We start from the raw sequence: 66,448 nt of genomic DNA on the forward strand, positions 1-66,448 counted from the left end.
CAAATATGGCTGTCTTTGGATAAACCAGTGATGCCCTAAGTGGGAATTTCCTCCATCCTTTCCATTTTTAAAGATTTTTATCTCAAAGATGACTGAGTGGACAAACAGCTCACCAGAGTCTTACAGGGTGGCTGAAAGGGTAACTCCATCACAGACCACTCATCCTTGGGGAACCTTTCCCTGTGGAGGATCCATTTGTCACCTTCAGCCTCACCACGGCACCCCCACAGCCCCTGTCCCTGCAACAGGGAAGCTCACAGAGGAACCCACATCCCCAGATATGAAGATATTAAGGGAAAAGTCACTGATAGGGACCAAAGCAAAGCAGCTGAGCCATGGCACTGAGGGTGCCACAAGCAGGTCAGGGCACAGGTAGGTATTTTTTGGTGTGTTCCCCCCTTCATTTACACGCATTTATCCTAGCAGCAGCAAGAGCTGAGTGGATATTTGGGAATCAGCAGTACTTACAGATGTACAAGAGTGTCAGAGCACCCCTGATACCTCTCCTCACCCTGTGGGGGATGAAAGAGGGGGCTCAGACCCACAAGCAGCCCCTTACCAGCCCTCAGCTTCCAGCTCTGTGCCTGTGTGTCTGACAGCGAGGGATGAGGAAGGTGTGGGGGGAGTCTCAGTGGGGAGTGGCTGTGCAGCCCAGCCCGGGACCTTCTCCCTCCGTCCCTCCCGACACGAGCCGCACTCTGGGCACCGAGCTGGGGCTGCGAAACCCCTCTGGGCGGCGGGGCCGGGGGTGCTCTGCGGTGACCGGCGGGGAGAGCGCGGCTGTGCGGGGTGGGCGTGTGTGTGTGTGTGTGTGTGTGTGTTCCGGTACCGGGGTGTGTGTGTGTGTGTGGGTGTGTGTGTGTGTGTGTGTGTGTGCGGGTGTGTCCCGCTGTGTGTCTGTGTCCCTGTGCGCTGCGGGCCGGCTCCGCGCAGCCGGGGCACACATCGGGGTGGGTGTGGGAGCAGCCGGGGCACACATCGGGGTGGGTGTGGGAGCAGCCGGGGCACACATCGGGGTGGGTGCGGGAGCAGCCGGGGCACACATCGGGGTGGGTGCGGGAGCAGCCGGGGCACACATCGGGGTGGGTGCGGGAGCAGCCGGGGCACACATCGGGGTGGGTGCGGGAGCAGCCGGGGCACACATCGGGGTGGGTGTGGGAGCAGCCGGGGCACACATCGGGGTGGGTGTGGGAGCAGCCGGGGCACACATCGGGGTGGGTGTGGGAGCCGCGGGGAGGAGGCAGCCGGGCTGGCTCCGAGCGGGGGGCGCGTCTCGCAGTCGCACACGCGCGGCAGCCCCGGGACCGCCGGCTCCTCCCGCCGCATTAAAACGAGCCAAGTTCCCCGGCGGGGGCAGCGGCGGGCCCGGGCGGCGCTGCCCGGAGCCGGGGATGCACCCGAACGCCACGGCCCCGGCCGTGCCGCACCCCGGCTATGCCAACGCGTCCAACCGCTCCGACCTGCTCCCCAAAGTGCCCGACGAGGAGGACCTGGACGTCAACACCGACATCTACTCCAAAGTGATGGTGACCGTCATCTACTTGGCTCTTTTCTTGGTGGGCACCGTGGGCAACTCCATCACGGCGTACACGCTGGTGCGGAAGAAGTCGCTGCAGAACCTGCAGAGCACCGTGCACTACCACCTGGCCAGCCTCGCCTTCTCCGACCTCCTCATCTTCCTCCTCTGCATGCCCATCGAGCTCTACAACTTCATCTGGGTCCATCACCCCTGGGCTTTCGGGGGGGCCGTTTGCAAGGGCTACTACTTCCTCCGGGACGCCTGCACCTATGCCACGGCACTCAACATCGCCAGCCTCAGCGTGGAGCGCTACATGGCCATCTGCCACCCCTTCAAAGCCAAGAGCATCATGTCCCGCAGCCGCACCAAGAAGTTCATCAGCTGCATCTGGATCGCCTCCTTCCTGCTCGCCATCCCCATGATCTTCACCATGGGGCAGATCTACGGCAAGGACCAGGATCCGGACTCCCTCATCTGCACCGCCATCGTGGACACCTCCACGCTGAAGACTGTCATCCAGGTGAGGACCCAGGCCCCCTCCCCCGGCTGCCCAAACTTTGCGGAGCCGGGCGGGGCAGGAGGGGGAGGCTGGAGCGGGGCTCGGCTCAGGAATGGGGGTGTCCCGGGCAGCCCTGACGGGAGCCAGCACCGGCCCAGGGCGAGCTCAGGAGGGATTCCCGGGGGTCTCGGCTCCGCTTGCTGCGCCCCTCCCCGCACCCGCTCCTGCCCCGCCACGCTCAGCAGAGACCTTGCACCGGGCTAAATCCTGCTCCCTGCTTAATCCGGCCCCGGGCCTCTGCAACCCTCCCCGGAGCTCCTTCCCGTGCCCGGAGCTTCCCTTGTCCGGGTCCGGAGCTCCCGGTGCCGCACAGCCCGGGACAGCCGATCCCGCTCCGCCGTGTCGCGCCGGGGACTCTCGGGTCCCCCACAAAGGTGGCCAGAAAACCCCAAATCTCCACCCTTTCTCTTAATTTTCTGCATCTCCTTCCCTTCTGCTGGAAAGCGGCCAGCAAGTTCAGGGGGAATAAAACCATTAAAACCCCCTCTCCCAGTTCGTTGTGTTGATCCACAGCCCTTTTCTTCAGTGTAGTGACAGCTCCTGATTTCAGAAAGTTTTGGATACAGGGTGTAGCATAGGCTTCTGAAAAGGACCTGCGCTGTGGAAGCCAGAGGCTGCTATTTTTGCTGTTTTGGGGAAATCTGTAGCTGGTTTTAGCAGCCCCTCCTGAGTTCAGCACGGCTTTGCTGCTCTCTGCACGGTGCTGAACCCAACACGCCCATGCGTGGAAGGGATTTCAGCATCGGCACTCGCCGTGCTCCGGCGGGTTGTGGCGTTTGTTTACTGGAGCATTGAGCTTGAAAAATGTAAGAGACACGGAAGGAGGGACAAAAGAGAGCAAGACACCAATCTCCATAGTCCCTTGACTGCCAGGCTTGCATGTGATAGCTGCTCAATTTTTTATTTGGAACATGAATTTCAGGTGGGGTTAATCAGCGGGCAGTCGGAATTTAAGGCTGCATGTGTACTGAAGTCTTTGGGATATTCCCATACTTGAAGGGAGGGAACTTAAATGGAAATGAACCAGAACTATTCCTTCCCACTAAAAGCAGGTGAGGGAATGTGCATTTAGATTTAAGACCAGTCAGTAAATGTTTAGACATAACCCTCCCAGTTTCCCTTCTGTACTCTTCCAGTAAACCAAAATCTAGCACTGATAGAAGCCCTGGATTCCCTCTGCATTTTGTCATGATCCCTAACTTTCATCTGAGGTGGTGAGGACTGCATTTCTCCTGTAGATGCCTGGAAGGTTTTGTCAGCGGCAGCCCAGCGTACTTAACCCAAATTCTCTGCTCTCTGAGGAGACGTGAGCCATCTGATTTGAGAACAATGGGACTGAAATGCATTATTTCCACTCATCTTCCTTCTAGGATTAAACTGATGCTCATTGTTACCATGGTAGGGCTAAAACCAGAGGATTATTTCCTATCCATATCTTTGGAGATTACACTTTAAACAATTCTCATGTACCTTTACAGTCTTGCTGTTATTCAGGCTATACCTTATCCCATTAGCCAAGTCAGGAGAAGGAAGACATGAATGCATTATGTGTAAGTGAATTTCACCTGTGGGCTTTTCCTCATATATATATTTAATTAACTAGTAGATTAATGTAAAAGTTAAAATAAAGAGGCAGCTGTTGGGGGAGAAGGACGAACCAAGCTCCAAAGTGTTTCAGTCTGCTCCTTCTCGGGGGATCTGGCTGCAGAAGTGGCTTTGCCAAGACAGGAAGGTTGTTTCATGGTTTCACTCCATTCCTTTGAGCACAAGGAAGCATCACACAACGTGAGGCAGGGCCCTGGACCAGGGAGGGCTCTGGAGTGAATAAGCAAAGCAGCTGCAAGTCAGGTTTGAAGTGCGTTAATGGAAACCATCGCACAGCGTGTGAGCCAGCGCTCTCACGGCGTAAGCCGTGCAGAGGTTTAAAAAAAGACAAATGATGGAAGATCCGGGAGAGAAAGGGCAGTGCTGATGTGGAGTATGACGTGCAGAGGTCTTGCTGGGTGGCAATCTGGAGCCCTGGTCTTTCGTGGTGGGTTCAAGCTGCTTTAGAGCATCTCTGCATCTCTTTGCATTCATTTTCTGTCTTTAAATTAAGGAGAGCGATGATGCACTTGCTTGAGCTGGCAAATCACTTGTAATAAATCACTCAACATATTTCACTTCTATTCCTGTTTGGCAAACTGTCTAAAGCAAACTGGCTTTTTTTTTAAAAAAAAGCCATTAGTTGTCCAAGTGGTTTTATTTGTTGACTGATTGAAAGAAGTTCATGTTCTGTCCCAAAACAGGGCATCGTAACCATTTATATCCTCAGAGACCAGTGAGCTATGGTTTTGCTGGGATCATTACAGGAGAATGATCCTCTCTGAACTGGAACAAGTTTCCTGGAAAAAATACTTCACAGAATCACAGAATATTCTGAGATGTAGGGTAGCTATTAGTTGTAAGTTGTAGTAATTTAACATCTCTGATTTTGAAAAAGTTCCTCTGTATTTGCTTTGAGTATTCAAATTTTAATGAATATTCCTGAGTGAAATTAGACTGAATGTGAACAATCAGGATTCCTTGTAATAATAATAAAAAAAGTAATTATTCAAACAGTTCTCAGGATATTTGGTTCTTGCACATATTAACTTGCACCACTTAAGCTCCACAACAACTGTAAGAGGTAATTACTGATATTCTTGTAGCAATTACAAACTGTTCAGGGCAGCACATAGGAAGAGCAGTAAGTGAGGTGTTCTACAGGTGACACTGCATCTCCCCATGATCTGTACACCAGGCACATCTCACCTCTTACCATTGAGGCAGAAGCCCTGTGTGGCCTCTAATATGAAATTCTTAGAGCTGTTTTCTAGCTTTGCTCATCACTGTCCTTTCGCAGCTGCTTGAATCAGCCTGTGGATCTGGTTTATTATATATTCTCCACTGGCAAGTTTTCATGTTTCTTCTGCCAGTCAGGGATGTCTGGTTTGGATTTTGGCATCCACATGGGATCTGGTACCAGCAGTAAGTCCATTATAGCCACATTATTTAGGTCTAGTAAACTCTTTAGCTGGCAGACGTCCTCTGAGAAGCACTGTTGCCGGTTTTAGCTTCTTTTTCCACCTAGATTAAACACCTCTTAAAGCCATAACAAGTAAATTCATGTTTTCATGGCACTTCAGCTGGAGGAGGTTTTAAAGCTCCTCATTGTGGCAGCAATAGATATGAGAGTTCTGGGGCAGGATGAGAGGTTTTCCCAGGTCACTTACGAGTCTGTGCCTGTGGGGTTGGCTCTGGAACCCTCAAAACAGGGTCCCACTGAGCATCCTGATCTACCTTGTGCAGCCCTGGGTGCCATCAACATCACACGGTCTCAGCCCTGATTTCAAAAAGCTCTGAATTTTACTGGCCAGATGCAGTGCAAATTGATTTCCTTGCTTATTACTTTCTTACCTTCATACCTGTTTTTTGGAGAGGTTCACAGCAGAACCTGAGGAAAGAGGGGAAGCTGGAGGGAATACCTACAACCCTGGTGCACCGTCAGTCCCCACACACAGAGCCGGCAGCTCCTCAAGCTAAAATCCCAGGATTTCATCTGAGCCTGGACTGGGCACAGGAGAGCTGGGTGTGGGCAGCTCCTGGCACCCCAAAATTCACAGGGGGAGATGTTTTCCCACTGGCATGGCACAGCCTGTGCGTGGATGGCCCTGCTGCAAAATGTCCCCCAAGTCAGAGCAAGTGCCTGGGGAGAGCGTCTGACACATGCTAATGTTTGATTTGCACGGACAGCTGGTGTGATCCCATTTATTAAAACACATGGCAGCAGGCCCTGCTCCTCCAGAAACTGCCACAGCTCCAGCAGCTCCGAGTTGCTCATTTGTTAGGGCAGCACTTGGGGAGCTCCTCGGGACCTCCTCGCCCTTTTGAGGGATCTCTGTTCCCCTGTGGGTCTGCCCTGCCTCAGCCCACCCTGCACCACTGCAGCTCACCCATCCCTCCAGAGCCCTCGTTCAGCATGTTTTGTGAAGCCTGCTCACAGTTTGGATGATTTGTGGAGTAAATAACCCTGCACATGAAACAACTGTTTGCCCAAATGGCTCCTCAGTTTTATTTCTGCCTCTATTTCTTCATGCAATGCCTTTGAAGGGACCTGCCAAAGAGCCTCAGGTTTGAAGGGGATGGAAATGAAGAGCCAGGAGCCTCGACGCCCATTACCATGCTCTCTACACACTCTCCCAAGGTCATCCATTCCATTTCCATTAGTCTGACAGGCTCACAGAGTTATTAATTCCGTGTATGATGTTGCAAACACTCCCTTACACTTTCCTCTGGTGAGGAGCACCTTGGCAGGGTGGTGGCATGTGCTCACTGCTCTGGTGCTGTGGAAGGCAGGGCCCTGCCCACCATCAGATCTGTGATGCCAAGTAAATAAACGTGACAAGCATTTCTCCATATTAAGTGAAAATAGCAAGCCATAAAACCAAGTGGCTGAATTCTCTCCAGGTCTGCTGGCAAATCCTATCCAGGATTAAATGCTTCAGGAATCCTGTGTTTATACTGGTATTGACTAGAGGAATTGAAGTTGATTTCTCTTCCTTAAGTCACAGCCAAACTCCTGCTGTGGCTTTTAATCACAGTGCTGCTCTAAATCACTCTTCACCAGAGAAGTCCTGGGTGCCACTCACCCCTCTGATGGCACCACAAATGGCACATTTGTGGCATGACTGTGTCCCATCAGGTAATGCTGCTGCCACACCCTCAGGCAGACAGGAAATTGAAGATATCGGTGTGTAAATGTGTCTGGATCCATCCCCACAGTGGTGGAGAGGGACCCCTGCCCCAGCAGCGATGCCCATCTGTTGTGGTGGGAGCATCCCTAAAAAGCTGCCTTTCCTTCATGGACTATTCAGGGAAGCCAGGGCTTTAATTCAGCATATGCACGACAGCCCAGCCTGCCTAATCCCAGCCCGTTTACACTCTGCTCTGTCTCGCAGCTAGATCTAATTTAAATAAGCTCTTGTGTTCATTGCTTTACATAACCACTTGGCCTGCTGTGTTTTGCCAGTTCTTACATAATTTCTTCTCTTTTTTCCCCCCAATTGGTTTTAATTCACTTGATTTCTTTTTCCCTCCCCCTTTCCAAGATGTCAGATGGAGAGATAATAAAAAAATGAGGAAATGTGGCTGATCAATTTAGCTCTTAGGTTTTCCTCTTACCAGCAGTTTGCAGAGGCAGAAGAGGTGAAGGTAATCTTGTAGTTGCTTTTCCCAGAGAAAAAAAAAAAAAAAAAAAAAAAAAGAAAATCCAGAAACCTTCATCTGCCTTTAATCTTTCAGATCATTTAAAACAGCTATTTAATTGTCATCTCCCTGCTTCCCCCCTCCTTTCCCTTAAAGACTTTCACTCCCATCTCTGTGCAGCATCTGCTGGAGACTCACAGATGGCACTTTTTGCTTCCTGACGTTTAGAAACGCTCCTGTGTCCTGCCCAAGGCAGGCAGGATGGGCAGCATCCCCCTGTGGGACACAGGGGTGCCTGGCTGGGGGACAGAGGGGCTTCCATGGTGTCCCCATGGCTTTTTCCCTGCTGTGAAATTGCCCCTTGCTGAGGCCCATGGGGCAGTGAGTGGTGCCTGGAGGGGCTGGGGGACGTGGTGGGGTCCTGGGCTGGCCAGGAGGGAAATCTGAGCCTTAAAGCACAGAACATTAAATGCCAACCCCATCAGGCCCAGTGCTGCCACCCCTCCTTTCCCTCACATTAAGCAGATGAATCTGTGTTTTTACATTCCCAATCAGTCTGGTCGTTCTTTGCCCTCCAGGACAGGCCATCCTCACTGTGTGAAGCTGGAGATGCCTCCAATGCCCAGCTTGCTCATCATGCTCCAGTAATATCTCCCCCATGTCTTGCTTCCCATGGATACCACTTCTCCAATCCAATTGCAAAGTCTCTTAGGTGTGGGATTAAAAAAAACCCCAAACATATAATGATGATAAATCAGTTGAGCTGATGAGTTATTCAGGAAAAAAAACCCTCAGGTTTAGAAAAGCTGGTGATGGTGGAGTACTAACCCTGAGTGGGGAGCAAATTTCTGAGCTGACAGTTCATTCCCAGTATTTTTCTGCATTCACTTGTTTTCTGCATATGGGAGGAAAATATCAGTGAGATAAATTTGTATCCCATTATTCAAGTGCCTTGTCTGTGGAGGTCCATCCTCCTCCTCCCTCCCTGGGGTACCAGAAACTCTTCATCACCCCTGCTCCTGCCAGGACAGAGGATGCTGTGGCACAGGGCTGTGCTGTGTGACTCTCATCCTCGCCCTTTGGAGTGGATGCATCTGGTGGGCTGGAGGAGCTGCTCACCTGCAGGTGGTTTCAGCTTGTGAGATTTGCTCCTCATCTCCTGTGGCTTTTTCACTTCAGTAATTCTCAGTGCACAGTGCACTGCTGGGCACGGCTCCATGGGGGCTTTTCCTCTCCCAGGGAAAGGAAGATACGATGGACAAGGTCTTTGTAGCTGAACTTCTTCCTTTGAGGAGAAGTTCAGTGAGGTTTCTTTGAAGCTTTTGTGTTCTCATGGGCCAGGAGCAATTGTCAGCTGAAGACAAGAGTCATAGAGATGAGATTTTCCTAGTAGAAAAAAAAAAAAAAATACAAGGAAAAAATGTAAACTTTCATAAAGCCTAGTATTTGAAAGGGGAGAAAAAGCATCTGCTTTATGCAAAATGCTCATGAAAAAGCTGGGAGCACCTCATGGACAGAGCATATTCAGAATCACTAAATCAGGGAGGCATGGGAGGGGCAGCAGTGCCAGAGGCCGTGCCCTGGGTTGGGTGGCACTGCTCATGGCTGTGCTGTCACAGGGCTCATCCATGGGTGTTCCTGCTGCCTTCTCCTCCTGGGCACCTCAGCCCTGCTCCTGAGCTGCTCCCTGCTGCCTTGGTCTGCTCTCAGGGCTTTGTGAGGTGTCAGGCAGCCAGAGGAGGAGCAATCTCACCCCTTAACCACCCCACTTTCCTCCTCCTTTAACCTTGAAAGAAGGGGTTCATCACCTTACCAGCTCCAGCCAGACCTGGGAGCCCGGAGCTGCTGCAGATCTGCCACGAGCACTTGGATGCAGGATCTGCCACTTGGATGCAGGATGACATCTGGCTCAGCAGACCCCTACTTTTGATCAGGACTCCAAAGAGCTAATTAATATAGTCATTGCAATGCCACATCCTATTAATTTTAACTTAATCAAGAACAAAGGATGTCTGCACTGCTGAACCGAGCAAATGTGGTCTTAATATGTGGCAGGACTTTCGTACCACCTTGTTCCCTTGGAGAATTTGTTTAATAAGTCCATAACTATTTGAGTATGTTCAATAAGAAATTAACTCACTTTCCCCTCCTATTCAATGATTTTTTCAAAACCATCTTATAAAAATGCAGCTCACACAGCTGCTGGGAAAGTTTAACTCATTACTCGCATCATTATTGATTCCTCCTTCAAAGACCTTACATTTTATCCCCACAGGGGTAATTTATACATTTTAATAAACTCATTTAATTCCAAAAAAAAGAAACTCAATCCTTTGAGTTTTCCAGGTTTCATTTTTTATTGCTGTCAGTCACGGGCTTGTGATACTGTCATACTTGTTCCTTAAATCCAAGTGTGTCAAGTTTGATAAAGCACTGTAGGCAGAAGAAGGATAAGTTTAGACTAATAAAGAGATTATTTGACCTCAAGGTACATTGATGGGGAACTGTGTATGCCCCAAACACACTTAATAGACTGCACCTACTAACCTAAGGAGCAAACTCTGCCTCAGGCTTGTCTCCCTCACAGCTTGCAGGTGTTTCCTGGCCAATGCAGGATGGAAAATCCCTTGAAAGGCAAACAAGAAAAGGTAGAAATTTGCTCAGTAAGTGTCTCAGAGTGCAGCAGTCCAGAGGAGCTGGGCACCTGGCCAGCCTGGCACTCTGAACACAGCCTGGAGATCAAACCATGCCAGGAAACAAACCCTGTAATACCTGAGGCTCCACGAGGCTGAGAGGAGCTGCAGCAGAGAAAAACTGAGAAAAAGCAGCAGAAAAGTAACCAAGTTCCCTTCTCCTTTGGGATAAGCCCTTTTTTTCCTGCCTTGAAAGTCTAATTGAATTTTCTTTGCTCCCATCCTCAGCAGCCCAAGGGGAGGCTCCAGCACAGCCTCCTGCCTGCTCAGCCTTTATGGAGAAAATCCATAAGCAGAGTGTGGGGATGGGGAGAGGGAAGCAAAAGTGTCCACAATACTTCCAGCACTCACAGAGCTTGGGCTGACACCATTCACCTCACAAAAAAGGATATTTTTCCCCCTAAAAAGAGTTTCTCAGGGCACCAAGGATGGAAGTTGCCACCACTTTTCCCTTCAGCAAATCATGCAGATGAGCAGAGCTGCACAGTCCACTGTTAGCAGCTCTCACACTTGGGGCTGCAGTCAACAGGGGGAACAGTGTTTGACTTAAATATGGCCTTTAATTTATTTATAACTGCATATCCACCACTCAGTATCATATTTAATGCAAATAACATTCAAGTGAAATCCCCACTGAGAGGCACATTATGAAGATTAACAGCCTGGCTTTTCTATTACTCTGGTTTATACGCTGTGGATTTGTGCCCTGTGCTTTGTAGGCAATTGCTGGCAATATTTGAATCCAAAAATCTATATCTAAGCCTGCTGTTTTGCAAAAATCAGTTCCTGAGAACCTGCTTGTGATTCCACAGTCAAGGAAAAGGGCTGGAGGCATGAAAACCCCTGGGAAATGCTGACATCCAGGTAGGTGAGGACCTAGAGAGGCTATTTTTGCTGGTCATGCAATAGGGCATTGGGGAAGGGTTTATTTCTTTTAATCATATAACCCACTTTGCTTTTAAACAGGCTGTCAGGAAAATTAATCTCGCCAAGTTTAAGATGATACTGAACATATTCTCATGGCCTGAAATTATCTGGAGCTGGTTTATTCCTTTGGATCTTCATGTGGTGAATTCGTCAGGTGTAATGCCATGGGCCCAGCACCTCATTATGGAATTTTCTAGTAGGTTTGCCTGGGTTTGTATCTGTTTTGGGTCTGTTCCTCCCTCTGTTCACCTCTCATGGAGGAGAAACGTGACTAACATCACACTAAAATGTGGCCAAAGCTGTTTGTTGCTCCTGCAGAGTGACACCACTTGTTCCCTGTGCCATCATGCAGACACTGGCTCTGTCACTGCTGCGCTTGCCTCTTGCTGAGAGCTTGTCTCTTGTGGCAAAGGGGAAGGGAAACCTCTCCCCTCCTTTCTCCAAGAGGGAGTCAAGCAGTGGGGAGACTCCCAAGGGCAGCTGTTGCTTGAGGGCAGCGTTGGAGGATGAGAAGGGAACAACCAGCTTTAACTGGAGAGAGGTCAGTGCAGTGGCAGCAGGGCCAGAAACACTGCCTGATGTGATGGCTGTTTTCTAAGAGCATCCTGGAACCAAGGAAATACCATTTATTCTCTAGTATCTAGCAAGAAAGGGAGTTTGTTTGAAGACAGAGCACTAGCAGCTGCAATAGCCATTTTTCTGAGCTGAAGGAAACAGCAGAAGCCTATTAGACCTTGTGTCACTGCTGAATACTCTGCTTGGGAACAGCAAAAAGCTCACAGAATTTTCAACTGAGCTCCATTATGGGTACATTTTCCCTCAGTTCATCACAAGCCAAAGTATAGGGGTGTCACCAACAGTGTGTCCCAGGGAAGTGCTTCCAGTGAGAACAAAACCACAATTACCCAAAGAAAAGGGCTTTGCCAAGGGCCAGGACAGAGAGGAGATAAATAATAACAGCAAAACAGAGAGGCTGGGGCTGCCAGCACCCACTGCCCAAGCTCAGCTCCCTGCCACAAACCCTCCCTGCTCCTCTCAGATCCCACCAGGTCCCACTGGTGGTTCCTGTATTGTCCTGTTCCAACAAGGGTTCAGCTTGGTGCCACCCCTTGCCAGCCTGCTCCTCCAGTTCCCCCTCTGTAGGTTCCCACTGGGTGAGGGCCAGGCTGGCAGCTCAAGGAGATGCTTGGAAGGAGAGGAGTGTTTCAGGTTAAAAACAGGGAAGGGGCTTCAGGACAGAGCTGTGACTGAGGGAGCTGCTCTGAATTTTTATATGAAAGAACAGGAATCTTGCTCACCAGTGATATTAATGATAGGGGTCCTGCAGGAAAAGAGAAGCAAGATGAAATATGGCAGGGGCCATTTATTTTTGAGAATGAGATGCCAGGTGCATTACTGCTTTGCAGTTCTGTCTCTTCCCAACAAATGAGTCTCCCACCCATCCCTCCCTGCCTAGCCTGAGTTCCTGCACAAGGGGTAGAGATTGATCTGCAGGGAATGGCTTTATCAGAGGGAGATGAGGCAGAAGGGCTTTCCCTTCCATGATTGCTTTTATCTTCCCTCTTCCCCCTGTTATCAATGGAGTTGCTGCAAGACAGTCACAGATACAGTGAGCAGCCAGAAATAAAGCTTGCTGCAGTCTTCATTACTTTAAAAAGAGTGTGTTTGGGAAAGGAAAAATCACTGCTCATACCCCAGAGGTTTTCTCATATCATGTAGTGCTGTGCTAGACTTCATCTCTTAAATATTGCCCAGGCAAAAGTTGTTTTTAAGGGCCCTCAGGAGCTACCCTCCTCATTGTGGGGTTATGTCTCTGTGCTCTTGCATAAACCAAGTTCAAATAACATTTCTCTTTTCTGCTCCAAAGGTTGCTGCTTTTTCCTCCCATGAAATAATGAAAAAATTTGTTAAACTCGTCAACTATTTAGGGGAAAATGCAATTTACTCAGTTTCAATTAAAAGAAAACACCCAAAGCAATAAAAAAACACTGGCAGCCTATAAGAAGTAGAAGCAAAGAGGCAAGGGCAGAAACAGGGCAAGAAATGACAGTTTTATAAACCTCCTGCTGGGTAGGGATAGAAGAGGTCTTTGTGCCTGCAAAACAAAACTGTTTTTTTCTGTAAAGCAACTATTGACTGGAGCTCTACAACTGCAGCTGGAGCTGTGCACAGCAGCCACACGCCTGCAAACAGACTGACTTCCTCCCTCCTGAATTCACAAGAGACAGGCAATGCCTTCCCTTGCTGCTCTAAATCAGAGCTGTGCTCTCAAATTCGAGAAAAAAAACTAAAACATTCCAGGTGATTTTTCAGGAGGAGGAGTTATTTCAGGTGATTTGAAAGACTTCTTTTTTTCTTTTTTTTTTCCCCCCAGTTTCCCAGGGCTGCAGCAGCGTGGCTGTGCCAGGTGCCTTTAGCTGGGGCTGTGTCTGTCAGGGTGCAGTGCCTGATTTTCCATGTGGATTTGCAGTAACACCTTTCCTAAGCCAGCAGAGAGGAGCTTGCTTAAAAGGCCACGTGTATTGATCGGGCTGGAGAGATTATCCTGACTTGTGACCTGTGGGTCCTGTTGAGACAAGATTGAAGAGCAGCTGAAAATCTTCTGGGCATTAATTCCATTCCAGCATTGGGCTTCTTTCCTCTTTGGGAGGCTGGTCCACACCTCAGTTCCTCACACTTTTGAGGGTCAGCCTCTGCTCCCAGGCACTGAATGATAGGATGAGGTGAAACAGCCTCAAATTGCACCAGGGGAGGGCCAGCTTGGATGTCAGGAAAAATTTCCATACTGAGTGGCTAAGCAGTGGTGATTCTATGAAAACCTTAATAGTTAGCAGATTTCCCTCTCTTTCTGTCCTACAAATTTCACAAATTTCCAAGCACACTTGGAAAACCTGCTCATGCTCCATGGAGCCATCACATCGAGCGATCAGCTCCAGCATCCTCAGGAGCAGTGCTGCTCTCCTGCCAGGACCCAGCATCTCAGCAGCAGGGAAACCACTCAGGTGGAGAAGGAGCCTTCCTGCCTGGCTGCCTTCACTTCCAACCAGACACCAGTCCCAAAGAGGGGGCTGGTGTTGAGGTGGGGCTGGTGTTGAGCTCCTCGGAGCTGGGTGATCCCAAAGCTTGGGAATCACCCAGGAATGGGTTTGGCTTTCAAAGGCCTCTTCACCAGTGGTGAATCACAGAATCACAGGATGGTTTTAGCTGGAAGGGACCTGAAGACCATCTCATTCCAAGCCCCTGCTGTGGGGGACCAAGTTGCTCCAAAACCCTGTCCAGCCTGGCCTTGGACCCTGCTGTGGGTGGCATCCCAAGAGGCTGGTGGGGAGAAAATCCCCCAGCCCTTTCTGGGAATGAACTTGATGAAAATTATTACCAGCAAACATCAAGAAAGAAGCCTTGAATAATTACTTTCCAGGCTGTGGCAGTGGTTGTTTTGACAGAGTTTTGATGCCTTCATTTGATATTCCATTGTAGCTTTGCTGGAGATAAATGATCTCATAGAAAACAGGGCTTTTGTGTCTGGTCACAAAGAATTATTTGCAAAGACTGCTCAGGGAAGTAGAGTACTTATCCAGGGAGACAAGAATTTCAGCAGAAAATAACCATGGCTTTTTCATTTGTAATTCTAGCTGCAACTTGTCAGAAATCCTCCTCCATCCAAGTTGATTGGGCTGGAAATGGGGTAAACCAGTGATAAAATGTGGACTGGTCACCCCTAAGAAAGCAGCTTGTTCCAAGAATTACTCACAAAATACTTCCAGCTTCTCCTTCTGCTCACAATGTGGTGTGCACCAAAACCTGGGATGTTTTTAGGAGCACGTGGTTAAGGCGGTAATTTAGATGTGGAGTTGCTGCCCTGCCAGCCTCTCACACATGTTGGGTGAAGTTTTGTGTTTAAATTGTTTTAAGGTGAATGAGATAAACTTGCCTGGAGCACCAGCACCAAGCCCAGCAAAAAAATGGGCTTACTAAATAAACAGAGATTTCCCTGTTATTAGTGCTGTTTAGATAACTTTGAAATGCTTATTTTTCAAAGTAAATGACTTACATAACCCTTTCCCCTATTTTTGGCTCAAGAAGGAGTCAGTGAATTTTCTGTTTCAGAGCAGAACATTTGTGCTTTTCACCATGATTCAGGGAACAATTTTTTAGCCTGAAACTGGTGTGTGGATGATTCACAGTGACACATTTTGTGTTGGCAGCAGGCCCCGCCTCGAAAGCCTCGATGCACCGTGTGGTCTGGGCTGTGCCTCTCCAAAATTTGGGCTTGAAGTTGTGCTGAGTCTGGGGGAACCAGGCTGATCCCTGGACCACACCAGAGTGCAAGCTGACATCAGAACTGCTCTGTGACAGCCTTTCTTGTCAGAGTGCATCCTTATACTTGTGAAAAGTTTCATGTGTTATTTTACTTCCAGCTTTCCCTTTCTTTTGTTCTACTTTCCATCATGGTTTACATGTTCTCCATTTTTTTGATGTTTTCTGGGCATCTTTTGGTTTGGAGCTCTGGGGTTTTTTTTCTTCTTTTATTTTTAAAATAAAACAGGCAGGATTGGAGTGTGGGCTGGGTCTGCTTCCCAGAAGGCTGTCCTTGCTGCACTGGAAGGGAAATAATTTCCCACCCTAGCTGTCCCTGGCTTTCATCACTGAAAGTGAGAAGAGATGGAATTGTGCAAAAAGTGTTGTGGAAACTGTGCTGTGTAACTCTCCCTTTAGTGTGTGATCCTCCAAAGTCATTACATGCAGCTCAGGAACCTCAGACTGCTACAACAATGGCATTCTCCTGTAGCTTTCTATTTCCATCTAATTAAAATGTTATTGTTTCATTCATGTTAGTTTGCATTTTAAATAAGGAGATAGGGACGGAGGGGCTGATTGGTAACTTATTCTCTGTGTGAGTAAAGATTAGCACTAATCACCCTGTCATACTTGTGCTTTCCTCTTCCTTATGCATCTCAGACATCAAATTGCAAAAGAAGGGGAGGAAGAAGCTGGGGTTTGATGACACTGATTTATTTCCTCTGCTGGGTGTCAGGAGGGCAAGGTGACATGCCCTTGCCCACTGCTTGGGTAGTCACTGCCTGCACGAGTTGCATTTTGAGGAGTGAAGGAATGTTCATCCCAAAAACAAAGCTCTGCTTTGGAATTTAATGGGCTTCCATCTCCTCTTGCCTTTAATTTGTGCTGTGCCTTATCACCTGCCTCTTCACTGTGCCAAGAGAGGGCAGGGAGGAGAGCAGGGCTGGGCACGTGTGGAAACATCCCCATTGGAAACATAACTCGAAATAGTCTCCATTAAAACGTGGAGTGGCTCAGCAGCACCTCAGAGCCATGATTTGCTCCCAAAACAGCCAGGATGCAGCAGGCACCATCCATCCATCCCCAGCACCCTGGGGAAGCTCAGCAGCTCAGGCTCCACCAGCCCTCCCTGATCCCTGGTCACAAAGCCCCTCAGCCACGGGGATGATGCTGGCTGGAGGTTTGGGCACACGAGCTGGGAGCAGAGGTGTGATACCCAGCCCAGCTGGGCATGGAGGGGGATTCAGCTGCAATCTGGCCATTTAAAACCTCCCCTGCTCCGAGGCTTCCTGCAGCCCTGGAGCACGTGTGCCTTTGGAGGGTATTTTTAGCAAACTTCGGTTTACTGAGGGTCACAGAGAAGTAGAGCATCAGCATCTGGAGGAGCTGTCATTCCACTTCCAGTCTTGCAGGAGTAACACATTGACTTATTTATGAGAGCAGTCAGCTCCCCTCTCCCTGTGTGTAACAATCTGCTTTACCTCTCCCAGCTCAGAGAAATAATTTTATTGTCAACCATTCTGTGCCTTTAATAAAACCTTAAAACAAGTTAAGCAAGCTTTGAGGGAAATGGAAATGTTCCCAGATTTTATTTTATTTTTCATTCTTTCTAAAATAACCCACTCCTTCACTGTCTAAACCAGCGAGCAGTAATCACTGGTCTGGCCAAAAGGAGGGGGAGGAAACGACTTACTTTACAAGACAACATCCAAATACTTTGTGCCCAGTAGGAGAAGCTTAATCTATTAGCTGGAAAATGCCCGTGTCAAGAATGACTAATCTAAGACCAAATGATACCTGGAAAATGAAGATATGCAATGCTCCCTGCAGAGAAAGATCCATCAAAATGAAAGGACAGGCTGTTTCCTCCTCCTTTGTTTCAGTCCAGATTAACTTTCTTCATTTCTACGCATTTTTTTTTTTTTCTGGATGGGGGCGGGAGAGGCAAAATACTCCGAAGGCACTTGTAGGTCACGCTTGAAAGCAAAGTTGCCTTGCTGTCACAACCTCTGCACCCAAGTGCTGAGCCTCACAAAAGCTTTGGGGGAAATCTTGACCTTCTCTGCCGTGGCAGGAGCCCAGATGAGCTCCTGCCATCAGTTGGGTCAGCAGGCTCCAGATGAGATCAGAGCAGGTGGGTGATCCCAAGGGCACGCTGCTCCCAGCGCTCGTGGGCTGAGTTTCTCCTTCCTCCTCCCTTTCCAGTGATGGGACTTCTGCTTCCATTGTGAAATAATTTGTTTTCAAAGGAGAAAAAGGAGCTTGGGTCAGACCAAGAAGAATGAATTAAGAAATTTATCAGGGATGAGTTAAGCTAAGCAATTAATTCGGGGTTGACCTGCAGCACTTTGTGTGCAAATTAAGCTTCTAGTTTGAGCTGAGGTGGATCATTTTGCTTCATTTTGGGCTTATAACTCATATTTTTCTTCTTTCTTCTTCAGCTTAGGACAATTCTGAAATAAAGCAGAAGTTCAGCATATTTTCTTGTTTAATATTTTGAAAAGAAATGTGTTAGTGTTTCCAGGGAGAAAACAAGTGTTTATTTGAAAACACTGAAATAGTTCAACATTTCCCCCTTTTTTGTCTCTACTGTATATTGAATTATGACAAGTAGCTTTTGATTTCCTCCCAAAAATTCATTTTGCATCAAATTCACCAATCTCTTAAGGAGATTATTTGTCCATAATTGCTGTATTCCTAAGCAAGGGCTGTGTCCTGAACCTCCAGGTTTGTAACTCCCCATCCTTCTGCCTCAGCCTTCGTGGGGTGACTGGTGGAGCTGCTGGAGCTTCAGCCAGGGATCTCCAGAAGTATAAGCACAGGGTTTTATCCTCAGTTTAGAGGCTTCATTCTGCAGGAGTGGTCCAAAAAAAAAACACTGCAAAAGCTGTTGGAGCAAGTCTAAGTTATAGCAGATATTCAAAGCTCATAACACAGGTACTGGAGGTTTCTAGGGCCACAAGATTTGCTTTCACTTTTTCATTTAATTAGTTTTTTCTAATTGCCTTTAGTCAAGGCAATTAGGACTACTTCAGCTATTAGAAACCTCTTACAGGACAAAAACATTTTTCAGTTGTTTTTATAACTTGTGTTCTCACATCTCTTCAGTCCCTGTACTTTTCATTGCCTTACAACAGCGTGTCAAAACTCCTTAAATGCAAAATGATCTTAAATTCTCCAAACAGATCTTCCTGGTAATATTTTTGTACAGCTTTCACTGTGCCACTGTGATGAGTCAAAGCACATCTGATTTGGCTTCATCACTCCCTGAGCCAGGTTCCACTTCTTTTAAGCATTTTAATTAATGTGTAATAAATAAGTAAACTGATACTTAAGTTGTCCCCTAGAAGTTAGGCACAATCTTCTTGGCATTTTCTCTTGATTAATTGTGTTTGAAATATCTATCTTCAGTGTGCCTTTTTTTTTTTTTTTAATTTATTTTGCTTTTGCTCCTTCACTGCTAAAGATCAAATGTTTTTCCTTGCATGTGTCAGGTATAGACCAGAGAGGTCCTGGGGGAAGAGTCTTTAATAAGGTCTCTAATTTGTTCTAAACATATTAATCCAAATAGCACTCAAGTGGCTGGTGCCTCTCCCCCTTTATGTTTGGTTTGTGCTTTTTATTTTGGTTGTGAGACTGGCTGTATCATTAAAGATCAGACCAGCCCCTTTTTTTTCATCCTTATGATTTCTGCTTTACCAAAGGCTGTGCAGCAAAGCAGAATAGCTGAATCCCTGTGCAGCAACAGAGAGGTCCTCACCTGTGAAGCTTTGACACACTCCAATTAGGTTTGAACTCTACCTTTAGAATTAAAGCTGATCCATGCATGTATTCATACAAACAACCATTTTTTCATGCAAAAATGGCTTTATACTTAGACAGAAAAGGGATTTTTGCAGAGCCAACAGCTCTGTCTGCTTGTAGCGAGTGCAGCTGCAGAGACATGGGTGTAGCTGGATGCCCAGGGGTGTGGGATGAGTGAGGAGGGACCTGCACTTCTCAGCCCTCTTGTCTAAGCTGTGAACCTCAAAAATTGGTCAAAGTTGCCATAGACCTGTCTCTGTAGCATTTTTTTCCAAGTTAAGCAGTGCCAGGAAATAGAAGGTAAAATGAATGAGAGCTGTAAGTACAGGAACAAGAAGCAGCAGTGTGTGTTAACCATCCCCACAGGAAAACATCTGCAACAGTGACAGAGTGATGCTCAGCAATTCCTCTGCGCTGGCTGAGCCCTGGCTTTGGTCACTGTCCTTGTCTCTATCACTCACCTGTTGATTGTAAACAGAAGCTCAGCAGGGAGTTGAGTTTTGGGAATGTTTAATTTCTGTCTTAAACAAAATCCAGTGATGCCTTTCTGAGTGGAAACTCAGTACAGTCTAAATGGAGGGAATGATTCACATGGTGAGGCCCTGGCACAGTGTGCCCAGAAAATCTGTGGGTGCTCCAGTCCTGGAAGTGTTCAAGACCAGATTGGACAGACCTTGAAGCAGCCTGGTCTAGTGGAAGGTGTTCCCATGGGGAATGGAATGGGATGAAAGGGGAATGAATGGGGAATTCCACAGGGCCTGGAATGAGATGAGCTTTAAGGTGAGCCTTCTGTGAGTCTGTGATTCCCATCAGATTTACCTGCAGTGCTTCACCTTTTCCAGCATTTAACTGCAGTAAACATGAAGGAAGCAGCATTTGCCTCCTTACTAACATCTAGTTTTGAAACCAGTTAAAAGACAGGAGACAATTGGAAGGAAAATGTGCAGTGATTCTTCTTTTCCTGCCCATGGTGCTGCCTTTGCTGAGCGCCGCTTGCCCGACACTTTGTGAGTCATTGCTACACAAGAGAGCTCAGAGTTCAGTGTGAAAGCAGCACTTTTGTTCTTGCACACTCTTATTTAATATCCCTCCTCCTCCTTCAGCACTTCCAGTGCCAGTGGAATCATTGAGAACATGGATGTTTTAATTTCCATGACTCGGTTTCTAAGTTGGCAGCACACGCCAACAGAGGTGTCACCTCTCCAAGGTACTGCAAATTCCTTTAAACTGCCATGACAAGGCCCAGTTCTCTCTGCACTGGTGTAAAGGCAATTTTTTGTCCTGAAATCCAAATTTTGCTTCATTCATTTATAATATTCATGCACTCAGTCTGCCAGCCTGGCATTTCAGGTCCCCTGTGGATGTTTTTATTACCTTTACTCAAGGCAGTATTGCATGGGAGTTAGACTGAGGCATGGAAACTGAGATTCTCCAGGGTGACTGGAAGGCTTCATTTATAAATAAACCTTGCTAGAAAACAGAGAAAGTCACTGTGGAAATGCTTGGGAAGAAGAGGTTTAGGCCAGACCTAGTAACTTTCTGCCTCTGTCTATTTACCTGAAAAGCAGGAATTATAAAAACTTTCTTGTGCCCAGAAGGGAATGGATGGTTTTGCTTAATGAGTCACTTAATATCTTTGTCCATAAAATGATGCATAAATTCATCACACTTCCACCATTTCAGTGCTGTGTATGCTATTCTCTCTCCATGAAAATTCATTGCAGTACCTGAATGCTGAGTGCTAATGAGAATTCTGTGCACTTAAAGGGCTGAAATTAAAATGCTGCAATTACCGAAGTATCTTCCATTAGATGGAATTATTTATGAGAACTTGTCACTTAAAAGACTCTTGGATTTTACTGAATCAAAAATCAAGAAGTTTCAGGCCATTGTCATGTCTTTTTTTCTACCAGAGTGACACAAGATCATCTCTTCTACATTGCTATGAGTTATTTGGGAGAATAAAGTCCAGGGTTTCTTACGAGTCTTCTCTAACCAACATGGAGTCTCTGCAAACAAATCACTGCTGAATTACTTAATTTCATCCTTCTCATGTCTGGTCCTTCATGGAAAGTGAATTTGGAAGGGTTTTGTTGTCCTGGATTAAAATTAGTCCTAGGAACTGACCAGAGGGAACATTGTCCCACCAAATAATTACATTTTCCAGGTTTTTTTTTGAAGAAACAGGCCTGAAATTGGCATCCCTGATCTCCTCTGGTCCATCTTACATTTTTAAAGCTTGGAGTTTCTAAGGCTACACTCAGATCCCGACTGAATGGGGCTTTACTGCAAGCAATTCCTTTTCAAATGGAAGAGGTAAATAATATCAGAAGTGAGCCTGTCATCCATTGCAAACTATTATTTTGTAGGGCAGAGAAAATACCTTTTATTAAAATAATGAACTGAAATGAAAAGCAAGCAGACAAAGTGAGGACCTGGGTGAGTTCCTGGGAAGGCAGGTCCTTCTTTGATCTCAGGTAGGAGCAGACACCTCAGTTCTGGATCAGAAAATCAATCTCTCACTGTAACTGTGGTGCAAAGATGCCCACACAAGAAGCCAAGGACACTCCTGGCAGCAGCAGAGGTACATTTGAGGTACATATTTACTGTCCCTGGGGCAGGGGTGAGCTGGGGGTATCTAACATGCCATAAAAGCAGTGGCAAATTCCATCCTGTGTTAGTTAAAGCAGTGGCAGTGGCTCATCTCTGAAGTAGATGTTTATACTTAAAATAAATTCCTTGCTTTAAGGGTAGAAAGGGTCACAGTGTATCTTGATTTTTTATTAGCCTTTTGCAAATAGAAATTATTTTAAAAAATGGATAGTGATAATGCTGCTTCTCTGTCCCTGCCTTATTGTTGAAAGAAGAAAAAAGACTGCAGAAACTAATTACATTTGAAGTGTACCTGATACAAAAAAAAAAAAAAAAATAAATAAAAAATTGAAGAAGTCATCAGTCACTGAAAAGAGGAGAATGTTTCATTATGAAGACAATTTGCCCTTTATTGTGACTGATGTGTGCAGGTGTTTGCTTGCTCTGTGCCACTGAGGCTCTGAGCCCGCTGCTCAACACCTGAGCCCATCATGTCCTTCCCATCCCACACTGACCCACGTTCTCACAACATCCTGGAGGAAAAATGGAGCATCTTTAGGACATTTTGAGAGAGAAATCGGCCACCAGAGAGACCCAGACCAGCAAGGGCAGGAGCATCTCGGCTCTTCTGCTTCTCATCTGGGTTTCTGCTCAGGGAAGGGGAGGGGAGTTTGGCACATCTCCCCTGGGAGCTGCCGGTCCCCAGCACAGCTTCCTCCTTGGTCACTGCAGCTGTGCCAAGGCCTCCATGGACATGGGGGCTGCAGAAGAGCAGCAAGAGGACACCCTGCTGTCACTGCCAGAGGGGACAGGGATCCCCCATGGCCTGGAGCCTGCTGCCTTCACCTGGGATAGCCGTGGCCAGCGTGCTTAGGGCTGGCAGCTCAGGGCAGGGAAGGGTCAGCGAGCTCACAGGGTCCCAGCCAGCCAGCACCAAAAAGGCTCTTTCCCCACAGCCCCAGGCATTCTTTCAGCAGGCATCTCCCCGTGCCAAGCTGGGCTCAGGGCGAGCAGAGCTGCTGTGTTTGTGTGGCAGTGAAAGCCAAAATGCTCTGGCTGCCCCGAGCAGAGGCCGGGCACAGCCGTGCCAGCCCAGCACGTGGCACCAACCGTGCCAGCAGCTGCCCCTGCCTTGCTGCCCTCGCTCTGTCCCTTGGGCTGGACGTGGCACATGCCAAAACAAGGCAGTGCTGGGCAGCAGCCCCCACCTCACAGCAGATTTTTTGCGAGGAGATGGAAGGAAAAGGATCAAAGGATGATTTCGCTGTCAAATTTTGTTCGGCGGCATCAAACAGGAGCGAGATGTGTTGGTTCATTGTTAGGTGGCAGAGCCAGGTGCTCCCAGTGTTTCGGATAAGATGTGCTTCATTTCATTCCTTCAGCTTGCTCTGGAGCTGGTTTTTAGTAGTGAACTAAAAACATAAAAAAAATAAAGACTAAATACTCGATTCTTGGCTATGAATATTTATGGTGGTATTGGACTTGCAAATCAAAGGTAATTTAAATGTCAAAACTGGTGTAAAGTCTCTCCTTTGGAGAATAAGTCAGAAAATTAAACTTGATTACAAGCCATAACATTTGGAAATTAGCATCTTAGGGTATCAGTGATAAACACTTCTGTACATCCCCTTTTTAAGTAATATATTTTTGAAAGATGAGAATTAATTTTAATAAATAAATGGTCCCTTAATTAACAGTGTGGTAATTAACAGGGAAATCCTGGCTGCATTCACAACACTGTGATTACTTCATCTTGCTAAATCACTTCCTCTTCTGTGAGGAATCTGCCTCCACAACTGTTTGGACAGGAATAGTTCCTACCTGAGAGAGTCTTGTGTCTGGGCAGCCTGCCTTAGGGATAAAAGCAGCAATTTTTGCAATGAAATTTTTGTGCTTCAAAAAGGAAATTATTTTGGTTAATGCATAGCAGAGGCCAGCGTAAGTAAGTGCCAGCAACAGCAGCTGCAACATCTCTGTGAGCAGAGGGGGATGTGACCAACACTCGGAGCCTTGAGCAGCACCAGGAGTCACTGGGTGCCTGCAGAGATTTGGCTCCTGATTCCTGCACTGCACAAGTCAGGAGACTGGAAGCTTATACTGCTCCAGGTCAACATTTTCAGCCATTCCTCCATGGAGCTGGGTGGTTTTGAGAAAGGTAAAGCTGAAAAACAGCCCTCCTGTGAATTGTGCTGCAGGAGTTCGAGCTGCCAGGGGGAACTGGTTAGAGATTCTTCTAAACCTGCAATCAGAATCTTGATTTGAGGAATAGCAGTTTATACCTTTGCTCCATACGGAGTCCAAGGAATTATTTAGCCCAGCACCTCAGGATTCCCTTATCCGTCAGATTTTTAGCCAACCTCAAATGCTGGCTACAGGCAGGTGGGTACCCCTGCCCTTTGGGGTAAGGTACAGAGAAATTTATAACAGCAAAGGAGCCATTCCAGAGGCAAAATATCTTTCTCCTGCCAGTCATTAGCTGGCTGGATTATGCTTTAGAGCAAAGCAGGTTACATAAAGTCTGTACTCAGTAATGACTCCTCAGAAGAAACAAATCTGACATTTGGCCTATTAGCCTCATTTGCAGTCTGATCCTATGGCATTTGGTCTCACATGTTCATTTTGTACTTTAATTTGGGAAAAAGAAAATCAATTTTGAGAAATGGAAAAGCATTCAGGGCTCGCCTGTGCTGTGGTTTGCAGGAGAGAGCCGTGACCTTCTCGATCTGTTTTGCCTTGGGTTCATTTTCTGAAAGACCATGTGGATTTGGGGTTACGGGGCCTTCCAGCTGCCCAGTCAGGCTTTGGACCCACAGCTCATTAGGACTTGACCTGTTCAATGCAGTGGCTTTTAATTGGCCAACAGAGACATTGTCACCTGGGAGAGGTGGCTCTTGTCTCCTTTCCTCCCTACCTGTGCTAGATTTTTACCTCTGCATGTCACCTGGTCCAGTGTGTGTCCTTCCATCCTGTCCCCACTATTTGAGTATTTTCCTGCTGATTTATCTTCATGGCTCTGTGAGGGGGCAGAGCAGCAGCCTGAAACCAGGAGATCCTCTGAGCTCCTTGGAGGTGCCAGATCTCTCTGCAGCCCCTTGTTTGTCTCATCTCCCTGACAAAATGGCTTTTCTCCAAAATCCTGCCCCCCACATAACACCTCCTCAGGATGACACCTGTAATTCTACTGTAAGAGCAGCAGAGTGCATAGTATTACTGTAAAAATATTAAATAGGCCCTTTCAAGTAGTCTGAAAGCCTGTGCATGAATAATCACCGTGGTCTCTCCTCAGGAGCTCATGGCTTTCCATGCAGTAATGTTTCCAGAGCCCAGGTGATGTCTCTGCAGCAGCCCTGAGTGCCCATTGCAGCACTGGTGGATCCATGTGGAGGCTGTATGTGGAGATGTCCAGGATGACTTGTGTCCACTGGGGACCCTCTCAGAGCAGCTGTTTACCCTGAAAACCCCAAAATTGCAGTTCCAGGATACCCAAACCGTTGCTCACCTTTGTGCCCCTCTGTGGCTCCAGTTCCCAGCTGGTTCAACGCTTGTGTCCATCTTGCAGAGGGAACAACCTGTCCCAAAGCTTCAGGCATGGAAATTGCTCACTCAAATGGAAATGCACAATTTCATCCAGTTCTTAAGCCTCCTTTGAAAAAAAAGAGCTCTGAATGTCTCTGGCTATGAAGCTCTTATTTGCATCCCTTTCCACATTTATCTGAGCCATTTGTATTTCATCCTCACAACACAGGAGAAAAAAAAGGGAAAAAAAAAGGGAAAAAAAAAGTGATAGACACATTGACTGACAGTGAATGGGCTTTTTTTCCACCCTCTGGATTTATTCCTTTTCCTCCTCCAGCTCTTCACATCCTCAGTTTCCCAGCTTTCTTTTTCTGTAAATATCCTTAACAATGAAAGGAGCCAGGAAATGTACTTGGGAACATGCAGTTCTGTGGAGATACCAACAGCCACACTCAGATCACATAGGCTGGGCTAAGAAAGCACCTAAAAATGATGCTGATCATTAAAGCTCCTTCCTAGAATGAGAGGCTGTTTAGGATGGAGGCTGTTTGATCTCCTGAGGATGCTGGGGCCAGGAGCAGGACCAAGCATCAGCCACCAAACTCAGCAGGAGCCCTGGGAAGTCAAAGGGACACAGTTTCCTTCTGGCCTCCCTGCATTTGACCACAATGTCCACAAATTTTCTGCTGGTCTGTTTTTTCCTATTTTTTTTCCTCTTTTTTTGTGGTACAGCCATGGCATGTACCCTGCAGGAAAAGGAGCTCATTCCAGCAGCTCCCAAAGTCAGCAGGAACAGACCTGGAAAACAATATAATGACAAGTCTGTTGATTTAAGTGGCATGACCAGAGCAGATGTACCGACACACTCCTGGGAACACCAGAGGACCAAGTTGTTCCCATTTCACATTGTATTCCTATTTTTTCCTCCACTGGCATTCATCTTAAAAACTGGGGGATGCAATGTAATTAATGGGTGATGTGGAGCTAATGTGTGATAAAGATAAATCTGGTTTTGTGTTTAGTTTATGTCTTGCCCACAGCAAGAGTGAAAAAAACCAAAAGGATTTGGCCAGTATAAAGATGGTGCTCCATGAAATACAAATGTGCTTTCTGGCTTCCAAAATAGAAAAAATACAGGGAAGTGGCTGAAATTATATCAGGTTAAGTTAGATCACAAAGAACCTGAGACCTCCATGAATAGTGCCTTGATGAGAAATCAGTAAAAGTCTATAAACAAAACATGCTTCATGATTTGCCTTGGTCACACCGCTCAAGTGCAACAAAAAGAGATAATTTCAGTCTTCCTCAAGACTCTGTCTACTCAGAGCTTTTCCCTGGTGGCTCATCCAATCACCCTGATTGTGGGATGCTTTGGGGAGCGGCAGGGGAGGGAATCAGGAGAGATGAGCACAGCCAGCACTGCTTGACCTCCCTTCTCGGTGAGAGGTTGGGTTTTAGAGGCAGAACTTCTTGAGGGAGAGCTGGAGATCTCTCCAGCCCACTTCAGAGCCTGATGAGGAGAGGGACAGGCAGGTACTGCCTCCTGGGGAGGACTGCCATGGAAATAGGAACATCAAGAGGGTCCTACAGCATTTCCTGAAAGCTCAAACCTCGCTCTGCTAAGTGCCACCACTGTCCCAATGCCTTTATGTCAATTAGGGGAGGTGCTGGTGGCTGCCCAAGCTGTGGAGTGCTGCCTTAGGCTGCAATTAATTTGTGTAAACTGGGAAAAAAACAAAAAAGAAGAAGAAAAAAAAAACCAACCAAAAAACCAAAACAAATCAAAGAACAAAAACAAAAACAAAACAAAACAAAAAAAAAAGGGGAAAAAAACAACCAAAGGAAATAAAAATCCACAGCTTAATAAAGAAGCTTGGGGAAGAACTGTAGCATTTTCTCTGTAAATTGAGGTATGTTCCAAACTTCAGCTTTAAAGTTCAGGCCCCCAGAGAGATTGTTAGATTTTAATTGCTACCTTAATCAACATTTATTAGTGCTAACCAAAGCTCCTCATGGATTTAAAATTCAACCCAATTGTCAACTACTAATTACTTTAAGCAGACAAGCTGTTATTTTACCAGCTGTATTAATGAGACTTTTCAGCATATGTGAAATATTACAAAAAGCTTCAAAAGAAAAATTGATCCTGAAGTGTAATTCAACAGATACATTTTTTTTTTTGTCTTGACATTACTTGCCTCTGAGACACTATAGCATCTCTTACCTTCCTCTACCTCCACCTCATCTGGCAGAAATGTAAAACCAGAATTGGGTCTGATGTATTTTTTTCAGTAGGAGAATGTTGTGGTTTTTTCCCATTTGTTTGGGTTTTTGTTTAACCTAACCATCCTTTGAATTCTTCTGAATTGGGTCTAACGTGTTTCTCAATAGAATGATTTGTTCTTTCCATTTCTTTGGTTTTTTGTTTAAATTAACTTTCCTTTGGATCCTCCTGCAGTGTGTGCCTCATGCATCAGGCTGAAGGCTGTAGTCCTTGGCTGGTTTATAACAAAGTCTTTATCTTAAATCTTCAGCATCATCCTGGGGAATGGAGCTCATTTATTAATTACCCTGTGCTCTAATGAGTTTCTGCTCTCCTGTCAGCCAGCTGCTGATTGCATCCTCGTTTTTTCCTCACAAAGGGCAGGACAGAGGGGCCACAGCAGCTTTGCCCAGCCAGCCCCTGTCCCCAGAGAGGGATGTGGCTGGGACAGGGTGGCAGAGCCCAGCACCTGACTGCTCCACACCCCTGCACATTCCAAGTGTAAAACTGGAGTCTGGCAGGCACCACGTGAGCCAAACAGACCCACACTCTTCTCTGTCATGATCCACCTACCAAGAGAGAGTGGGAAGAAAGAAAGCACCACTTGATTCAACTGTTTGCTGCTCCTCACAGTCAGAAATCTTTGCTTGTTTTGCTCCCGTGCTCGTGGCTTTGGCTTTGTTCCCCTAAAGCAGAGTGTTTAGTTAGAATCCTGAAACAGTTGCTGCAAGTGACTTCATACTCATGTGGGCAAAAGACATCCATTTTGATTATGAGGGATGAAATGACTCAGTATTGCCAGAACAAGGAAAGTTGGGGGATAATTGACTGTCACCAGGGTTTGAATATTTTTCTTGATGTTGCCTGTGAGTAAATATCCAAGCATAAGTCTCATTCATGACAACAGCCGTCCCAATCATAAACCAAAGATTGGAATAACAGGCACAGGTTAGAGAAGCAAGGGGCTGGATGTTGGCTCACAAAACCAACTGCTGTGAGTTATTTACGTGGTGATAGTGCCCTCAGGCATATGTACAGCCTGTGCTGTGGTGGCTGCCCCTCCTGCAGCATCCCAGGCTGCAAAAGCCACACAGGAGAGTCAGATGTGCTGAGCACTTGCAGTTGTGGCCAAGAACACAGGAAAGAGGCTGATTTCCCAGGGTTTGACAGGGACATCATCAGCCACGCTCAACAGAGAGCATCAGTCTGCTCCACAGGAAACACCATGGAGCATTTTCTTTGGATGAATATCCACCATGTGAGCCCCCACAGCCTGTGCAACCCAGTAGGAAAGAAGAACCAAAAGAAGATAGCAAGAAAATAACTGCAAAATCTGGATTAGGATTACTCAGTCGTCAGAAGCATTAGGCACTGTATGAACATTTATTAAATTATTTAGAGGCTGACAGGCAGCAGAGCTGGAGAAACCCAAATATCTTGTGAAAGGCAATGGGCAATATCCCCTTGGCGAAAACAAGCAGGAACCAAAATACCAGCAGACAGTGAGAACTGAAATCCAATTGCACTGGTAAATTATTTAAAGCGTATTTCCAATCTGTCATTTGAAGTTGAAGTATTATTTCCCCTTCAGCAGAACATAGCTGCTGGGGAGGGTGAGGGGGAAATAATACCAAAGTCCTGCATGTTCAAAGGGAAAAGCATGAGCATTATTCACTGAGTTTTTGTTCAACCAAAAATATTGCCCTAAATAGTGCAATGGATCTGAGGAGCAAGGCTGAGGCCAGCAAACTGACAGCATATGAATTGACTTTATTCCTGTTTGCAAGCAAAATTGGGTAAATTGAATTAATTTACCTTGTAGCTCAATGTACCAGCCACAGGAAACAAAGAAGGAAGGAGCTGGACTCGATGATCCTTGTGGGTCCCTTCCAGCTCAGAGTAATCTGTGGTTCTGTGATTTCCTGAAGGAGGAAGTGGGGAGGATTTGATGCTTTTGGGTTAATGATGATGTGATGGAGGATCATCACTGCTGCTCTGTCACTACTTCTGTCCTCCCTTACCAGGCACAGGAAGGCAGCAGCTGTCCTATGCCAAAACCCTTCCTTTTAAAATTCCACATATCCCTCTTAAATCAGCAGCAGGAGGCCTTAAATTAACTGGAGTGAGATGTACTAGGCACCAAATTCATCATCTTCACCAAGCTCAGTCCTAGAGAGAACTTGGGTGATTTGTTTTTTGGCTTTTTTTTTTTTACTTTGACATTGGGTTTTTTCAATTAATGTTCCATTTTTCTAAATAAACATTTTTCCTTCAGTTTTATTAAAAGCTGAGTATCCATGATATACAAGGCATTTCCAGTGCACAGTGATAAACCTTAGAGCCTTCCAATTTGTCTACTCTCCAGTCCATTATTTCCAGGATTTCCTGAATTTCACAGTTTTTCTTTCTCTTTGGAAGGTGGAATCAGCGGAGTCATTGAAGTCTGAGTTTGGTGGGCAAAGACCAAGAAAGGAGGAATTTTTCTCTTAAGAACAGTTCTCTGCCATTTAGGGAGGTAATGAAAAGCTCTGAGGTCCCCAGGGAGTTCAATATTTACCCTTGTACACAATTAGGAATAATAAGATTTACATGAAACACTCATGGATGAATCACATCTTTTGCTGTTACTTACAATAAATAAATAAACAATCAAACAAACAAATAAATAAATAGTTATAAATACATATAAATATATAAATAACATATATTATTAAATTTTATAAATAATATCCATATTATATATATGTATATATATCAAATGAATAAATAAAATCTGAAAGTAGCTCAGGTCACAGCATTGTAACCATGCAGAGAAATGATGTTAAATGATCCTTCAGGTATCCAGTCCTGCTCAGGAATGCCACCATTACTCAGTGCTCTGACATCTTTCCCAACCCATCGTGAGCAAGAGACCCATTTAAGTTGTTCTGCATCAGATGTTATTTTTTTATGTACAAATGTTTTCTCCAAGGAGGGAAGTTTATGAATGGGAATGTTTTTGCCATAGATATGATGGATGTTCTTTGTCAGTATGCAATTTATTTCCATCTGTTCTGTATCTGATTAACTCCTGCAGAGTATGTGACTAACTCAACCTCTCAACATCATTAGCTGCTCTGCATTCCTGTTATAGTTCATCAGTGTGGGACCACACACAGGCTTGAAAATGGCACACGTTGGTTATTCTTAAAATCTTAATCCACACTGCCTGGTTATTCTCTGTGATGGCCACAGATCTACAGAGAGAAGCCAGGAAAACATCACTATTGTGGAGCAGGCACAAAATGCTAATGAAAACAGAGTTTAAGCAGATCCTCTTTCTGATCTCAATGCTAGAGCTAAATAAAGCCCTTTGGAAGAGTTCATGGCTGGTGTTATCCAGCTGGAGACAGCTCTGGAGGCATCCAGCCAGCACAGAGAGAGGAGAGGAGAGGAGAGGATCACTGCCCTGTGCATGGCCACGTCCTCCTGCACTGCACCAGGCTGTAGGCTCTTGCACCTTGTAGATCTCTAACCACAGCACAGACTGCAGTCAGTGCACACTGACACCCCAAGCCTTGTAGTAACACAGATTTTCTTCTGATATAAATATCTACTAATACAAAACCTGAAACTCCTCCACAGCATCAAGCAGCCAGAGCTCAAGAACAAGTATTTTGCATTATCCTCTGAGTTGTCTTTGGAGGGGTTTTCCCTCAATGAGTAAAGCAAGTAAGTGGATGTGTCAGGAACAGATGCTCACATGTCCTTGCCGTGCAACTAATTGAGCTCCAGCCTCAGTGACGCTAATGGCTGCAGGGCAGCAGCAGCATGGGGACAGGAACCAGCCCAGTGACTCGAGAACATCCATCAGTTCCATCTGATAATTTATCTTCAGACTTATCTGTTCTCTTTCTTCCCCTCAGCAACAGTACCTGCAGTCCCCTGTTCCCAGACCACATCCAAGGCAGAGATGAAGGTGGGGCTCCTGCAGAGGTCTGAAATAGAGTTTTGGCCAATTCCAGGTACTGTGGGTGATGCCAGCTGAGGTCAAAAAATCCTGCTGAGTTTGAGCAATGGATTGGACAGGATGAGCCTGTGTTCCAGGCTTTGGGATTTTTTTCTCCCCTGGATGAAAAACTCTGGATATCATGCTCATGTCTGTGTTTAGATCAGACTCACACTCTCATCACTGCCCCAGCTCCTGAGGTTTAGCTGCTTGTGACTGCCACTCACCCCCGTGTCCTGTGTCCTGGCTTCAGGCTTTGCCTCTGTAACTCAGAGCTGATCACACATTTTGACATGGATACCTGTGACTGGGAGCAACATTTTACATCATCGTAACCTTTCTTTGAAATGTCTGGACTTGATATTCAGTGCTTGTGAAAAGGTCTCCCCGAGGCAGAGGGAAGGTGCTCCTCAGTCTCTCTGAGCTGCTGCAGCTCCAGGGGATGAACAGGGGAGATCTTTGGGATGAGATCAGAACAATTCACACAGCCACGCTCTGTTACCTGTGATAACGTGTATGGAATGTGTACTCACAGGGTATACTGGGACATGACAAACAGAGGCTTTTGTGGCCAATTCTCAGGGTGTTTCAAAGAGGAAAATAATAGCTGGGTTTTGATATCTTGTCTTTGGTTATTCATGAAGCTAATGATGGGATATTATATCCTGGATCTACACAGATATTTGCATCCTGTCCCTCTTTGGGAGGAATGGGGAAGGTTATTTCACAGGGCTGAGCTCAGTGGGTGACCCTGCAGGGATGCAGGATTCCACCATGCCCTCGTGTACCCTCCAAAAGTGTCTGCACAGGGCACAGAGTGCCAGCCACCCACGTCAGCAGCCAGCCTCTGTCCGAGGGTGACAGCTGTGTCACCCCTGCCACGCTGTCAAGGCTGCTGGAGGGAGCAGCCGCCCGAAATGAAGCGTGACAGGGAAACCTGCCCGAGCTAAAACTGGCAGCGTGTAAAGGTCGAGCTCCTGCTCAAATGCGCTGGTAGAGCTCCAGATACACACACAGGCTTTGGCACTTGGCCAAATATTCCTATTTACCCAGGGTTTGTGCTCCTATACCAGGATGCCTTTATCCAAGGTAAGGACCAGTGCCAATAACTTGCAGTACTGGTCCCTTCAAAAAATTCCAGAAGAGATAAATTCCATTACTGGGCTGTCCAACTTCCATGTTTTTCCTGTGCCAGTTGCTGGCTCCAAAAGCAGGGGTTATTTTCTTCTATCACTCAGAAACACTAACCTCTCCTGCCCTGCTGTAGCTAAGGAATGGCATTTACCTGATAATCGTGAGATACTTGGCATGGAAAGCTGGAGAGCTATGTAAAGGTGGGGTTAATTAGGTGATAATTTATTTACTGTGGGAGGGAAAAAAACCTGTGGATGTGTTTTTCATCAGACATATCCTGTGAACATCAAACACGAGTGCCACTACCAAATGCTCCCTTTGGCATCCCAACACGATGTACCTTCCCCTTCCCTGCTTTGTCTTGCACAGATTGCTGTATCCTGGAATGCAGTACTGTGCTTATTAAGGGCTGAAATTATCCACTGGCTGGTTAAAAAAATGCTAATTCTGGCTACTGAGTGAGATAACCAGTAATTTTGTAAAGTACATTTAGTCAAATAAGATTTTTTGGCAGCCAAATGTTGTTGTAGCAGAATGTGCTTCCCTGATTGACATATGCTAACAATACTGCCTCCACAGTCAGGGGGAGGATAATTTACTTTCCATTTCCATTGGAAATGAGGTGAACCAGAATGTGGTAGATTGTTAAAATGTAGCTCTGTGGTTTAATAGATTTGCTCAAAACAACAAATCAAACAATGTGCTGTATCCTCAGTCCTCTCCCTCATCACTTCCAGGAAGCCAGCAAGGACACATCTCCTCCTGAGAGAGTTTTCAGCTCCTTTGGGGTTTCTCAGCCATTTCCCCAGTACATCCCCAGGAGTCTGCACTGAGAATCCTCCCCAGCAGAAAACAGGAAGGCTGCAGCATTCCCCAGGTGTGCACAGGGAAATGAGCTATGACAGAAGCTTAGTGGGGACAGATGAGGTTTTACTGGCTCCTCATCATCCACACTTCTCTCCATTTTAACTGTCCTTCCCACAGCCCTGGAAAGAAAGGGAGAAAACTCTCTCTGGGCATCCCAGCTCACTGCTGGCAGTCCCTGGAGAGGCTGTGCTGACAGAGACCACGGATCTGTCTCTGCTGTCACCTCGTTTATCAGGCTACAAGGGAACATCTCTAATCTCTGACACAAAATCCCTGTCATAACCCAGGGTTAAAATTATCCCTTAATCTCAGCTGGTCCCCATGTCCACTCCAGGGGCCTTGCTCCTTGCTGGCAGAGCATCCCAGCTGCTTCATGGGATGCACCATGCTGTGCTGCTGCTGTGACCAGCATTTCATGATCCACTGGCTTTGGGGGATTTTATTTACTTCTCTGGAAAAAAGGCATGAGGGAAAACCCAAGACTGGTGTTCAAAAGTCTTTTATGCTCTCAGTATTGGAACATTTTATATTTTCTTGTCAAAACTCTTTCAATTAAAATTTTGTGAGTAGTTCTGATTCTTGGCTGTTTTTATCATAAATATTTATAGTGTTGAATTTGCCACTGTCTCCAGAAGAGCCTTTAGCCTAACATTTTTATTTTTAAGCACTTAAGTTCTCTAAGACCTCACTCATTTTTTCTGTGCCTCTCCAAAATCATGTGCTGACTGTGGGAACAGTCAGCTGCAGGTGGCTCAGCTGATGAAGTTTTGCTGGGAGCAAAGGAGACCCATAGACAAGTGTAACACTCATAAATTTTACCCTCCTTGCCTTCAGATACATCTAACAAAAAAAGGCTTGGCTTTTAGTAGGGATCCAAACCCCATCTTTTTCCAACGTGACCTTCGAATCTGTGTTCCTCCAGCAGTCACCTTGGAGCACAAAAGAATAAATCTTTGCAAACTCTGATTTACAGGACTCTGTTGAAGGCCTCTGGGGAGTTCCTGTGTGGAGTTCTGTGCTCATCTTCTCCATCACAGCTGCGAGGGAGCTGATGGCTGCTCTTAGTGGTAACCCAGGGAAACCACACAGTCAAATAATTTGAGGGACGGCTTGGCAAAAGTGAATCACGTCAGCAGGAAGCTCAGCAGAGCCAGGGGAGCAGTTTTCCATGCAAAAGATTTAGGAAGAGTCACAAACTCTGAGAATTGGGTTCTGCTTTTGTGTCCTTTGGTTTTGCTGTCCCTTCCCCCATGTCTCCCCCACACTCTTGTTTGGAAGGAAGAAGCAAATTCACAAGGCTGAATTCTCTGTCTCACACAAAGTCTGATTTTTGTTAAGCTGTGAGGCTGATAGCTGCACCATCTTCCCTTCTAGAAGTTTGATTCAATTCCCACAAATTTCCATTTATCTTTCATGAGTTTATGAGGCCCTGCCCTCAGCTTTGCTCCATCTCCTGTGTCCTGCGAAACCCTGCATAATTGCAATTATTCCTATCTCATATTAAAACCACCTCTGGCAGTAGATAGCTGAGAGAAATGGGATGAACATTATCACTGGAGAGCCAGGAAGGCTCAGTGCTGGGGCAGGGCAGGAGCCCAAGGCCTGCAGGCCAAGCTGGAGCTGGGAAGGTCATTGTCACCACCCTGGGGACACTGAAGGTGTTGTACCTCTGAGGACTGGCTGAGTCACAGAGGTGTCTCTGCCACCTCCTGGCATCCACCAAGTGATGGATGTGAAACCTCAGATGTGCTTGTGGAGGTTCAGGGTCTCAGCAGAGGTTTCTGCTGGGAGTTCACCCTCAGGTGACATCTGTGTTGTCATTGTCCTGCTGAGCACAGCCAGAGAGGGATTTGTGTCTCTGGCTGTCACTGCTCAGGCGGTGCTGGAAGGGAAGGTTGCTGTTCTGGACAAGACAAAACACAATTTGGTCCTGAGGATTAATCCCATCCCACAGATGCTGCCAGCCTGGTGCTTGAGCAGCATTTAGGATTGCAGTGACAGCAGCGTGGAACTGGGTTAGTGTTTCATTCTGTCCTGCCACTGGCAAGCATTGCAATATTGGATTTTGTTTTGTTTGGTGGTTTTTTGTTTTGTTTTGTTTTAAATGAGGATTTAGCACACAGTCACGGGGTTTGTGGTGTGCTTGTGTGGGTTTTTTAGCCTAGAGAGCAGCCAGGGCTAAGCCTTTCCATGCACAGCTTTGTGCTTCTGCACTGAGCTCATTCTGCCCATTGTGGTGCTGGGCTCTGCTGGGCTCACTTTGGTGCAAACACATCAGTTTTGAAGAATCAGAATGAACCACACTTGGTGAGAGCAGAGATGAGGCCAGAGCCCTGTGCTTGTGCACCCAAACAGCCCTGAACACAGGATTAACTCCAGCATCACACAGACTGTGCTTTCCATGGTGAGCAAACATAAATCTGAGACTCTCAGGTCAAAAATGAGCCTGCACCCTCTCTAAACCCTCCTTCCTGGGGCCAGAGTAGTCTGTAAAGATCTTCTAAAATCTCCAAAGGCTCCCATGGGTGTTCATGGACAGCTATAGCCACTTTAGCCCACTGATGTTAGGAGACACTGCAAAAAATCCCATTAAACACCTCTACAAGCCTTCCTGCTCCTGACCTTTTGAATGTGTAGTCCTGGGATCCCAGACCAGCTTCTTTTGAGCAAGTGGGAAATCTTCCATTGACTTTGAAGTTGTTGCAGGCACCAGCTCCAGCAGCGTGCAAAGTCACCTGAAAATGAAGTGTTGCTGCACTGATGTGCACAGTGTGCTGGGCTCCCAGCAAGCAGCTAGACAGAAAAACAGGGAATAGAAAGTGTTTGCTTATGAAAATTGACTTTTCTAGCCCTTATGTACTTCGGGACCTTGTGTTTGCAAATAATTCATAATTCTTTCAACAAATTAAAACATTCTGCTACTGGGGAAAATATCGATTTATTTTTTTATTTTATTTTATTTTATTTTATTTTTACTATATGAGATTTTTGCTACAAATCAAGGCAGGGGAAAAAAATCTTTAAATATAGCCTTTGATAAAAAGTATGCAATATTCCCACTTTTACCATAACAATTCCTAAAAGGGAAAGTCAATGTTATTCCAGCCAATTTCTTAAGCTCTTTAAGAGACTTCACAATGCAATTATGGAATGAATCAAGGCTTTGAAGAAAGCTCGGAAAAGACTCCTAGAGTTCTGCAAAATTATGTCAGGCAAGTCTTATTTACATCTGGGGCAAAATTTTAGAATGAAAACCAATAAATCCTGAATCTCAGGTGACAGAGTGAAACACTTCCAGATTTAAGTGCTGCATTTTGCTGATGTGCAGACATTGTTCAACAGTGGGGAAGAAGAAGGGCATTCTGCAGCTAGAGCCGCAGAAATTGGAGTGAGGAGCTACAGGGTTCATTTCTTAGCCTGACCTGGTAAATCTGAGCAATCATTTCACCCCTGTGTGCGCCAGCTCAGCCTGGCTGCATTGCAAAGGTTAAATAGTTGGTTTTTACTGCTTAATGATCTGTCTTAGCCTGTGGAGACAACTCCAAAGGATAACTCTTCTTTATATACAGGAGGCTGTGAGATCTTTTAGAAGCATAGAAAACTGCTTTATACCTAACAAAGGAGGCCATTAGGCGCTGCTGCTGGTGGTGGGGTGTCTGTAGGAACTCGCTCAGGGCGCAGAGGAGCTCTGTTGTTGTTACCAGCATAAATGGGAGAGGATGTTCTCACCGTGTGGGCGAGAGACAAAACCCAGCTGGTACTTTTGTTTAACACCTTGAGCTCCAGAGCACAACATTGTACAGAGACTTCATCTATCCAGAGAAAACCTGGACAGTGCCTGCCCTCACCAAAAGAGGACTTTGTGCTTCAGATTTATGGACAGAGAAAGTGAAGTGCCTCTGGTGTGCGTCTGCTCCCTTGTGCTTATGTGCTGCTCATTTCTTTTACTGCAGCATCGTGGGGGTGTGCTTGGGTGATTGCCATTCTCCTCCAGCATTTCTGAATCCCTCCAGAGCCCACGAATCTGCACCACACTGTGCACAGAGAGCCTTGTCCACCGTGGTGATGGCCCAGCAGGGGTGGGTGGGTGGAGAGGGGATATCTCCATCCCAGAAGATGGAGCACCTGCCTCTAGATGGGGTTTTGCAATCTGCAGGGGGACCTGGCCTTGGCTTGGAGTGCAGGGTTGTTCTGTGTCGTACACCACTGAGGTGGAAGATAAATCACTGTCTGGGGAAGAAGCCAGCCTGCCTTGGAGCCCTCCCACTGAGCAAATTCCCTCTTGAGTTTCGTACTTTCATCTTTTTGTCATTTTATCACTTCTAATACAATTGCTTTCACAGCGATTTGCAGCACGGTTTAATTCTTGTCATTATTTTGAAATTCTAGAAACTGGAAGGGCTTTTGATTTGTTCCACACTCACCTGAGTGATGTGCTGAGTCTCCTCCTGTGCCATCCAGCAGAGAGGGTGAGCTCTTGGGCTCAGCAGAGCAGCTCCCCATCCCACCATGGCAGCCTTGCAGATGTGCAGGCAAACCCTGCACGTGTCTCTGTTTCCCTGGCTGCTTTTTGCTTTTTCTTTTTTTTTTTTTTTCTTTTTTTTTGTTCCACTGAGGTTTCTACACAGCCCAAAAGCTTTCCTGCATTTGACATGAACTGTGGCTTCTACTTGATTCAATCACTGGTTAATTTGATCCTCCATTTAATTTTATCAAAACTGTAGTAATCAAATAATTTGTAGTAAAAACATTATGATTTCCACTTGTTTATTCTGATCAATTTTAATCCTTGAAGGCACAAGGTTTATTTAATTTAGTTATGAGGTAACAAAACACTGTCATTAACTCTGCAAGGAGAAGACAGAAGACAAAAAAAGATAGTTAAAAAGATCCCAAGGAGTGTTCGTAATGCAAGAAAAAGACAATAACACACTGTTATTTAGAAGTCACGCTATGCATGATGAAAGCTAAGCAGCATCCTGCTGGTTGTGAGAGGAAAAGATCAATGGCATGTTTCATTCGAGACATTTCTGGCAATGAACTGCACTGAAAAAGGGAAAAGAATGTAATTAGAGATGAATAATTTTGCCTTTTTGGGTGTTGACCAACATGAATGAACCTGCGTCAGCAGTGTTTGATTTCTCCCTCTGTACAATAAACCTTCAAAACCAGCTGAGTAAGAGGAGGGACGGATTTCCACTGCAGGCTGTTCCTCCGTTGCTTTGAGCAATAAAACCCAACCTCCTGCTCCGCTGATCCTATCCCTGATGGTGCCCCATCTCTCCCCTGCAGGTCAACACCTTCATCTCCTTCGTGTTCCCCATGGTGGTCATTTCCGTGCTCAACACCATCATCGCCAACCAGCTGCTGGTGATGTTCAGGCAGGCGGCCCAGGAGAACCAGGTGTGCACCATTGGTGGGCAGCAGACCATGCTCAGCATGTCCATGGAGCCCAGCAGAGTGCAAGCCCTGAAACACGGCGTCAGGGTCCTGCGTGAGTATCGCCCTCCCTCGGTGTGGAGCCGGCTGGAGGTGGCTAAAGAAATAGAGCTTGAAGAGTAACAGGAGGAAATTGGGAAAACACTTTCATCCAAAACACCCTCTGCTTTTGTCTTTGCTTGTTGGTGTGCAGAGCTAACAAGCAGACCTGCTCGTTCTGGAAAAGCAAAACCAAGCCAGCGTTTTAATGATTTAGTCGACAGCAATTTAAGCCTTGCTTTTATTGTTTCATTACTTCCCTTTTTCTGTGGAGCTTTGGTTCAGACAGAGCCTAAATAAAAGATCCTGCACTCAGGAATTGAGCTGTACTGCAGAATAGTGGATGTCTTGATTAAATAAGCTGAGGAAAAGACCAAAGAATCTGGTAAATTAACCTTACAGAGGATAAAGCAAAAGCTATTCAAGAATAGTACCCAAAACAGCTAACAAAGCGTGCCCATTGTGGTTTTAAACATTAGATGGGGAGAATTTGTAAGCAGAAGGCTTTTGATGTTCTGGTGTTTTTAGAAGGGTTTGGGTTTGCAGGGACCTTAAAGTTCACCTGGTCCCAAGCCCTTGCCATGGGCAGGGACACCTCCCACTAGGCCAGGTTGCTCCAAGCCCTGCCCAGTCTGGGACTTCCTTGGGCTTCCAGGGATGGGGCATTTGGTATTTGAAGTGCTTTGGCCCAGACCACATTTCCAACGAGAGAAATCCCTAGAGGAGGCACGGGGAGCCTCCATGACATTTTCCCAGCTGTTTTTGACAAGGAATGCATCCCGTGCAGCACTCCTTGCCTGTGCCATAGGTGAGCCACCATATCCAACCCAGCTTCCAGCTGGGAAATGCTTACTGAGAAAAGGGAAAGAAAAACACAGGGGACATTAGACTCCCCACAATTATCTTGTTGGGCTGTGTTTGTTTAGTGTCTCTGCACCCCAATGAGCTGTTATCCACAGGTGGGTGAGGAGGGAGCCTTCATTCCCCACCAGCCTACAAGGGGATAGATAGCTCCTTGCTATCCTTTTCTGTTTTTTAACACTTCTGCCTGCTGCGGTGAAGTGAGAAGCTGCCTTTTCTCACTCGTGCTACACCACCTCACACCTCTCTCTCTCTCTTTTTGGTATTGTATCCTCTTTGATCCTCAACAAGAGAGAGCTCTTCATGAATAATAGCGGAAAAACCTAAATCTACATCTAATCTGGCATCCCTCAGCACTGGAGGAAGTGCACCCCTCACCCACAGGTCCACATCTCCTCTGAGGACTGAAAAACAACCCTTCACTTTCTGAACAATAAGCATAATTTTCTTTTTCATCTTCTTCTGCTTCCTCTTTTTCTTCTCCAGGCAAATTTTTGAGTTTGCTGTGTAGTGCAAAAGCTGAGGCTATTTGGCAAAAGGGAAGGTTTCAGTCTGGAGCTGGTTCAGAAGTGGGTCAGATGTGGCAGCACAGGGCCCCCTGAGCAGGATGCCCAGGTATTCCAGGCATCTCCTCAGGGCCACCCCTGCAGCAGGGCTGAGCTCCCCTCCCTGCTGGGAAGGCAGTGAGAGGGAAGCTGTTTGTTGCATTTCTGTGCTGAGGAAGATCCAGCAAATAAAGAAATCCTCCCTCACTTTTGGCTGTGATTCACTCCACCATGCAGAAATGCTCTTTTTATCTAGCAAATGGGAGTGAAATCCTGCTGCACTTCAGTTTTTCAGATACACTTGATTACTGGAGGTGCTTGATTCACACTCACGTTTGTCACCTGTGCCTCGTGAGTTATATTTTAATAACCCAGGTCTCTGAGCTGTCTGAAAAAGCAGCAAAAAATACACAAGGATGCACATAATTTATCCTGGCATCCATGACAGCCAAAATCATGAACAGAGTCAGGGCTCATTTATGGAAGAGGATGGGAAAAGAAAAATTACACTTGTTCCCCCCTTATAAAACTGTTTGCGGAGTATCAGAGCTTCATGGAGGGTAAAAGTATTTTCCATTTCCAAAAGTGAACTTTGGCCTGAAGTACAGAGGAGGCTGATTTGGGTTGAAGGATGAAATGTTTCAGAACTTGTAAAAGTAGTGCTTAGGAAACAATTTTTTGTGGTTCATGGTGTGCAGGGCTGTTGGATAAGATCAGAGCAGCAAAAACTTCCTTACTACAAATATACTGAGATTAAGTATTTGTTTACAATGAACTAAGAGCTAAAAGTGGCCAGGCTAACAGCCTCATTCAAAACACAACAGTGTTTTCCTCCTTTTTGGTAGCATTTGTGTATTTTCTTGGCTCTGTCTGACTTTGGTCATGTACAAACTAATGAGGCTGATCAGGATCAAGGAATGTGTCAGGCCTGTTGCCTGGGAGCACCTCATTAAGTCCGTAAGCATGAGATTCCTGATTGTAATTCCCTCTCTGCTGTCAGAGTTCACCAGGTGTGAGGATTCAAATTCAGAGGGCTCCAGGCACTTGCAGCTTCTCAGCTTTTTTTTCTGAGGATAACAGGGCAACCAGTTCTGTTGTTAAAAATACCTTCCACCAAGAGATTTCATACCCTCCTTCACCCTTCCAATTCCTTCCATTAAACCACCTCCAATTTGTGTTGCTATTCCTTGGCTGTGTTGAAGCCCTGGAATGCTGAGTGTCCCAAAGCTGTGTGATGCTTCACAGAATTGTGAACATCCTCTGATTGCACTGCCTGATATTGCAATTACTTGATAAAATTCTAAATAATCCTTAAATACTCACATGCACACACACATCAGAACAATCATAGAGTCATGGAATGGTTTGGTTTGGAAAGGACCTTAAAACTCATCTCATTTCACCTCTTCCATGGGCAGGGACACCTTCCACCATCCCAGATTGCTCCAAGCCCCATCCACCCTGGTCTTGGACACTTTCAGGGATGGGGCAGCTTCTCTGGGCCTCAGCATCCTCACAGGGGAGAATTTCTTCTTAATATCTGGTCTAAGCCTTCCTTCTTTCAGTTTAAAGCCACTGCCCCTTGTCCTGTAACTCCAGACCCTTGTCCCAAGTTCCTCTCCAGCTCTCTTGGAGATCCTTTAGGCACTGGAAGGATCAACAAGTTCTTCCTGCAGCCTTCTCTTCAGGCTGAACAACCCCAGTTCTCTCTGCTGCTCAAAAATCAGGGTGTATTTGATCTTGGCTCAGGATGAAAGCTTTGCTCAGACAAAATCTCTTCTGGAAAGGGGACAGTTTTGTGGCATGGACTGATACCCACACCTGCCTGCAGCCCCTTCTCCTCCAAGCAGCCCTCAGCACCTCCTGGCTGCCTGTCAGATCAGCTCCCAGGTGGATGGAAGGAAGGCAGGAGTTATCAAATGGCACAGCTGAGCTCTGATAACAACATTGAGACAAATTGATGGACATCAAGGAGAGGCTTTGCAAGGGGACGTTGGCTAAGCCTATTAAAATGTAATCAGTTCCAGGTAGTGTTTGCTCTGTTACTGAAGCTGCTTAGTGAAAGCAATTATAAAGCACTTAGAGGTTTAACCAATTAAAAGAATATCCTTCAGTCTCCCACAGCTGGCTGGGTGATGCCTCAGTAAATGATTTTTAGCAGATGAAGTCAAGCCTCATTTTTTACTGAACGTCTGTGAATTTTTAAATTATGATTTAGGAGCCTCTGCATTTCATCAAGACAAAGGCCAAGAATTGATGATGTATCCATGTATTTCATTAATTTGTGCATTAATAATTCCCCTTCTGAACAAATACTTTGAAGAGTCCATTCATTTCTTCTCACCAATGCTCCAAGTCTGAGTTACTCATTTCAGGAGAAGAATGTTGCCATGAGATTTAGTATAACCAGCCTACAGACAGGAATAATAAATAGCTCATACTTTGCAACCACAATACACAGAAGAGCACCAGTCTAAAACTCCTTAAACAGTTGTATTTCATAATTCCTATATTCTAAGGAAAGTAGGTTTATTTGTTCATGAATCATTTCTTTTCAAGAAAGGAACAAAATTCATGGCAGTTTGTATCTCTAATAAAAAGTCTGAGCAACTCCAAGTGGAGTTCAGCAAAACCCCTGTGGCATTATGCTTGAGTGGAAGCTGATTTTAACAGCTGAAGTGTCACACTGAAATTTGGGAGGATAAATTACCTATTTAACAGTTGTATATATTTCCCAGAGATGTTTGTAGTTGTAGGTTTACTTTTCAGCCTGCCAAGTGAGATAAAAGGAGCAGCATCGGGGCACTCTATAAACACCCTCAAGGAGCAAAAACCAGGGCTGGCTGCACCTCCTGGGGCAGGGAGTCTCCTTTTTCCCCTCTCCCAAGATGTGTCCCTTTGCTGGCACCACAGCTTGGCCTGGCAACAACATTCCTGCAGGAATTGCAGGTTCTTGTGGCTGCATCTCTACAGAAAACTCCAGGATTTGCCATGCCCTGAAAGCAGATTTTCCAGGTGTTAAGCCATGGCAATGTGAGTGTTTAAAAAGTTAACTAATGTGATTCTAAACATGTAGCCTGGCCAGGGCTTTAGTCACTCCAGAAGCATGCAGTGAATACAGCTCCAGGGTCCCTTTGATGAGCAGAAACCATTCTGGGAGGAACAAAGGATATGTGAAACTCAAAACTGGAGGGGAAAGAAGAAACAAGGAAGCCAGTTCAGGTTACAGCTGATCTCACCAAATAGAAACAGACTTGAACCTGGTGAGGATGAGATCCCTTCTCTACCTTTCAAAGAGGAAATTCTCTTCCTTTCTTCTTCCTTCTCCAAGCATCCAGACATCCCCAGGGGAAATAGCATGAATGGAGTTTAAATGGAATCAAGCAACCTCTTCTCTAATTTCCAAAAGAATAATTACCTCAGAAGGAAACTTGGGAAGAGGCTCCAGTTTGCACTGGGACAGCAGTGATGTGCTGCTTGCTAGTGCCTGTTCTTGGGCCAGCTTTAATCTGTATTTTCTGCCTTGCTCCTTATGGATGAAACTGGTGCCAGGGAATGATTTAACCACTGGCATGAGCTGGGGCAGGAATTCACATCTCTTTTCAAATCTGTCATCTGAAGTCATTAAAAATCGGGACTGGAGAATATAGTCTGAGTGAAAGATGTTGATTTGTAATGCCAAAAGGTTTTTCCATTCACTGTGCTGACTTTCACTAATAAAGAAGAACTTAGAGTTTTTTCAATAACACATTCAAAAGCATTAGGGGATTGTATCCATCAAATGCTGTGTGTTTTCAGTGGTGTCTAAAGAAGCTGAGGGTTTCCCAAGCTCAGTTTTACTCCCAGTTTCTTCTTTGCTCTCCTGGGTACTCCTGGTTCGTGCTGGTGGTCCCCAGTCCCTGCTGATTGTTATTGACTTTTATGGAAATCCTTTATTCCACAGCCTTATGACCCAAATACCAGCATAAGTAGTTTTCATTTTACTGGGCTCATACCTACCCTGGCAGCTCCTGCAATCCCTACTTTGGTGCCTGCTGATATAAATATTGCCAAGAGCCTGTCAGGTAGAACATCATGTTAATATAAACAGCACCTCGAGGTTTAATGAGGCAGTACCAGCTGTGCCTGCACTTGGCCCACCTTTCACCACCTCTCATACCAAACAGCACTTGGTGAGATGTTCTCCTGTAACGGCATCAACCAAATAAATATATATAAATAAAACATAAAAGCCCAGGAGCTTGGGATATGCAAAGATTGTTTCTCCAAAAATCATCATTACTCCGAGGTGAGCCCAATAACCTTTTGTACACTTCTTTAGGACCAGTTGGTGTGTGACCCCTTGGGCAGCCTTGGGGATGAGTCTGAAACACAGAAAAGGCTGAGAGCTCTTGTTCAGGGGGGTCAATACCTCCCCAAACAGCTCCTGCCTTTGCTCAGGAATTCCACTGTGCTGCTCCACAGCTGTATGTGGCTCAGCTCCCCTTCAAATGCAGAGAAAAAGAAATGATTTGGCTGAAATATTCTGGGCAAAACTACCAGGGGAAGATGGATCTGAGCCTCTCTGGAGGCCTTAGCAGCAGCAGAGGTGGTTAAAGGAGGGAGCAGTGTCCCTTTCCTGCCTCTCCTGGAGAGAAGGGAGGACAGGACAGAGGGATGCCCATGCTGAGGGCCACCCCAGGCTGCAGGGCTGTGGCTCCAGAGGGGCTGGGGGAGATGGAGTGAGGAGGAGAACACATCAGCCCAGATGTGTTCAGCCCAGAACAACACCAGCCCAGCTGAGCGCTCTGTGCTGCTGCAGCTCCCGGCTGAGTCAGCGGCTGCGGCTCCTCACCCGTGGCTGTCCCGGGGCTCTGAGTCACTGCCAGCCTCACATGGCCCCACAGAGGGATGGGGGCTGGAATCCCCTCCTGAGATCACTCCTGAGCTCAGTCACACCAGCCAAACCCTGGGCTTCTTACTCGTGGTGCCTTGCCCCACGCACATGCCAAGCCAGAGGTGGTCCAGGAGCAGGGCCACTGCCCACCTCAGCTTCCACACAAGGCAAAATAAATACCCGCTGTGATCCAACAGAATTCATCTTCCAGGATAGCTCCCACATCCAGTTTAGTCTGAGGATCGAGACTGGCACAGTTTAAGTCTCCTGCACAATGAAAAAGACGTCAGTCAGAATTGATGTTTCTCTCTGCAGGACTTCCTGAGGGAAAAATAAACCAGGGCTCGTCCTCTGCCACTCCTCCTTCCTCTCCCCTTCTTCCTTGGCATGCAGTTCAAACAGGCAGAGAAAAGAGCTGTTATAAGACAGAATAAAAAGACACAGGATGTAATAATTCAGGGTTTAATACACATTTTAATTGGGAGCTTGATTTAGAAGGGAAATGAGGGCATACCTTGGTAGAAGGATCATTCCCTCCCACCCCTGCAACACTGGGGGTCATCTTGATGGGGTCCCACTTCTACTCCCCAGCCTTGAGGTTTGGCACTTCATATGGGAAATATCAGAAGCTTATGAAGCAGGTCTGCTCCTATTAGAACCTTATTGAATTAATTAGAAGTGAGGGATGTGTCTGGTTTATTTTTAGTTCAAAAAAATAAAGGCAGGAAATCTCCAAGCTCACAAACACCATCCTGGACAGTCACCCCATCACACATTGAGTCCAACCCTTCCCCTGCAGTGCTCAGCTCCAGCAGCCTGACCTGCTCCTTCTTACTCCACCAAAGGAACCCACGTGTCAAGCTTTTGATGATGAAGAACACATCCTAGGAGCTCATAACAGCAATAAAAAATCACTTTGGCAGACAGATTGCCCAGGATTTGTTTTACAGCTCAACCATTTTGATAGGCAGGTTCTCAGGGAAGAACAAAACAGCAGGAAAATGAACCAGGTATCTGGGAGAAAAGGATATTTTCATTCTGTATTAAGTGAAAGCTAACACAGTCTCATGTTTCATATTCCTCCCAGGGGAGATGGCCCAAGAGGGCAGGATTGCCACCCCAAATCTGCTTGATCCCTTGTATGATAAAATGAAAACATACGGATTAAGGGTGACAAACTCAGGTCGGGATCTCCTAATCTGTGCAGCACAGAACTTCACAGTGTGCCACCCAGCTGGGACTCCCAAATCAGACCATAAGCGTCTCCAGTGCTCTTCACATGTTTAATAGAGTTTTAATTGCGGAGTGATTGCATGTGATATTACAGAATTATCACAGATTACTTAATTACTGATGTTAAGCAGATACTTCTCTCGATATGTGTTTTTGTTACTATAGATCCATATTATTTGGCACAGCATAGCCTGAGCAGCAGAAGCAGAGATCATTTACCAGGAGAAAACCACTTCCATTTAATGTGTTGGTAAATTTAACAAGCAGATGTGTGAGATTCTTATAATTGGCTGTCGAAAGAATCTGGATCCTGCCGTTCCTAAAGAGCTGCACACAGGGGTGAGCAGCTGAGGAGTGCCAGTGTGTGGAGGTTTCTGCAAAAATTATGATGTGCCTGAATGAACCTGTGTTTGGAGCCATTTGGGAAGCTGCTTTTGCAGCCTGAAAACCCAGCTAATCCTGTGCAGGCGCTGGGAGAACAGATGGGCTGGAGCTGTGATGTTGGCTCGTTCCCGCTGGCCCGAGGCTGCCGGATGGAGGAGAAGAGCCTGGAGAGCTTCTCCTGCAGCCCCTGGGAGGGATCTCCTGGAGAATCACGGGGGGACTGCTCCATCCAGGGCAAACCAAAGGCCCATCTCACAGAGAAATGAATTTCTGGAGGTGGCCAAAAGCGGGTGCTGAGAAATGTGAAGGAGCAGGGCAGGCATCCATGGTCCCACCAAGCCTCCCAGGGGATGCCCCCTCCTCTCCTGTGCCACACCATGCAGGGGCTCTGCCATCAAAATTCCATCAAAGCTCTGCAGGGAAGGATCAGACACAGGTCAGATCCAGTCACTTGATGGCATCCAAAGGGCTGCAGGCTGTCTGGTGATGAATTACATCTGTGATCACTGTGGCCAGAGAGCAGCCAAAAAACAGTTTGAAAAAATGAATTCACTTGGACAAGAGAATAAAAACAGACCCTCCAGCCTTCTTTCCAAAACATGTCCCTTCACTTGCTTAAATCTTTATTGGATAAATGGCTTTTGTGGCATTCCTGGAAGATGCTGTCATCCATCATGGAATAAAACCTTCTCCATTGTCAGCTGTGTGTTTAGTGAGAGAGGGAGCTCATGGAGTTGGAGTAGGGTGTGAGCATGGAGCTGGACACCAGGAATTGTTTCATTTCTGCTCTCCTGTGCCACTTGGCTAAGCATCAGTGATGGGGAGATGCAGCCACAGCCAGACTTGTTCCTCCTGGACTGCATTATCCAAGGGAAACACATCTTCTGCACATCTCCTTGAGCTACGATGTGGTCCCTTGGGATGACAGCATCTGGGTTTGGGACATATCTACATGAGTATTTTCAATCCCAAGGCAGAAAAAATCCCAGCCTTTGGCTCCATGTGCCAAATCCACATTGCACTTGTGGTACCTCACCCTGGAGCAGAGCTTTGCTGCTTCCCAGCCCCTTTCAGGTCACATAAAGGACAAGAGTGATGTGTCTCTTGTTGTCTGTAGAGCAAATGTAGGACCAAAAATTAACTTAATTCTTTTATTTAGTCTTTATTTTCTTCTTGCCTTTTATTGTGTTACGTTTTAACTGAGATTTCTTTATTTCCTGCTAGTATTCTGCTTGAATCCTGCTGTTCAATAAAGAGGTTGAAACATATACAACAAAAGGAAACAAATCTTTCTCTTGATTGCCTGATAAATCTACTTTTTAATCCAGACTGACAAATGCACTCTATCAACAGCACTTTCATGCCTCAGAGTTGTTGCATTTTATTTTCCATTGTTTGACATCCCTTAGAATCTGGAAAGGAAAAAAAAGCCATAATGTCTTTCTCTGCTTACCCTTTAACTGATCATTTTTATTATGGCAAAGTCCAGACCCAAACATGTTGTAATCTCAGGTATGGCACAAATGTAAAAGAAAAGGACGAGCCCTGCCATTAGAAAGAGCAGTTTAATGATGCCCAGCACTGTGGCCAGTGGTTCCACGTAACCAACTAATGGAATTAGAGTGGCCCTGGCTCCCTGTCTACCTGGATGAAAAACATACACCAGCTGTCTGTGAATATTTTGGATGAGATACCCGGTGCCACAAGGGCGTGAAACACAGATGCAAACAGTTTCCTTTAAGCCAGTGTCTGAACTAGGCATCGCCAGTCCTTCATCTCTACCTTCTGTTTTTCCTAGCGTCCCTGCCCCAGTGCATAGTGCTGTTCTCTGTTACTTCTGTTTTCTTGTTTTTACAGACATTTGCAGGCTGGTTGTCCCTCAGGGTTATTAATTCTTTGCACTACAGCAACACAAGAACAAGTGGGACTGCAGGAAAACAGTTTCAGCAATTAAACCCAAGCAGGCAGGTCCCTTTTTCACCCTGATGGAGAATTGCTCACAAAGTGAAGGTGTTTTTTCCTGCCTTGCAGGTGCTGTGGTGATCGCCTTCGTGGTCTGCTGGCTCCCGTACCACATTCGGCGTCTCATGTTCTGCTATGTCCCCTCCAGCCACTGGACAGAGTGAGTCACACCAGGGGGACAGATCCCCCCGTGCAGGACAGGCTGGGGGCTCAGGGGATGCCAGGGCACCCACAGGTGTGGAGATGGAGGCAGGGATCTGGGAACAGAGGTGCTCTCCAACCAAGGGGTTAAAGTCTCAAGCTCCTAATTGCTGTTTTGTTGTTTTGGTTTTTTTTTTCCCTTTTGGATGTCTCAGTGTTTGCCAGGCAAATTAAGAGTCTTTGTTTAACCTAAATCCCCCAGACATGGTGTAGGAAGCATTATCTTGAACCAAAAGTCATCATCAGCCCCTCCTCCTCCTCACCCCTGCTGGCAGCAGCCATGGGGTTTCATATCAGGCAGCCCTTGATGAAATGACATTTGGACAGGGGGGCTGGTACATCCAGAGTGGATTTCAGTCTCTGTGCCAGAGATATTGATCCCAGCCCTAAGATGCAGCAGCTCCTGTCAGCACACAATTTAGCTCCATGAGGCCACATTTCCTCACTGCCAGGGGAGATGACACAGGTGGGGGAATAGCTGTGCTGCTTACTGAGCCTGGGCCAGGTTATTCACTGGGGTTTTGCAGGGAGTGAATCAAAATAAAATACCAGCAGTTGCTGCTGATTAGAAAGTGCCCAGATTGCCAGAGAATTCCGGGATAATCGCATGAACACACATGCGCTGCTAACAGATGTGCAAAGGCACCCCAGGAACTCCCTGCTCCTTTCTGAGGCACCAGGCCAGGTTCTTCAGCCGAGCAGCCACCAAACTAATTATTATTTTTAAATATGTCATTATGAGCTGATGCTGTCTGGGGATGCACACTGAGGAAGCCTGAGATGCCAAGGGATGAACTCTTGTGTCTTCTGCCATGGTGTTATACCCCTGTTCTCCCTGAGACTGGGGCTGTTTCTTTCAAGGGAAAGAAAAAAAAAATCTAAATACCAAAAAGCAGAACATAAAATTCTATCAGCTCTGGACACAAAATATAATAAATTGAGATATAGTAGTCTACTCAATGGGACTGTGGATCTAGCCATGGAAAAATCCAAAATCTATCTTCAGTCATGAAAACAGAGCTCTAGGCACACACTGGGACAAATTCTTGTTTCTCCTTTGCTTTCCTATATGAAAAACACTTAAGGCACTGTTCAATTATGTAATGACTGCATTTGCTTTGAGCAAGAGGGGTAGAGAAGTCTGTCTGGAGTCAGTGGGAATTTATGCATCGTGGCTGCATTCACATAATATTTTTTTCTTCTTTTTAAAACCATGAGTGATCTTAGGAAAACACTGAATTTACAGAGTGATAGTGAACTATCAGTCTGGTGGCTAACCAAGAGTTTGCAGCAGCTTGGCATGTTCATTTATAAACACATGTGCCTTGCCCCTGGAGAAGAGAAATTTTTCCAATATTAATTCTTCACAACTACACAAAGAAACTCTGGATGGGCCATGCAGTCCTTGGCAGCGCTGAGGGTGTGTGGAGGGATGGGCAATGTAGTCCAGAATTCCTCTATTTATCTTTTGTCAGATACAGATTAGAAAAAAGGTCTGCAATTTTCACCAAGATAACTGATTCTGAGGAACATCTTCCTGAAAATGAGACCTGTGGTGTTTATAAGTGCTTTACCAGCTCAGGGCTGCTGTTCTCAGTTGGCCCGAGGAAATATATATACAAAACTATAAAAGATAATAAAACATTTTCAACCAGTTCTAGTTGAAAACATTAAACTGTGGTGGTTAGGATGTGTTTCAGAAGCATGCTATCATCAGCTTGCCCCCAGAACAGGAAATGCTGTCCCACATTACGGACAAGTCCCAACCCAGGGACCCATTGACTGAGCTGATGCTGCTCTCACTGCCAGAGGGAGGAGAGAGCTGCATCTGTTACTGGAGTTTGGCTCTTCTGCAACCTCTGTAGATCAGAACTGCAGCCAAAAGAGTCAAGCTAATGTGTATGTATGACACAGAAGCAAATTTCCATCTGGCTTCTCTGTTTCCAGAATGACTACTTCCAAAGGAAAAATGAATGTCTGACCCCAGGGCTTAAATAGGTCTCTAATTGCTGGTGAGTGGGGCAGTATCTTCATAGAGGGATGTGTTCCATGTTTGACCAGTTCCAGTTGGAGATGTAGATGGGTTGTGGTGGTTCAGGCACCACTGGTGAGTTCATGTTTGCAGCCTAGAAAGGTTAGCTGGAGAGCAGCTCGTGTTTTTCTCACCCTTGTGACTTTGAGTTCTTCACACTCAGATTTTTGTCTTTCATCTGTTCTTCCAGTTTCCTTTACAACTTCTACCACTACTTCTACATGCTGACAAATGTCCTCTTCTACGTCAGCTCAGCAATCAACCCCATCCTCTACAACCTGGTGTCGGCAAACTTCCGCCAGATCTTCCTCTCCACACTCACCATCCTGTGCCTGCCATGGAGGAAGAAGAAGAAACGACTGGCCTTCACCAGGAAATCCAACAGCATCTCCAGCAATCACACATTTTCCAGCCAGGTCACGAGGGAAACTACATACTGAAGCCAAAGGAGGAGGAGGAATGCAATTCATCGTGGAGTCAAAACTTGAGAGAGGCCTCTGTGACTTTCATGCATGGTCTCCAAATTCACATAACACAAATGTGTTTAGCAAAGTCATTTTTGTTGGAAAAAATAGGCTTTGTTCTGCCAGTAACTTTGAGGTTATTTTTGAGCATTGGCCTTGCCTCTTGTGAGTAATGTCTACATGTATTGTAACTTCAGTCTGGCATAAATCCAGATGTGGTGTTAACTGGGAAGCCAAAATGTGTTCAACTTAGGCAAAACTGTTCTGCATTTCATCCTTCTCTCAGTGCAGAGATGCCGTGTTCACATCCAAGGGTTTGAGATCACATCTCCTGGTGGCACCGAGCAGAGGGTTTGATGAGGAGAAAGAAAGGAGCTTTGAACAGAAAGGGATGTTCTTGGAGAATGGATGTGCTCATCTGTGGGATGTTCAATGAACGAGGAGTGAAAACTCAGGGAGCCAGGTGGTTATTTTAGAAATATATCTCCATTGTGAGTAAAATGACCGAGGTGCTCAAGAGAGCCACTCTAGCTCCTTGAAATGAAATAAGAACAGATGATGCCTTATCTAGGCTGGGGTGGCTGTGGCCTGGGGAGTGGGGTCACTTTGGCTTTAGGGCATCCACAGTGCCTGGCTTTGCTACCACTGCACCGATAACAGCAGAGTCTCTGGCAAAGTCAAGAATGCAGTGGCTGTGCCCAGATGGAGTGCTGAAAATGAACAGAAATGGAAAAATCTTCCTTTTGCCATACAGCCAAATCCTATTTTTTATCAGGGAGAACAGTTTGCTGGCCTGCATTAAGAGATGAGAAAATTCTGAGCTCATGAGAACTCCAGGCTGCTGAGAAAAGAGCAATCTACCCCAATTCTGTGCAACCTTCAGATTTTTCCCATTCTTATTCCAGTTTTAGTTGTTTCCTCTCCATTTCCACAAGGCTGACATCTCGGTATATAGCAGTTGTAGGCAGCAGGTCCTCTTGTTATACCTTTCCTTTCATTACTTTTTGCTACCAGAACTGTTGGCACACTTACCTGCACCCCCAATATTCAGATAGTTCAAATGCAGATCATAAGAAAGTCTAAAATGGGGGGTCTTTGCTCTAAACCCACTTTCTTTTAACAAGCCAGAGGAACAGAAACAAGACTTGAAAATTCTCTTTGAAATTTCCCAGCTGGTAAGGAGAGGTAGCATGAGCTTTTGTCCCATATGGTTCCACCTCTAACAGACCCTTTTATGATACAACAAATTGCTCCAGAGTCTTTAGTACTGAAATAACAGGGCTCTGGGACAAGCTAAAGGGCTTTTTCCCCAGATGGTGACCTGCATGAACCTGGAACTGACCAAGCACCCTGTGCAGCCCTTGCTGGTGGTGACCTGGTGTCCCCTTTCACAGCACACATCGTTGGGAGAGCAGGACTCGCCTCTGAAAGGTGACAAAGTAGAAGAGTCAGCTCAGTTTGGCTTTCTGGGCTCTGCCCACCCCATGTCATCCTTCAGCTAATGAGTTTCTGACTGAAGCCACAGTGCTGGAGGTGTGGATTGGCCCAGGTGAGGGTCACACAGTGATGGAGACCAGTTACTGAACCACTGGTGACACCTCCTGCTACAGATGTTGCATGAATGAATCACAGAACAGGTCAGGCTGGAAGGGACTCACAAGAATCATCGAGTCCAACTCCCTGGACTTGTGGTTTAGGTCCTGCTGGGCTCAGCACATGGAGGAAAAACCCATTTGGGGGCGTTTGCTGTGAGTTGCTGGTGATGAGTGGCTACTTCTGGGGCATTTATAACCTGTCCCCAACTGGCCACCATGGCAGCCCATCAGCCACAGCCTCCAGCCACACCTGCCAGGGGTGGGAGGTGATTTTAATGCCTAATACAGAACCCCTGTAAAAGAAAGGGCTCAAAATAAAAGTCAGTGGGGCTTTAGTTTCTTCTGATTCAACCAAACTGCAAGCTCTGTTCTGTCATGCCTTCTCGTGATTTCTTGCCCTGGTTGTACCAAGCAGAGGGCAGAGATTATATTTGACCAAGCACTTTTGTTGCTCATGGACTGTTGACTCCTCTTTGACAAAGAAAACAGGTAGTGGCACAAAAATAAATAAATTGAAACAAAGAGGTGAAAAGGAGACTGGTCTCTTCAGAAGGAAATCTGTGAGAAACAAGCAAGTATTTTCTGTGCATGGTGTGTGTGAAATGGCTTGGGCATGTTGGAAGAAGAAGACCTGCTCCTTCTACCTAGTGGGAATATCCAGGTACCATGAACAGGAAAGGGGAAAGATCTGCCTTGAGAGGAAGAGGAGTCTTGACATCACATATTTAACATTGGCCTTCCAGGCAAGACCCTTCAAATGTTTCTGGAGGACCCAGTTTTTTTACTTTGCCTCTAAATACAGCCAGCAGCTGGGAAGAGCTTTCTGAAACCTGTAACTGCATCACTTTGACTTTCATTACAATTTAACACCCTGCATGTCTCATTTGCTTTTGGAATATTAAACATTATTACTACACTTGTTCAACAACAACCTGCTGAAATGTGCTTGATTACCTTAGAAAACACTGTACAAAACTTGTTGTTTCACATAAGATGCTTGGTTTAGATTTTCACCACTGAGATACACTGGAATCTTACAGAATATTCGATCACAGCTCAGAGAAACTGGCAGGTTTATTTTTGGTTTGACGTGACAGTGGGCAGAAGCTGGAGTAAAAGTGAACTTATCATAAACTCTTTCCACAGTGTTTGTTGGGCCACTCGAGTGCTGAAGAGCTGGGGGAATTTGGGGGATTTATCCAAGTGGTTTGCTGACTTGTACAGCTCCGTTCTTGCAGTTTAACAGGAGAGCAGACCTGGCTCCATGGCCTTAATCTGAGATTGCAGCTCAAAGCTACCTCTTCCACTGGCCAGATCTGAGAACCTTGAGCTGAGCAGTGTAAGTTACAGCTGGTTTCATCCTCTCTTCCCTCCTCACCTAATTTTGCAATATTCAGCTGTGGTTCCCTCGAGCTCAAAGAAGTGAGGATAACTCCCTGCACACCCCCATGGTTTCCAGAGAATCACTGGACAGTTTGGGTTGGAAGGGACCTTAAAGACCATCCAGTTCCAAACCCCTGTCACAGGCAGGGACATTTTCCCTAGAGCAGATTGCTCCTAGGCCCATCCAACCTGGCCTTGTAAAGGGAAGCTGATGCAGTAGAGAAGGAAAAAGGTATAAACTGCCCCATATTTACCAGAGAAATGGCTCTTTACATGCCTTTTAACAATGATTGAACTGCTAACCCAACAAGGTTTTTAAATTTAATCCAGTGTGAATGGCTTTTGCCATTAGACAGAAAAAAAACCTCCCATCTGTTGTGCTCCTGTCTTGGCTGCACTCTTCTCTGAAGCAGAGGTTGGGGCCTGTGCTCATCTCTGCAAATTCCCTGTGTTTGGAACTGTTTGACTCTAAAAAGAACAAAATCTGTGGAACCCGCAGATGTGAAGTGCTGCCAGATAGATTCTGAGAAACCCCATTCTGAGGAGAGTCTATCAAGTGACCTCTTCAAACATTATTTTGAGGTTTTGTTTCACTTCACGGTGCCCTTGCCAGAGCCATGCGTTTGGCAGAGTGTGAAATCAGGTTTATAAAGTCGTTTTGCTATTCAGAAATTTCCCCCAGACAGGACTGCCTCACCACAGGCTCAGTCCATCAGTGTTGCAGCGCTCTGCTGAGCTTGTCTTTATTTGTAAGGCACATGAGAAGTGAGCTTCAGCGAGCTTTTCAGGAGAAAACTCACTGGAAAATCAGCGAGGAGGGTAAGCAGGGCAATAGCAGGAGCTTTGCATTTCCAGCATCCAGAGTTCAGTGAAACAGCCCCTGAGTGTGCAGCTGCTGCAGCCAGCTCGTGCTGCAGTTTGAACCCAGCATCTGTGCAGCTGCATTGCTGCTGCTCTTGGGCAGGGACAGCAAACACCCCCAGGGCGTGGGAGCACTTTTCTGTGCGCTGCTGTGTCAGTCCAGCGTGCTGGCTGTGTTGTCTGGTGACTCTTTAACCAAAGCTGTGTCTGCTAGAGCTCTGTCTGCTTCTTCACATCACAGCTCAACCACTCTTCCTGTTCTCAGTCTGGATTTGCTTACTACGAAGGCAGAAATTGCTGATCCAAAATTTCGTGATGCTGTGTCCTGGCTTTGTGATCCAGAGTCCTTCCCCAGCTGTGCCACCTGATAGTCCTGCACACATTGTATTCATGGCAAATATTTTTAAAGTGCACCTTTTTTTTTTATTTTATTCTGAGATACAAAATGTTGATGTGCTTTATTTTCTGTGGCCTGTTGCTCAATGGGGAAAAAATGAATGTTAAAAGTGTGTCAGTGTCTACCTTGTAATATTTTCTGTGACAAAGGGAAAGAAGAGGGTATGGAATCCTCCTGTGTGGCAATGGAAAACACTCTTTTAATGTAACATGCTATTATTGATACTGTATTTACTGATCAAAGTGTAACGAAATGGTTAATTCCTGATATAGCCTTTGTACTGTACGGTATTTTATTTTGTCATTTATTGATCCTAAGAAATAAATATCCAAGTTTAAGGCTTGGGCTGCTTTTGCTTGAAGTGGCAGGTGTGCCTTTATCACACAGCCTGGTTATCAGCACAGGCACCCTGGCTGGGGTCTAAACTGCTGAAATCCCATCGGCCTTGAGCTGGGATTTGCAGCTCCTCTGCAGAAGGGCCCTGAGTGCTCCTGTCCCTGTGCAGCACAAACAGCATCCAAACATCAGCTGCTGCTTCTGACTTGAGGTCAGCAAACAAAAAGGGGGACGAGTTAGGTTTGAAGGACACTCCCATCAGTGATGTTTGCCCTGAAAAATCCTTCCTGGGATCTGTTAAAAGCATCAGGTCCGTGCTGTCCTGCTCTGCTGCTGGGCAGAGTGGTGGAGAGCATCCAGCCCATCCAGGGCTTGGAGCACGTGGAGTGAGGGAGCCTGAAGGGTGGGAATGAGCTCTGAGCTCCCAGACTGAGCTGCTCCAAGTGCTGAGATCCCACTGGCACTGCAGGGCTCTGAGCTACTGCCTTGCCTGTCTTCCCTGCTTGCTTTTCCCTGTTGCAGGGCAAATGTTACAGATTCCTCCTATCTTCCCATCTTTAGTGTGAGCCTCTTCCTCTCTAGCATTTATTTTTCTAACACAAATGCAATTTTGTGGGAACAGAATGCTTGAGTATTACCCATGATATTAAAATGTTCTTACACTAAATGAGCAAAAATCAGTCACCTCCGCCCTCCCTGCAGCTCCTGGTTAATGTTCTGTTGTGCAACAGCTGAGCTGAGCCATAAAATCTTCATAGTTTTTAACCATTCAACCATTTTGTTTTCATTTCTGATAGAGGGAAAGGTTGCTTGGAAAGCAGCAAGACAATAAAATTTAAATATTTGGAATTATTCATGCCTGGAAAATCCATCTTCTAAAACCTAGCTCCAAAGCTCTCCAAAGGCTTTTTGGTGCTGCTTCCAGATGAGAAGAGCAGGAGCCTCCATTGTCCCTACACCATCAATAATTTATTTTATGGGTCCTTTTATTTGGTATTCAGCCCTGCTCTGCTCAAAGGTGTATTTTCAGTCCGCAGCTCATGTCTTCAGCAGTGGAAACCCACAGCACGTGGCAGCATCTCTGTTTCCTGGCTGCAGGAGATTTCTGTGCTGGGCACGGTGCTCCCAGTGGAGCCTCCGTGGATTCTGCAGAAATCCAGCCCGTGTTCAAGCTGGAGTGAAAAATGTTGCTGTCTGCTTGTGACTTGTTTAGCTCAGGGCTGACTCCTTGACAAAGCCAAATCCTGGGAAGCAGAGCTTCCCATTCCTCCCAAGCCACCCTCCCATCCAGCGTCACACAGTCGTGCACCACGTCCTGCCCCGCAAATGTGAAGGAAAACAGAAGGCGTGGAGAGTCAAATAATTCTTTTTTTGCTTTATAAAGGCACAAGGACTGTACCTCGAGCCATAAGGGATGCTTTCAGCTTGGCCCTTATTTCTCATTTCAATTATAAAAGCAATTTCCATAGTTCACGGGGGAAAAATTTCAGGCCCCTTTCGGAAAAAAACGTTACATTTTAGTAAATGGCTTCATAAAACTTAATAAACATCCATGAGAAGTTAATTTATTTAAAATATCTTTAAATCCTGCTCTGCCTTATTGAATTTTTTTAAACTGTAGATCAGGCTGGAGTATATTCTTGAGGGCATTTAAGCAATAAGGCAGAGCACCACAGTTATTATTCCAGGCCTCCTGTGGGCTGGGAAGCACGAAGCAGAACCTGAAGTGGTTTTGGGCACTCAAGTGCAAAACCCCTCCAGAAGCACAGGCACAGGCATGGCCTGAGTGCTGCAGGGTGGCCAAACCAAGCTGCTGGGGTTGTTTTCTGGGAACAAAACCATGCCAGGGGAGCCCACAGCAGCCAGCCCAGCATCCATGGACTGCCAGCCCCATCCTGGGCTTGCTCAGCTGAATACCAGGGGGAAAAGATCATAGAATCATGGAATCACAGCATGGTTTGGGTTGCAAGGAGCCTAAAAGTTCATCTTATTCCAACTCCCTGCCATGGGCAGGGACACCTTTCACTATCCCAGGCTTCTCCAAGCCCTGTCCAACCTGGCCTTGGACACTTCCAGGGATGGAGCAGCTTCTCTGGGCACCCTGTGATGACCCTCTGGCCAGGGCCTCACCACCCTCAAGGAATTTCTTGCTAACATCTAATCTAAATAGAGAAGCAGCAAAGTTAGTTAAACACCATATCACTGGTGATCCAACCCACCCAAGCCAGCCAGGATTTTCAAGAAAGAACAAGAGAAGGGACAAAAATCAGTAGTGAGTGTGTAAGTGCATGTGTGGGTGCTGGTATGATGTTTTGCCCAGGGTTGCTCAGCCTGGAGAAAAGAAAGCTCCAGGAAGACCTTGGAACCCCTTTCAGTACCTAAAGTGGCTTCAAGAGAGCTGGAGAGGGAGTTTTTCCAAGAACCTGGAGTGACAGGACAAGGGGAATTGGCTTTAAGCTGAAGGAGGGTAGATTTAGATCCCACCAGCACCCCAAAATTTCACAAGTATGATGGAGATGTAGCAGTTATTGTTATCAAGATTTAACAGCATTAGCACACTTCCAACAACCCAGCACACTTCATCCCTTTGTCACTGCAATGGAGCTCTTGTTTTAGGGATGGATTTCAGGCACAGGAACTTCTGAAATTCACCCCAAGGCCACAAGGAAATCTTCTAGACCAGAACCTCAAACCCCAGTGTTTGCAGCAGTCAACTCTGCTTCACCTTTCCCTTCACTCAGCATCAGCAGGTAGCTCATGAGCTATATTAAGATTCCATTCCAAGACACATATTAGCAAAACATGCCAACATTCAGCCATTAAAAAGCAGCTTCTCACTGCTTGTCAGCAACAGCAACAACCTTGTCACAGCACTTGGCAGCTCTCAGAGTGTTCTTGACGGCGCTGTTATCCTTGGTGTCTGCCCCGTGCAGATTGCAGGAGAAGGTGAAGCATTGTGTGCTGAATTTGAAAAACACCCAAACAGCAACAAATTCCATTAAATGGGAGTGACCTCAGCAGTGCCACAGGGAGCTCTAACGAAATCTGTGACACCTGACATTTTCGATGTTTTACTTTTCCTGACCGGCTGAAAAGCAGCGAGGACTGCCAACAGCATTATTAGTACAGCTCCCACACAGAGCATGAATTCTTACAAAGTTTCGCATTACTGCAATAAATCATTTTTTGTCTTCCTTCAGACCAGCAATTGGAATAAGATTAATTTCTATTTACTGTCAACAAAAGCATGAAATATCATTTTTCGTGAACAGTCCAGGAAAATGCCTGATGTCCTTGTTGGTGTTTTCTGACTCAGAACTTGAGATTTAATCCCTCTCCTTCCTGTGGGCTTGAGCCAAGCAAATGGTACAGGGATTTTAAAGGTGGTCACCAGTGGTACCACAGCAAGGCAGCCACTCTGGTTAATCCTCTTGCCCAGAGAAGTCAGCACCCTTCAGGAGGCTGAAAACAAATAAACACAAGTCTACAGGCTTTTGAGATGAAAGAAAATACAAATTTGTAGAGCATTTCTGAGCCCTGATGAACGCCCACCTGCACAACTGGTATAAACCTGTTTGCATCTGCAAAGAAACACAGTTTGTGTTTGTAAGTGACCTAATCTACCTCTGTTTCTCTTTTCTGAGGCTTTTTTTTTTTAAAAAAAATATCATTTAGCAGGGGAAAAGAATGCTGTTCATTCTGTTCACAGCTCCAGTCTTAAATGCCAGAGGTGCTTATCAGATTAAACAGAAATCAGAGTTCATAGATTGTGTCTGGAAGGAATAAAGACTCTGGTGCTGATTTTTATTGAATACAGGACAATATCCCTTGCTTATTGTATATATTACAATGGTGAGGGGGGAAAGCTGTTATCACAGCATGGCTCAATGCTTTTCAATATGTTGTTCGTCATTTGGAGCTCACTGACATTCACTTGCAGATTTCACTTTGTATCTTAAAAAGTTTTCATGGAATTTTGGAGACAGGGAAAAATACGTTCTGCCACACTGCCAGTCTCACTCCATGGATACACCACTACCATCAGCTCCTCGTGACTAAACCCCAGAATGGTTTGGGTCAGAAGGGACCTTAAAAATCATCTCATTCCAATCCCCTCCATGGACAGGGACACATTCCACTAAATCACATTGCTCCAAGCCCCATCCAACCTGGCTGTGAAGAACATCATGAAGAACCTTGAAGAGCAATGTCTTTGTCTTAGAATGGCTGGTAAAAATTCCTCTCCTCTTGTCCTAGGGTGATATGATCTCTGGGAGATCATCCACGTTGTTGTCATCTGATCCCTGGGGAAGATTCTTCTGGGAGAACATTTCATCAATGTGCTTAACAAAGAGTCAGTGTGTGAGTGGCAGCTTTATACCTGTAGTGAAAGGGAAAGCCAAAGCTACACAAAGATGATCATTAAAATAAAAATTGGGGAGGGCTCTTTCTGCTCCATTCCTCAGAAAATGCAAAATTAATGAACCTCTGTACAGGGAGATAGAGACAGAAAAGGTTTCTGCAGAGAGAGGATCTCAGTTTTGCTTCCCCCCAGCCCAAAAATTCTGACTTTTCAAAGCTCAGCTTTGAGGGAGATTGTGCCATATCAGCTTAGGGTGTAGGTAAAAGGTACAAAGGATTTTCAATATCTTTAGGAAGTGTGGGCACCATCACTGCATAATGACAATTCCATTTGCTCTCTGTGTTTCTCTGTACATCACGTCATCAAAAGAATTCTCAGACTTTTCCCAGGGAGAATACAGTTGTGTCAGTAACATCAGCCTGCAACCAAAAAAAAACAACACTGGAAAATGGAAACAGAAGAGGAAAAAAAAAAAAAGAGAGAATACATTCTGCTCCTGTCTGATTTTTGCATTTTCACAGATCAGTCAAAAGCTTTCCTCTACAACCAAAATCTCACTTCCACTTGTTTACAACAATTCATCCCCCTTGCTATTCATTTTCCTGGGAGATCAGCTCCAGGGCTCGGGATCTGCCTGTGTTTCATATCCATTTCTCCAGAAGGCACCATAGGGTTTGAAGATTGCTTGTCTTCATCAGCAGGAAAAGCCTGCTCTCTGTGAGAAGGGGCCATGAGTCACACAACAACTTGGATGACACCAACAGACTTGCTTAGAGGTTGGCACCAGAGCACTGGAGAATTGGGAGCTGTAGGACCAAAATGAAATAATGAATCAGAGGATGTGATGGGAAAGGTGTTTTGTTGGAGTGAAAATTTTTAAAACTGAGGGTAAGGCATATTTATTTGAAATTGAGCCTATTTCTTGTGATGCACAAATGAAGTTTCTCAGGAAGAAATAACTTTAACTGTGCACAGAGAAATGCAGAATAGGATTGTGATAAAAATGAGAGGAAACAGGGCTGGTCAGACCATCACCCACTGCAGTGGGGTGAAGCAAGGGCACAGGTACAACCCTGTCAACCTGCTCAGTAAATCATCCCTTCACCAAGCATCAGAGTAAAGCAGAGAAGCAAAGAGTTAACTCTGCTCACATCTCCCAGCAAATGCCTGTTCCCACAATCACTGTCTCTTTTTGGCCAGAGTTCTGTATTTTTTTAGCTGTTCTCAACTCTCTTGTAGAGCAATTATTCCTAAGTGCAACTGAGGACATTTTCCCTTCTGCTCAGATGAAATTTACTTCAATTCAGTTTGGTAGTAGCTCCTCAGAGCACCTAAGAAAATCTCCTGTGTTTAGAGTCTTCCTTGTAGCTACCCAGGGATGGGAAAGCTGCTAAAACACTTGGGAAGTGAGTGGGAGAAGAGAGCAGAAGGGGAGAAAGAGGATCAGAGCTGCAGAGGCTGAGGAATGGGACACTCACCTGGCTTGCAGGAGAAAGATGGAAATGGGATAGCCAGGAGAGAGATAAACATCCAAATCTGGGAAGGTTTTCAGGTTTTCCTGCTGCCACATACAGCTCCAGAGCGTGTTAATCTGCATCTTTACCAGTACCCACCTTCCCACATTCATATTTTCAATCACAGATGTTTTCAAAGTCATCCTGCTCTCCAAATATTAAATTTGGGGAAAATGTTCAGTCACAGACCCTCAAAATGAGGGTGTGTTTGGTTTGATTGATTTCATCTCCAGTGCAAATATTCACATCTTTCCAAGCAGCACCTTTTATTTAGGATTAACAAGCAAAAGTTTCACTTGAGCAGCTGTGGTTCCACCTCATGAATGTTTAAATTGAGGATAATTTGTGTTTCTGTTCATATCAAAGTATCTGCTCTATAAAATATCTTGGGTCAACACTACATTTTTACTGTCTATGAGCAGAAATATTTCTGGTTTATTGGTGTTGTGGACAGCTTTGTTCCTTGCTCTGTTTTATTTAGTAAGGCTGTAACTTTAGTAAGATTTTAATGCTGAGACCCAAACTACACAAATTTCAAATAAATTAGGTCACTGATGAAGGCACAAAAGAGAAAATATTTTAATAAATTGAATATTGCTTCCTAGCTACTGTTCTCCCAGCAATAATAACTTGCAGTCTAAAATACAATTCAACTCTAACCATAAATATTCATAGCTAAGAGTCCTTCTTTTCCTTTAAACTGTTCTGTGCTACTGGGAAGTCCAATCTTTCAAAAGTCAAACACTGAGACCTCATCATAATCAGATGTTCCCAGCAGAAAAACCGTGCCGCAGAAAAGCGGATTTCATTTCAAATAAATCATGAGCTGTGGTGGGAACAACGCTGAGTTCTGATGCACGACATTTCCGTAGGTACAGAGAAATCAAATCCAAGGCAGGCAAAACTGGGACTGCACACCCAGATATGGGATATGAGGATACATCCTGGGGACTGTGCAGCCACACGGGGATCTCACCTGAAGGAAAGCTCTCCAGTAAGAAGAGACCAGCTCCTTTTTAAGCATCAGTTTGAGAAGTTCTGGTTCTGGGTATCAGCCCTGTAACACTTGAGGAGGTCATGAACATTTCCTCCCTCCCACATTTTCTCCTCTCTGCTCCCATCCCCAACTGGGGGTCACGTTTCCTTTTAAGCCACACCAGGAGCTGGCAATTGAAGCAGGTGGAGACCAGGACACCTTTGGCCAAGGCTCCCACCCTCAGATGCAGAGCCAGAGGCACTTTGGGCTATTTGCTCAGTGTTCATGCACAGACAGGGCAGAGGAAGCAAGGGTGTCTCATAAACCCCATGACAAATGGGAAGACAACGCTAATTCAATTATTCTGCACAATGATGTTACCAAAAAGGATGAAGAACTTAAGGAGATAATTGTTTATCCTTTGTTTCCATTGTTGATTCAAAACTAATACAATTACTTGTGCAGGTGATGTCTCAGCTCTGATTCACAGGGGGGATACAGCACTTCTTGTGCCTTATGAGCTGTTAATTCAACATGACAGGCTTGACCTGAGGACACCAATAATGTTGTCATCTCAGCTGTGTGATGGCACAAAGCTGAACTGATCCGTTCTGTCTCAAAGGCTCAGGGAATTCTGCGAATTTGGTGGAAGTGGAAATCTCTCGGGTGACAACTGTGTTCAAGGGGAGCTTCTGTCCTTTTTTCCCCCCATAACTCATAGCCATGGTCTTCTTACACTTTGGTTTCACCACCCAAGTTTTTCCTATGTTTTAGCTCCAATAAGGGAAGGGATGTGAGCAGGGAAGCCACCTGCAGAGTGGGCTTTGGAACACAGGTAGGCAACACGGCTGTGGCTGGGTTGTTCAGTGCTCTGCCTCTGTCTCCTACTGCCAGCAGAAGAGAACTGCTTCCTTTCTCCCCTAATTCTCCCTGTCACTCCCTGGAAAACTCCTCACTCTTGCTTTCCAGCTGCTCTTTCCCAGAGGAGGAGGCTGGGCTTGTGCCAGGGACCCTTCTCTTTGAGCAGTCCCAGTTAAGCTTCCAAACCCTCCCACACAGCCCCTGCCATGTTCCTCTGTGCCCAAGCACAGCCACCCGTGGGACATGGCACCAGAGGCCAGGGTGGTGGCACCTGGGACCTTCTGACGAGGGGCAGATCATCCCAATCCCGTGCAGAGCTGCCAGGCTGCTGTTAGAGCACCTGCACATCTCAGGAACACCTGGAGAGGGGATCACAGCACAGTCTCAACAGCACCCAAAGGAAATTATTCCCAAAGATCAGACACAAAATACCAGCTAGGAACCTGAGCTGTGGGATGCCTCTTCTCACTGCCTCCTCCACTCCTGTTGACAGAAATAAACCTGCTCAGCTGTCACTCTGGAGCTGGAGATGGGCCATGGGGAGGCAGGACGTGTGGGGGTGGATGAGGGGGAAGGATTTTTTTCTCTGTGAAAACATCCAGTTTCACCACTGACAAGTCTGACAGGTGGAAACCAATTAAAAAAAAAAATCCTACTCACAAGTGGCTTCTTTGGAGAAGTTCCTCAGTTTTGCTCCCTCCTCTGTAGTAGCTGCTGGGTGCTGACACAGGACAAGCCTTGTCCCCCTGGCACTGCCCTCCTGCTGAAACAGGGGCTGGGCTGAGGTCTTTGACAGATAAGGGGTAATGTGGTCACAGTCCCTCATTTGCACATTTTTGTGGGCTCACACATGAGCCACCCTGTTTGGAACAATGCTGCAGAAATGTTGACTGCAGCCTTTTGCTCCCATTTTCCCATGAGATGCTGACAAAGTGTCTCAGCAAGGCATCAGCTATTTCAGTTTGATGCTTGGCAAAGCAAGGACAAGGATTAGCCTAGCTTCAACATTACATTTTCTATCACATACTCAAAAGGATCTAAATTAAAGTATCTGTAAGGCAGGTCCTGCCAATTCATCATCACTCAGGCTTGGCACAAGTGCAGAAAATTAGTTCTTCCCCTCCTAGGGTCAAGTTTGAATTTAAACACAAATATTCCAGGGAATCTGCATCAGAGATGCTAAACACCTCCTAACAGAAAAAGCAGGATGGCAAAAGAATGTTATTATTCAGCTACATTTGCAAAATTCCCATGCAAAATAAATGTGCATTAGATGACTACTGCAGCATCTCTGAATCACAGGCTCTTCAATGTTTTAAAATTCCCTCATGAGCTTTGCTCTGCCAGCTACTAGGCAAGTTTCCCCTGTATCCTGAAGAAAGAAAGTGTGGAGAGCTGCCAACACTTTGTAGGGTAAAGCTTTTCCCCAGAAAAGCTTTTCCAGAAAATCAACTTGCTTTTTGTCACTTCAGAAAAGCCCCAGGAGATCTGAACCCTGCAGGCTCAGACAGAAGCAGTCTGGGTTTAATGTTCCAAGAACAGATCAGACACCAAGAGCATCAGCTCCTCCTCAGCTCTGTAGGTTTGGGAAACGTCACCATGGACTCCCTGGTTGTGCTGCATTTCCAGGCCAGGCTGCACAGTGAAACCCAACATCCATCCAAACCTTGCCCAGGGATTCTCCTCACAAACAGGGTTAAACTTCATCATGAACATCTGGGTACCCTCAACAAACATGGTCTAGTGGCCACAGCAGTGCAAAGGGTTTGGGTTTTTCAGTAATTATCGTGATGGGGCTTTAATGTCAGGAGAAATCAAGTCACTGTTTTAATTTCTTCTGACTTTAGGATGGGTGGGGCGACAGCACTTTGTGGCAGCAGCAACAACACTGTGAGTTGCTCTTTCTTAAATTACACTACTACATTTAAAGTATTTAATTAGCTGTGGAGATCCTACTAAGGGCAACCACAGCAAGCAGCCCCTGGCTTTCCCTGGCTGACAGCAGAGATCTCACCTCAGTGGTGCAGTCTGAGCTCAAGCAGAGGAGCCTCTTTCTCTCCCTCCAATGCTCTTGTCACAAGCTCTTTTTCCTGTAGTGTTTGTTCACCTCTCAGGATGCTGCCCACTCAAGTGAATTCATCACAAACCTCACGCTTTGGAGTCTTTAAAACGTTTCCCCTTTCGTGAGTGCCACTTCTCTTCAAGGAGCCACTGTGGCCTGGTGAGCAAAGTCAACATCCCCAGCAGCAGAGTTGCATAACTCAGCTCACTGCAGTGCAGGGATCATTAACACAACCTGTCTTCCTCTCCAGTCGTTACATGAGGGCATTTGGGACTGCCTGGCAAATCACACAGCAAGGCCCCAGAACCCCAGCTTGCCCATTCCTGCCCTAATAAAGGTATCTGTGGGGTGATGACTGACAGAAGGTCTGATCTGCCAACATCTCTTACCCTGCACTCATGAATTTTCATCCCGACGCCTTCCTCACAGGACTTCCCGAGAGCCAGGCTGATTTTATTGAATGTGACAGGAGATAACAGAGCCTTATAATAATTGTGCTTTTTTTCCATTGTGAAAACTATATAATGCAGCAACCTCCAGCTCACTGATGAGCAAAGGGACACCTGCCCAAGCCACAGGCTGTGAGGTGGGCAGGAGAGCTCTGCTTGCCCTCATTCCATCCCATGCAGAGGATGACCCAGGAGGTTGGAGCTGATGTCCAAAGCTTGTCATGCCTC

At 46.0% G+C, this 66,448-nt stretch overlaps 1 protein-coding gene across 1 annotated transcript; it reads left to right on the forward strand.

Annotated features, from left to right (window-relative positions):
- The first annotated feature begins 1,334 nt into the window (after nt 1-1,334).
- NTSR1 (neurotensin receptor 1) lies at nt 1,335-56,012 on the forward strand. The gene is made up of 4 exons (XM_058850708.1): nt 1,335-2,039; nt 38,680-38,881; nt 48,796-48,886; nt 51,150-56,012. The coding sequence occupies exons 1-4, from the start codon at nt 1,392-1,394 to the stop codon at nt 51,397-51,399; spliced, it is 1,191 nt and encodes a 396-aa protein (XP_058706691.1). The 5' UTR covers nt 1,335-1,391; the 3' UTR covers nt 51,400-56,012.
- The last annotated feature ends 10,436 nt before the right edge of the window (nt 56,013-66,448 follow it).

The sequence above is a fragment of the Poecile atricapillus genome, chromosome 15, assembly GCF_030490865.1.
Source record: "Poecile atricapillus isolate bPoeAtr1 chromosome 15, bPoeAtr1.hap1, whole genome shotgun sequence".
Classification (NCBI taxonomy): Eukaryota; Metazoa; Chordata; class Aves; order Passeriformes; family Paridae; genus Poecile; species Poecile atricapillus.

Excerpts from the sequence above, each read along its gene's own strand:
- NTSR1 (XM_058850708.1), top strand. The coding sequence starts at position 1,392 with ATGCACCCGAACGCCACGGCCCCGGCCGTGCCGCACCCCGGCTATGCC. Across the intron at positions 2,040-38,679 it reads CGCTGAAGACTGTCATCCAG|GTCAACACCTTCATCTCCTT; the intron begins GTGAGGACCCAG and ends TCTCCCCTGCAG. Across the intron at positions 48,887-51,149 it reads CCCTCCAGCCACTGGACAGA|TTTCCTTTACAACTTCTACC; the intron begins GTGAGTCACACC and ends CTGTTCTTCCAG.